At 33.7% G+C, this 72,089-nt stretch overlaps 4 protein-coding genes across 5 annotated transcripts in view; all 4 read left to right on the top strand.

Annotated features, from left to right (window-relative positions):
- The window catches only part of LOC107190411 (tyrosine-protein phosphatase 10D), a 52,750-nt gene extending 27,516 nt beyond the window's left edge, over window positions 1-25,234 (top strand). The window contains exons 2-19 of the mRNA XM_015579208.1: window positions 8,533-8,779; window positions 10,092-10,367; window positions 11,322-11,528; window positions 12,076-12,429; window positions 13,091-13,263; window positions 13,626-13,989; window positions 14,467-14,736; window positions 15,555-15,857; window positions 17,360-17,638; window positions 18,640-19,049; window positions 19,156-19,533; window positions 20,388-20,580; window positions 21,136-21,150; window positions 21,283-21,451; window positions 21,518-21,770; window positions 22,108-22,365; window positions 22,899-23,283; window positions 25,173-25,234. Coding sequence (XP_015434694.1) covers window positions 8,533-8,779; window positions 10,092-10,367; window positions 11,322-11,528; window positions 12,076-12,429; window positions 13,091-13,263; window positions 13,626-13,989; window positions 14,467-14,736; window positions 15,555-15,857; window positions 17,360-17,638; window positions 18,640-19,049; window positions 19,156-19,533; window positions 20,388-20,580; window positions 21,136-21,150; window positions 21,283-21,451; window positions 21,518-21,770; window positions 22,108-22,365; window positions 22,899-23,283; window positions 25,173-25,234 — 4,596 coding nt within the window. The remainder of the gene's footprint in view (window positions 1-8,532; window positions 8,780-10,091; window positions 10,368-11,321; window positions 11,529-12,075; window positions 12,430-13,090; window positions 13,264-13,625; window positions 13,990-14,466; window positions 14,737-15,554; window positions 15,858-17,359; window positions 17,639-18,639; window positions 19,050-19,155; window positions 19,534-20,387; window positions 20,581-21,135; window positions 21,151-21,282; window positions 21,452-21,517; window positions 21,771-22,107; window positions 22,366-22,898; window positions 23,284-25,172) is intronic.
- Window positions 25,235-40,448: 15,214 nt separating this feature from the next.
- Window positions 40,449-46,056, top strand: LOC107190447 (flightin). The gene is made up of 3 exons (XM_015579248.1): window positions 40,449-40,481; window positions 43,923-44,173; window positions 45,513-46,056. The coding sequence occupies exons 2-3, from the start codon at window positions 43,953-43,955 to the stop codon at window positions 45,754-45,756; spliced, it is 465 nt and encodes a 154-aa protein (XP_015434734.1). The 5' UTR covers window positions 40,449-40,481; window positions 43,923-43,952; the 3' UTR covers window positions 45,757-46,056.
- A 4,378-nt stretch (window positions 46,057-50,434) lies between these two features.
- On the top strand, window positions 50,435-65,000 carry LOC107190436. 2 transcript variants are annotated; one of them, XM_015579235.1, is made up of 3 exons: window positions 50,435-50,489; window positions 59,678-59,884; window positions 63,629-65,000. In XM_015579235.1, exons 2-3 carry the CDS (start codon window positions 59,704-59,706, stop codon window positions 64,345-64,347), a joined length of 900 nt encoding a protein of 299 aa, XP_015434721.1. In that variant the 5' UTR covers window positions 50,435-50,489; window positions 59,678-59,703; the 3' UTR covers window positions 64,348-65,000. The 2 variants fall into 2 exon arrangements, with proteins under 2 accessions (XP_015434721.1, XP_015434720.1); XM_015579234.1 differs by having other exon boundaries at window positions 50,441-50,479.
- Window positions 65,001-66,542: 1,542 nt separating this feature from the next.
- LOC107190410 lies at window positions 66,543-68,957 on the top strand. Its single transcript, XM_015579207.1, has 3 exons — window positions 66,543-66,573; window positions 67,218-67,405; window positions 68,601-68,957. Exons 1-3 carry the CDS (start codon window positions 66,543-66,545, stop codon window positions 68,955-68,957), a joined length of 576 nt encoding a protein of 191 aa, XP_015434693.1.
- The last annotated feature ends 3,132 nt before the right edge of the window (window positions 68,958-72,089 follow it).

Raw genomic sequence — 72,089 nt, 5'->3', positions numbered from 1 at the left:
CACGACGATCGTCGCTAAAATACTTTAAGATATTTATCTAATTTTGTGAGACGAAGACTATTCTATAGTTCCCCTGACGTTTGACAATGAAAAATTAAAAAAGTCGTCACTATATTTCGATTGTTTTACTTATATGGGTCCGCTTTACTATGATTACATTGCTAGTATACATAAGTCAAACTAACTGCTGTAAAATAAATAATAAGAAGCTAAGAAAATAAAGAATACTACAAATAACAAACACAGGTAACCCTCGTATAACGCGGTACTTATACAACGTGGTCTACAAATTGTAGTAACTATTTATGTTTTGATATATTTTTCACCACGCGACTTAATAATTCAATTTTATCTTCGTTAAATTTTCATGTAGTCGATCGGATTGTGAAACTTGTATCTTCACATTATACGAAGGTCACCTGTACTTAGAGTAACGAATATTATAAATAACGTGAGTAATGCGAATAACAAATAATGCAATAATAAACAAAATGTTATTTCAGTAATCATCCAAATACAAATTCATTTAAATAATGCCCAACTCTGATAGGTGAGACTGATTCATTTATGAGTATATATTTGGACTAGTCTGCTTTAAATAGTTAAATGTTAACTAGAAAACGAGTATTACTCCTATTTCATGATTTACATAATTTCATATGAATCTTTACTTAGTCTATACTCGCTGTATACATAACACAAACGTCGAGTGACATACAGTGACTGCAAAAAGTTTCCGGCCAAACTGTAATTTCACCATATTCTTGTCATAAATTTTGTCAGGCCCGTATTTGATAGAAAGAGGAGAACAGATTATTTGTATGCAAGAAAATTTGTAATATCACCAAATCTGAAGACGCAGTGTGTCCTCAATATGGGTATATCAAGAATTTATTCGTATTATATATTTGTAAAAAGATATGTTGAAATTCTGGTTTTGGTCGGAAACTTTTGGCAGCCACTGTACGAACGAGAGTATGCATATGCATACTCAATTTTCCGGTTAAGTTAGGTATAGGGTAACGGCCCCGAATATCAGACCCCATTTATGTTTGATTAAATATTGGCAAATAGAATGGCAAAAAATTAAATGTGTCTATGCTGCTACATTTGTCATTCATTTATACATATTTAGGAACGATATTAGTTTCAACGTTTACTATTATTTATTATGGAAATATTGAAAATATAAAGGATTATAAAATCAATGGTTTTAAAAAACAACTTCCAATATGAGACCCTGATTAAAATTAAAATTAAAAGTCAAAATTATCATTTAAGATTAAAGTCATTTATTTTTTTCCCTTTTCACAACAATTTCGACATACAAAGGTAGCATCAGTAGTCCCACAATATTCATGAGTCCATCTGTAGCACTTGGTGCATTGAACCCAGTGTTCACCAGTATGGTCCTTAGAATAAAGGCACGAAAAAAATAAACGTTCTGCGTCTTCATCCAATTCCGATTAGGAACTATCTTTCTTGCCAGTTTGCTCCTCTTCTGAATCTTCACACGGATCTAACAAGTATCTCACATGAAAAACAGCCTAGGTTTGAAGAAAGAAGTTAAATTAATCTAAGAACAATTTGTTACTGTTACATGTAATCGATAATAGAATTTGTTGATAATATTAAGATTCGGAGCTAATGAAGAAACTGACTAAATAATTTACATTTAATGTTATACAAAACTTCTTTGTACATGGGTATAGAAACTCGCTCTGAGAAAAAAAATTTATTGGTCTCGTACTGAAAAAATCGTTTCTGCGCGAACAGCAATCTTATGCGGATGACGTAGTCATTTGTTTTAATAGTTTTAAACATTGTTGCAGTATTACAGGACTTCCTTGTGGAAATATTCTAGGGTATCGTATTAGGCACATGATTCATATTCGGTGCCATCAGTCTACGTTTATTGCCATCATTAATCACTTCGAGAAAATAATTTCTGGTCCGAGACAAATTCCTACTTCAATTCAAATCAAGATCTCGCTTAGTTTCCAGTTGGTAGTTTCCCGTCTCTCGGCCGACCATCGGGTCACAGCCGCTCAACTCTTATTTTTCTTAAGCCGAATACTCACTGTCCATTAAAACGACTGGTTACTAACCACCGTAAAGCCGCCGTGAAAATATTTTTCAGCGGGTTTCGCTTGGTGACATTTACACCATGCGTGTAGCGGTTCCTTTGAAGAATGTTTCGACGGAAACCAGCAACCGTCTGCGTTGACGTATAGTGCGAATCCAGCTTAATTAGGAGTTCCTGTCGTTCGCGACGCGCAGCGACAACGGTGTTGGGGTGAACGTTAGATGGAAACAGCCGTTACAGGCTGATTCAGAAATGCAGGTCAATTGGACACTGGGCGACAGGGAACAGTGAAAGAAATTTTGTATGTCTACTGAATAGGTAGGGTAAACTAGCCTAATATGAGGCCCTTCCTCAAATGAGATCCCAGCTTATCTCCGTTAGGGAGAAGTCTTGAACATCGCAAACAATTTCAAAAAATGCACTACAAGGAAACGCGTAAAAAGTGATAGTTCAATTGATGAGTGTGAAGAAGACATTGTTCTGAACGATGAAAGTGATAACGAAGAAAATTATGATGCAGAATGCTTGTTTCGTACAGGATATTCTCCAGATGTATATGGTGAACAATGGGTTCAGTGTATTCAGACGCAATTAATTTTATATGCCCAATGTGTGAGAAAAGACAGGAATAATAAGTTTTGACAAGATGAAACTTGGGTCTCATATTAGTGGACCAGTATTTGAATTCATGTTTTTGCATATTTTTCATTTTTATTTTATTATGATGGAACTCTATCTGTTTTGTTATTGTATAATTTCTAATATGTTGTAAAAGTGTACACATCTTACATTAAAGACGTGTATCGTATTTCAATAAAAGTATATTTAATCGAGAATTATGCGTGCTTAAAAAAATGGGTCTCATATTCGGCTACTTTACTGAAAATGAATTTACTTTGAAAATGAATCTGAAACGCGTGTAATCGGCATGGTAGTAAGTAGAAACGGAATGCAATGAACAGACGCGCTAGACAAGTCCTGTTCAATTGCATCCATATCCAGCAGATTTTCAAATTCGATTATCTCGACAAGGAAGCCTTGAATGAACAAATGTTATTCTTTTCTTTCGACTCATTTTTTCTTACAGAATCATCTCCTGGCTGGTTTTACTACCTGACCTGAAACACCCTGTATAAGTGAAGAAGTTTGTTAATTTATCGACTTATTTTTAAGCAAACTGCCTTTGTTCCAGGCGATAGAAATACAAACACGTTCATTTTCGGTATTTCTAGTGACAAACATAAGAATATCAATCTGTATTATTTAAGAGTTTCGTTGGAATAAAAAGCATGAATGTTCGACATGCTTTCTTGAATGTTCGACATGTTATGTCATAAAGTCACTCTAGAATTTAGAATATAAATTTTATTCATTTTTATTTAAACATATCGGCCAATACACATGAAACAGCCGTTAATGAAATAGTTGGAGCAAACATATTTTTACCATTGACTTTCCTAATTATTCAAAAACAATTAGTGCCATTTACTGCCAATTGAAGAACTCAAAAAGCTTCCAGAATCTCCACTAGGGTGCGATAGTAAAATAAAAATTCAGACTTATCTTCTGAGACGAGTCGTCTGTCGTTAAGGGTTAATATTATAGCAGATAAGAGATACCTAAAACTGAAACATGAAATAACAATCTTTAATCATCTATTCTCAAACTCGGTACCATTAACTTTCTTTTAATCCTCCATTTTAACGTTCCTAATATTGAAGTCTTCGATTCATAAGAGATGCCAGAAATATCAGAGTAATTTAGATACAATGATATAGGCATGGAAAATTCGCTTGAACTTCATTTTCACTTTCATTTCTATGGAATAATTATAAGATTTCATCAATAAACCTGGTGACTTTATAGAAATGTCGACCAGTGTATTAACTCCCGACCACTTCTTCTGCATCACTCTGTATACGAGGGAAAATGGAGCTGCTCGCGAGTTCCGACTCCGTGAAAGGGAGACGACGAAGGGAAGAGGGATCGATATGCACCTCAGCGTCGCGACCGGATGTAGGAAGAGCAGAGCACGGGGAGAGGAACGCAGGAAATCTTTCGAAATGGAAAGACTTGGGGAAGTTGTCGCGTTAAGTCGCGATGGAGGGCTGAAACGGCGAATGTTCGTGAAATCAGAAGGGATTCAACGAGCCACGAAATTGGAATTAGAGAAGCTTCGGAGTACCCTGATACACTGGCAGAGGAGTAACCGATAAGCCACCGTGAAAATTAGTTAAGTGCTTGACATCAAGCACGCGATGAACTGCATAATTTGATCACATCCGTGATTTCCGGCACTATTCAACCAATTCGAATGATTTTTTGTTAATAGCTTGATTCACATGGACAGGCGAACTGTTTGCAGTGCATTTTTGTGAATCATTTTCTATTCGATATTTTGAAGATTACTTTTAGTAATTTATGTAGAACGCTACAATTTTTTATCTATCTTTGAACATTCGGTGGAACGAATTCAACATAATTAAAATAGAATAGGGTAGATGTCCCAATTACTGCCATCTTAAAATTGTACCGTAACGTCATTTAAACATTTTACGTGTCGTTTAACTTAAATATTGTCTCAGTTTGAAATATAATATTATTCAAAGACTCCTTCATTTAAAAAAATAGTTTCATACATTAAATATGACAAATTAATTAATAATTAATTAAAATCTGCGAGTAATATCAGTGTTCATATAACTGTCACCTCAAAAATTAATGTAATTCTTATATACTTTATCAATTCATGTATACAATAGACATAGATTGAATAGTAAAATTACAGCTCTTTCTTTACTATGATTTCGTCATCACTTTCTACTCACGTAGTCGTGTTTTTGACGCTCAAATTACACTTTCATTTTGCAACATTGATTTTTAAATACCAAGTACACACACGTACTTCTTTGTTTTTATGTAAATGAGAGTCCTAATTTAATAATAAAATTTGTTGTACACAATTCTTTATACGTTACGTTTTTATGAAGTAAAATAAATAAAATGATGAAATTAGGGACACTAGCAGTCATTGGGACATTTAACCTATGTAGTGAACCAAATTTTTAGAGAAGTTGTAGTTACACATACAATGTCAGGAATTACATTGTGTAAGAAAATTGTACAGAAGTTTCCATAAGAAAATCAAGTAGTTCAGTGGACAAAAGAAAAAAAATGATTTTACTTAATTACAATGATTGTCCATGTTTATTAAAACGAGTCTCTTATAATGAAGTCTAATTACAGTTTTATTTTTTTTCAAGTGAAAGTTTGTAAGAATAACTGCTAAACTGTGTTAGTTAAAAAATGTATAGTACGTGAAATAATTATGCAAGGTCGTTTTAAATTGTGTTACTCTATATACTGTGAAATGCTTCTTTAATTCATATTTACGACGCTGAGTTTGTCCATCAGTGACATTTCTATATATAATATTTAATCAACACAATTTTCAATTGAAACACATGTTTTAATCAACTAAATGTACAAATGGCTTAAAATAGAGACGTTAGTTTCTCTTCAAAAGTAAAAGAATATAACATTATTACATTATTTGCATTATCGATAAAGACAGGCTTGAATGCATTTTAACATCTGCTACAGGATGCCGTAAAAAAATGTATGCTTTCCAGCAAAACACTCCCAGTCACCTTTAAAAATATAAAAAATTATTATAATAAAAACTTCTTCTGTACATTGTTACCTCTTCAAAGCGATTCAAATTATGTCATAAATTTTGTCCAGTATCATTAAAAACAAAAGAGATATTTAGGTGTTCGGGTTTTACTGGGACACCCTATATATTGTAGTAACTGTGCTATGTCAGCTTAAAATAGATCGTTCTTTTAACATGTGTGCTTCACTTGTAGTTTGTACATGCTTATACTTTATTTATAATTAAAATTAAAGTCAATAATCGAGTAAAGCAAATCTGTTTTACAAAGATTTAATAGAGCCAATTTTCAATATGTCTTATTATATACTTCGTCCACCGTTACTGTGTCGCTTCATGTTGTATACAATTTTAATGTCGTAACAAACCTGCTGTAGATAAAAGGAAAATGAAAAAACACCGACTTTTTCACCCCTTGAACCCCTCAAAGGCTTTTCCAGATGAACAACTGCACCAGGGGTCGGATATAATTGATCCTCTCGATGGAAGGTTCTTAAACAGTTCGAAAAGACAGGAAGTTTGACTGGTACAGACAAGAAAATGAATTAAATTCGTTATTTAGTTAAACAATTTACATAATACAAGTTACATACTCATACTTTTCTTAGAAATACATAATACTTTGTAACTGTGCACAATAGTAAGAGTCCAAAATAATACTCTTCTTTTCGAATAAAATTCTAAAAATGGTGTATATTTTTGTTTTGCTGCCCGTTAAAGTGGTCGGAGAGATATAAGTGACAAACGGAGAAATTTAAATCTTTTTTAATATTATTCACAGCGGGCTGTTGTGTTACGACTGAATAACGGCATTATAGATTTGCGGCGCGCATCTTTCCCACGTCTGTCTCACCGCTTCCGGCATACCGCGCGCATACCAGCAATGCAACTCTATCAGTATTTATTGCTATAAACATCATCGGCCGTGATATTGCCGTGAGACGGTATTCAAATACGATAGAGAAATTACATTCCCTCCTTTGACCTTTATTGGTAGGTGCAACCAATGCGAAGTGTATAAAGTATTGTTGAAGAACATTTATCACCGTAACAGAACTGTAATGCCCTGCACACAAATGAGCTGTATATTATACATATAACTGAGATGTCAAGTGGAAAGTGTTGTAGAGATCAGAACTTTTTTAACCCTAGTTCACTGTTCGGGTCAATTTGAACCAAACTCAGTCTTTAGTTTTCAATTATATTCTTTATGAGGGAAACTTATAAACTAATTTGACAACCAGTAGTTTACATACAACGATCAAACGATCTGTAAGTATTAAATATATTTCACCAATTCAGTGTTAGCTAAAGTTTAAGCCTTAAACCAAGTTTAATTCGAAGAATAGAAATGAAACTAGCAACATAGCGTAAAGGTTAAAAGTAAATTCATAATTAGATGCAGAGTTGGGCAAAATTTTATTCGAATGATACCTACGGAGTGGAAGTTCCACGTTTAATCGACTGAAGATGAAGAAGTGCTTTTTCTGATCTTTTATTCGTTATTCGCAACTGTACTTAGATACCCAATTTTCCTATTTCTGCTTAGATGACATTTAACAATTATTAACCACTTTCATACAGAATTATCTAGGAAAAGTATGAATAATGTCTGTAAAAGCTTGCAGTAAAATTTACAAATCTGTTGTTTGATCGATGACGATCAGTACCACATTTGTATGCACAAGGTGTCACACAGTGAATGTGACAAACGCCTACAAATTCAGATCGTGTTTCCTTTCCAAGCCTTCTTTTCCGTCAATCTAGTCTTACTAATATCTACTGCTTTTACAAGACTGGTTTGTCAGATTCGGCCGCACGAACTTTACACTTTCGTTCATACAAGTGATAGGACACTTGTCGAATATGCAGTAAATGTTATAAAACATTGCAAAATTGCTGAAAGTCTAAAATAAATATTGATCAGGGGATACATATCAAAGTTCGATGGACAACTTTTATGCTACTATGAAGTAATCAACGTGGCCTAAAACAGGTGTCCTAATACATGTGAACGGTAGTGTATATAAAAATGTAGTGTGCAGGCGTTTTTGGTCCGTGAATGTTGAGAGTAATTATAAGGACACTACAAACACATCTACTGATTTTATAATAATAATAATTACAAAAATGTTTAACGTTACGTAAGATGAAACTCAATCAATGAAAGAAGGCAATATTAACATAATATCCATTAGGTACTACATGAATTATTTTTTTTTTTTAAAGTAGGGAAAATCAGCGTTTCATATTTTCGATAAATAGTATTCCTATCAATACGAACAAATTAAAGGGCAACATTCATAGTAAGATGTTATTATGAAAAAATTTAAAAAAAAGGAAAAATTTGTAAGTTATATCTCTAAAGCTGTCGTTCTAATATACGAGGATTCTGTTTTCTGCAAACTTTTGCCTCTCAGACGGCAATTCCTAAAACACTTACCTCCACCGATAACTGTCATGACGCGGGTCTGAGCCTGCGCCAATGAAGGGGGGGACTATTGTATTTTCTTTTGAGCAACTAACAGATCCTATATCACAAATTAAACTCGATTTAAGAACACTTTCAGCTTGCTGTTTCGTCTATACCCTGTTTATCTATCATATTTACCAACGAATGGTTTATTAATATTTTATAGTTGAAATATGAATTTCAACGAACTTTACATCTAAAATGACCACTTAATGAATAATAGGAAATTATTAATATGAATTAATAAGAGATTGTCAAAAGTAAATAAAAGTTTAAGTCGCGTTAATTCTTTATTTTCAGGTTACGTATTCGGCTGATCTCGCAATTGAGATACCAGGAAACTTGAGCCAAGGAGGCTCTTGGTATCGTTTAGATTACAGCCCTGCTGTTGGTTATCCACCACCAAACACCACCATAGCCGCCACCGACATAGGGGACGTTATCAAGTTCAAGGATGGTCTTCCTGGGACAAGATACGAATTCTGGTTGTATTACAGCAATAGTACTCTTCACGATTGGCGAACATGGACGGCCTCCATAACCACAGGTATGTATTCAAAATTGATCCATCTCCGTCGCACTGTAGTTTGAAATCACAAAAACGTGGCAAAAACTCCAAACAATTAAAATTCAAAAATTCATGTTGTTTTCTTATAGGTCAATAGCTGCATATATTCCTCGATTAGTTTATCCGTAATTATTTTATTTTTTGACTCTTGGCCACGTGTAATCTGACATTGAAATTTTTGTGCGTGTTTTTTGAAGTTAATTTTGAAGTGATATATTTGTGTTACTCGATAAAATTTGGAAATGATATTAAGCCATGTTTTTGTAGCTTAAAATCACAAATATATTTATTTGAAAATCGATTTTTAAGTAATTGAATACAGGCTTATTGCTTGTATAAATATATTCTTTTATGAACTTATTTTTAGGTACAAATATTGTTATTATTGTTTAGTTAGCAGGAAATAAGTAATTGTTTAGTCTTTACTCAGCTCACTATTGGTAATACTTTTTACATTTTTTCAATTATAGAGGTTAGATTTTTTCAGAGTTAATATGAATTGTAATGAATCGCCATTTTAACGATGCTGTGTAAAATATGGCGTTTTAATTATATCACGGATATTTATGAAAATTTATACTTTCGCATAGTGAATTCACAAAACCGCTGTTGAATAGAAATATGCATTCTGTAATATGAAATTTTTAAGTTCGAAATAATATACTGTTCCTCGTAGAAGCATCCGCCCACTCGATATGTATGACAAATTGTACAAATAATTAACATTAGTGTCAGAATTGACAATTATAATACATTACTCTAAACCTTGATAAATATACTTTAAATTCATTGAACTGAAAAATGATATAGGGTTTATTTAATTTAAAAAAGTCTTGTTGTTTCAAGTGGCAGAGAAACGTACGTACAGAATTTGATAAAAAAAAAGTAAATCATAATGAATATATTATGTGTACAGGGTGGACGGATACTTTTGTAACTGTAAAATTTTTATTGAAACCCTATCAAAGTATCTTCATTAGAACATTAACAAGTGCGGATGCTATAAATGCAGTAATTAATTAATAGTATATCAATATTATAATGCAGTATGTTAATTAATTTCCTACTGCCAAAGTTAATTATTTTAGAAATGCAATTCTTTTGGTTAAGAATAAGAAACAAAGTAATTCATATGGCTAATAACACGTTATTCTATTTCACAATTATTATTTCCATTAACTCAGAAATGACTGACTCTAAAATCAAGTACCACAATTGTAATGCAAAAGTCATGTCTAATAATTGTGAAAGTAAAGTAAACTTTTCAATAATTATTGATTTGGTTCTTCAGCACCGGATCCCCCATCGAACTTGACTGTTTCGGTGCGAAATGGCAAGACCGCGGTGGTTTATTGGGCACCGCCAGCCCAGGGGAATTATTCCGGCTTCCGGTTGAGGGTGCAAAGTTTCAGCGACACCGGAAATCCAAAAACAAGCGTGATCCCTGCGGACGCAGTTCCTTATGTGCTCCGCGATCTCATCCCTGGGGCGACGTATTCCCTTCAACTTTTCACCGTATTAGACACCAAAGAAAGCGTGGCGTACACCAGTAGAAATTTCACTACGAGTGAGTATTAAAATCTGCACGACCTGCATAAACAATTTTTTCAGCTGTAAATATTTATATTAAAAATCGTAATTTTATCTTTCAAAGTGATATAAATGTTGTATTTTAATTAATCGAGAGAAGTGAGTAGACACAGAATTCATCATGTTTATTCAAATTTGTGTTCGATGTATCTCTGCATTAAACTTGAAATATTAAGATTAATTTTTGATTGCATTCCTCGAATTTATTTAACCAGCAATAGACGATATTTTTATTCTTATATTTGTTCCTCGAAACTTCTTATTTTGATGATACATTTTTGTCCGTGTTAAACAGTTTACTGTACATAAATATTTAATAAGCAAATCATACTTGTGTAAATAAGAAAGAACTACTAGATTTATTATTTAATATGGTATTGTATACAAATATTCCTTATTTATCATCTGCAATACTACTAAACGTAGCAAATCTCATTTAAAGATATCACTACAAATGCTTTATTGTATTTTACTGTTTTAAGAAGTAAATTAGTATCTATTAATGATTAATATGTACGAAAGGAAAAATTAAATTAAATTAATTTAAAAAAGTGTTGTGGACATATATGTATACATTTTAATTCATTTGAGTTCCCTGTCTCACTAAAGGAAGTACATTGCAATATTCGTTTTTTTTTTATAAAATATTCATTAATAATTATTATGTGTTATAATGGAGTCGGATTTAACAGTAGAATTTTATTGCCTCTCAACTATTTTATATTATATTGTCTTCATAAATTTTCAAAGCTCCATACATACATATGTTCGTTCTATTCATGCAGTGGACTCATTATTATGCAATAAATTCATTATTATTACTATTATTGAACTAGAATACAAAATGATAAGGGATTGCGAATACTGGTTGAATAAGTGTTTCTACCGTGCATACGGAAACATTATACATTTGTTACTTTGATTTTTTCAGAACCCAACACGCCTGGGAAGTTTATCGTATGGTTTAGGAACGAGACGACCTTATTGGTCCTCTGGCAGCCGCCATACCCTGCTGGGATTTATACCCATTATAAAGTTAGTATAGATCCTGCTGATGCCATAGAATCTGTTCTTTACGTAGAAAAGGAAGGGGAACCACCTGGGCCAGCGCAGGCCGCCTTTAAAGGACTCGTTCCTGGTAAGAAATGTGTAAAGCATAAACACCTAATCGAATAATTATTATCTTAGATTTTAAACGATTTAAAAATTAACATTGAATTCGAAACAAATTTGGCAATAAAAAGTCATTGTGTGTCTAAAGGAAAAATTATTTTGATGTATAACATTTGCAGTATATTTCATGTTAAAGAGAAAGAAAGAGGATTTTGATTTCATCAATTTTTAGCAATTCTTCTGTCCACATAGAATTAATAACTTATTTCATATTTTATGTTGTATTTCTTTTTAAGACTTTCAATTTTTTGTTCTGAATATATCAGTACAAATTAGAAAGCTATTTATATCTTATTTCTGTATTACTTAGTCTGGGTTAGGTAAAACAACAATAAAATTTATTATTGTTACTATTGCTCTTATATAAATTTCAATATTAAACTGATAAAACTTATAATTTACCGATAATTTATCGCTTATTAAATATTTTCTTCCTTATATTAATAATTTCAATTTTCGAGTAAGTTGACAATGCATCATTCTAATTTCATCCTCGCTTTTCGATGTCACAGGCAGAGCTTACAATATTTCCGTGCAAACGGTGTCGGAGGACGAGACTTCAGCTCCCACGACTGCCCAATATCGAACGGTGCCATTGCGTCCATTAAACGTCACCTTTGACAAGTCTTCGATAACATCCAGTTCCTTCCGCGTATTTTGGAATCCCCCCGAAGGAATGTCCGAATTCGACAAGTATCAGATATCGTTAGGGGGTAATCGGAGGCTCGCGCCAGTCACCAGAAATCGTGATGACGAGAGTAAATGGGAATTCAAGGACCTGGAACCGGGGAAAACTTACCAAGTTGTTGTGAAGACGGTCTCGGGCAAGGTTACCAGCTGGCCGGCTAGTGGAGATGTTACTTTAAGTGAGTCGTACGAATTATCATGATTCTTCGATTTTTATGATTTGCAGTACAATCTATGATTCTAATATTCGACTGTTCGTGGTAATGACCGTTATGTAGATAAATTCGAATAATGAGCGTTAAGGTGTGTCCCCACTATGCCGATTGGTAAAGCCTGTTGGCATGTGCCGATGATGCCTCAGGCCTTGCCGATCAACATAGTGGAGACACACATTTATATTAGGCAAACAACTTGTATATTTCGTTTATTTTGTTGATGATGATTAATATTATTTCAGATCATAATAATATAGCATAAAATTGAAAGTTTATAGAAAATACGCATTCGAATATAATACAATACAGTAATATATTATATTCGTTGTTATATTACGTCATTATACTTTCACAGGTCGCACAATATTTCAGTTATATCGTTACGCAGTAACATTTACTTGCTTAATATGCGCCGTATAACAATATAGAATATTCATATATTTTATTATAATATTGTGGGAAATAATATTAGTAAATTAACACAACGCAAACGCAAATAAAATGATACCAGATGTTTGTTTCTGTACTGACTATCGAATCATAATCAAGGCAAACGTTTTCCGTTTGAATTGGATAATAAAGCAATATACAAATTTAAAATGATTCTTTTTGTTAACGTTGGTAGAACCATTACCAGTTCGTGATCTACGTGCCGTCATCGATGAGAAAACCGGAATGGTCGAAGTTTCTTGGCTCCCCGAAAATTCCAGTACTCAGGATACCTACAAGCTACAGTATCACGAGGTGGAAACAGCGATTGGTGGTGATAGCAACACATTAACAACCGATCAAACAAAAGTAATTACTCCATCATCTCCATGAAAGCTATAATTTACGAAAGACATTATTCATGAGGAAAACGACTACGAAAAATTATATAAAAGATGTAGTTTTAAAATCCAGGAATGGTTATTCAAAAATAGGATTTTCTCTAATAATGGTAGAGATATATTTTGATAGCAAACGTCTGTAGATTTTATTGAAGTATGTGTTACTCACTTGTTCAAATATACAACACCATAATAGTTTAAATGTGATGTATTTTCATAATAATTACAATGCCAATTTGAAAACAATAACGAATAATACGAACACAGTATAGGTTTTGAGAATAGTGAAATATTGAATTAAGATTTTTAAGACTGATAATACTTCTACAGGTCACTCTTGAAGCTTTATTACCCGGCCGAAATTACTCGATAATTGTCCAAGCAATTAGTAATAAAGTCGAGTCGAACGAAACCGTTTTGTATCAAGTCACACGGCCTTCGAGTCCGATCATCGAGGACCTAAAACCGATCGAGATGGGGCTGAACATTTCGTGGAAAAGCGACGTGAATTCGAGACAAGAGAAATTCGAGGTGACACACAACAGGAACGATACTGGAGAAAGCGCTACAACGTTAACCACAGAATCGCACATTGTTCTGGAAGATCTTTATCCTGGCGCGGCGTATGAAGTTAAAGTTTTCGCCATTAGCCATTCTCTGAGAAGTGAACCGCATGACTACTTCCAAGCAGTTTGTACGTAATCAGTTAGTCATTAATTTTATTTTACAAAATTTTTTTAGGTATGAATTTCCTGCAGACTTATGTAACGACGTGGAAATACACGCCGTTGTATTATTTTCTTAAATTTTATCTCCTAATGTCGTTATGACAGTTTTACAAATAAGTTGGCGAGGCATTATTACGATTTCTAATAATTTGCAGTGTGCGATTGGTTTACAATAATTCGAATCAAAGTTGTTAATTTTTACTATCTGTTAACATGGTCCATAAACTTGAATCTACCGACTCAGAAAGTATAGATTTGCTCAAAACGTTATCTTTTGTAAGCTATTACGTATTATAAGGATGATTTACTTATTTCCAATATTAAGTAATTCACCCTTATTGAAGTACCAGGTTTATATTTAACATTTCGAATTATTTTTTACATAACACTCTTGGAATACAGTACAGTCGTGATTATTGAACGGGCTAATTGCGTAATTTCAGTGCCTCATCCGCCAAAAAATTTAAGCTTTGAAAGGGTGACTAGCAACACCGTCGTTGTTCAATGGGAAGCGCCGACGGACTCCTTGTACACTGAATTCTCGATTAGATATCGAACAGAAGAAGATCCGAGGTGGGTCAAGTTGCCCAGTGTGCGAGAAACGGAAGCAGAAGTGGCAGACATGACACCAGGAGAGAAATACACGATTCAAGTCAACACCGTCAGTTATGGAGTCGAAAGTCTCTATCCCCTCCAAGTGAACCATACAGTTCGTAAGTGTCAATTGTTCCAAAACTATTTAGAGTAGAATATCAGGGGTTGAAAATACGCGCAAACACTGGAATGTATCAATCCCTTCACTGTGGTATATTTCTATCGCTGTAATTCCTTTAAAACGAAAATTATACTTCCCATTGCCCTTTTTGTTATTTTATTCATTCTCATCGTTAAGTAATTAGGACGTAAGGAAGTAACAAGTATCAACATTGCATTTATGAATTTGCAACTTCCACGACTTAATGGCTACCTGGTATTTAACACTAGAACTACCAAAGCAGTCAAAGTGACTGGTTAGTATGCTCTTATAACGATGACTAAAATATTCCAAACAATGTGTTTTCGTAGATCTTTTGCAACTTTTATTGGAATATGTTAGTGAAGAAATAGGTTGATTTATAAACATGTAGATTTTGAACAGTTTGTCATGTTTCTCGATCTGATAGAAATCCACACACGTTTATCGTCGGTAGTTCTAGTGTTAAAACCACCTAAGCTACGGTGTACGACGAGGATCGTAATGCTTTTGAACTCTGCTAAATACTTTCAAGTCGTTCATTATAAGAGTAGTTGTAAACAATTTCAAATTACCTAAAAAATGTTCCCTTTAGTGTTTCTATTCGAGGTGTTTTACTGATTTATGCTTAAAATGGATTAGGTTTAGTACCCAAAATATCTGTCTTATTTGTTTATGTAATGATGAACTGCAGTCAAATCTTTACACCCTACAGCACCTGTAAATCACTCCACAGATCTCCCATTTACAGGCAAGATACCTTAAAGTTTTTGAATTGAAGTTTCTAATTTATTTTAGGTCCTAATCCTGTACTCAACATTACTCCGATCATCGACTCGACGAACGTGACTCTGGAATGGCCGAGACCGGAAGGCAGAATCGAGACCTACGCGATAAGATGGTGGCCGTACGGAACTCCTGAGGAGGTGCGTTCGAAAAACGTAACGGAGAGCAACGATGTCACCAGCATCCTCTTCGAAGAGAATGCTGTGCAAAAGGTTCTCGTGAGTGATCTGATGCCAGGAGTTCAGTACTCCTTTACAATCTACACAGTGTCCTACGGCCTAGTCAGTGACGTCACCAACTTGACCACCAGGACAAGTACGTTCAATCATAAATTCTCCTGGAAAGTTCGTATATCACGTATAACCGCTACATTTCTCTTTTTTCGTTCGTGCAATGGCTCCTACCTGGCCATGAGTGCTAACACACACTAAAACTTGAAATGATGTTTGTTTTTCATTGCTAATAACGTTTTCAATGTATCATCCGTAAATTTTGTAAACGGACTAATTTAACTTCATGAAATCGGAGCTCGTTGGCTGTTAATAGGGAATGTATTTCGAACGCAAGCTTGACTTGACGATACATTTTCTTCTCTATTGTATGGTATGTTTCTTTTAATTACGTTCGAGGCGAAGTCAATACGAGTGGTGTCCTGGGAGGAACCGAAAAACCTTTTTAATATAACATGGCAGGTCAATCTGAGTTATAAGATGATCGTATAGATAGACTACTGGCGTATGCCAACTTGTTAAAGGAGTATACTATCGTATAAATAAAATACAGCAGGCTTATTTCTATACGGAACAGTTTTCTTCATGTTTCTTGTTCATTCCAAACTTGCAAATATGAACATAACTTTACAGTAAATCATTCTGAGCGAAGAAGGTCATATATGCTGTAGATATATTACCATTAGGGTCACTTGCCTTCGTGTGCATTTAATGCTCACTATATTCCTGTTTTACTACGAGCTTTTTTTACGCTAATTTATGCACATATATCGTCTCCTGTAAGATCAATGCCTACAGTTCGTTGCTTTTATTATAAATTTTAATTTCTAATAAATTGAAAAAGATCTGCACGAATTGCTCAGACAGTACGCTACGTCATCGACGATTCTTCGTTCCCCTTACGATTGAATGTCTTCCGACCTGATTTTGACGTTTCAAAGGCGTCTAGTGCAGGACATTAAAACGACGTTATAAGTTACGTGCTTAAAGGCGCCTTATGGATAATTACTTTTAAGCATTGTAAGCATTGTAAGATCACAAAATCCATTCCATCCATCTGTTTTACTTTAACGAGCAAACAGGTTTTTCAACTACAAGCTACAGGAGACTTTCATTGCAGAAAAACAAATTTCTTTAATTAAAAATAACATAATCAGAGTACTAATTGTCACAGACTCATAAATAATTCCATAAATCAGGCGACTCAAGTCAGAGTACGACCACAAAACAACCAAAATAAGATATTTTGACGACGTCTTAATAAGGTCTTCTGAAGGTCTGTTCAAACCTACATAAATCATAATAACGACGTTCAATTTTGTAACGTCGAATGTTTTGAACGTTCATTCGACACTCCATACAACTAAGATGTCTTGAACATTTTGGACAAACGTTTTTAAGATATTCATAAGACGTCTCCGTGCTGTCTGAGCTACTTGCCTCAGAATAAACTGCCTTATCTGTTGGAGATGTTTATCGGTGCCTTCGCGGGACACCCTGTTCAGTCAGGTTGGCTAGGGAGAAATGTGATAGTGGTTACTTAAGGGAAAAGGTCAGAATCGAATAAACAAGATCTCTAAAATTCAGTGCCGCTAATCCAATCGGAAGTCGTTGTGGTGGTCGATCGAGATCAGCCGGACTCCCTGACATTGAGGTATACACCGACACCTATCCAGTCCTCGAGTTTCGATCTGTATCGGTTCCGGATTAGCGACGAGAACAACACGACGAAAGAGCGACGGGTCGACGACACCGACACTAAGGTGACCTTCGCCGGCCTAACACCTGGTAAACTCTACAACGTGACGGTTTGGACTGTCAGCGATAACGTGGAGAGCAGACCGTTGCTTAGGCAGGACCGACTTTGTGAGTATTTCGCGGTGATGACGAATGATTCACGGTGATTGACTTCTATTCGTCGTACAATGCGGCTCGAAGGTTTCGAGCAGATTTCCTAATTATAAAAAATGTGAGTTTTCTTATGAATACGCAACCTCTTTTGCAAAAAGTTCAACGTTTCAGAACAGATTCGGATGAAGAAAGTATTTTAGATGGTACAAATACAGGAAATAAGAGAATATATTTTCAATTACAATCGATTGGACCGAACATGAAATACTATTTCGTGCTCATTGTGGTCCTAAATAAATAGCATTTGACAATATTTTCTCATTGGTGTTTTAAGAAAACTAGAAGCTTCGTTTTGTCTGGAATATTTCACTGCTAAAAATGAAATATTTGAACATAGTAGTACAGCGATGTCAATGTAATTTTAATCGTAATAATAATTTTGAAAATGATCACACGACTATTAAAAGCATAGTTAAACATTTTGTTTATTTCTTTGTTGGTTTAAATTTTACGTACGAATATGTTCACGGTGAAAGAAGGGTTGTATCAAATTAAGAACTTTTAGTTCATCTCTTGCAATTCTCGACTGTCTCTGACGGAATTTTCAGAGTTCTTTTAAAGAGTACTATGTATATCTAACCAGAACTGAGGACGTGTTTCACTTAACAGTTTACATTATCTAAAAGTCAGTGTGTTGTATTAAAAAAACGTACCTACATGTTTATAAACATTCATCAAGCAATCTTGTACGATTGCGGCTTGTATCGATGCTTGTCAAAACGTACATCGAGACAGTACGCGTACACATGAAATCCCACTTAAGTACGTGGTATTTCTCAAAATCAGGCTTCCATCTTGTAAAATTCAATACTACGTATGACAGTGTGATTAACATTTTACATATAAACATACAAGTTACAGGAAAATAATATTATGAACAATATGAATTTATCGAATTAAAAATTAGGCGTCCTTTCACAAAACAAGTTAATTACAAATTTCAAATTCGATTTTAGATCCTGAACCCATCACAGCCATCCAAGCGATAGATATCAACGACACGCGAATCACATTGACATGGGACATTCCACGTGGACAATACGATGCGTTCGAGGTCCAATATATAAACACCGACGGGAGCTTCATTCAGAACATCACGACGGTGAACCTGATCACCATCTCCGATTTGAAACCTCACAGAAACTACACTTTCACATTGGTAGTCCGTTCGGGGACGGCGTCCTCCTATTTCAGAGTGTCGAATCCCCTAAGCGCCAGTTTCACTACCAGCGAGTCCTATCCTGGCAAGGTGGAGAAGTTTCATCCGACGGACATCCAGCCAAGCGATATCAGTTTCGAGTGGTCCCTTCCTAGTCAAGAACAAAATGGCATCATCAGAAAGTACACCATCACCTACGGACTGGAAGTAGGTTTTACTTAACATTTTCGTAGTCACTTTGAAGGATAGTAGCCTGCAGTGATTCCCAATCAATTCGAAAATTGCGATTTCATTGAAATTCTGTGGTCAACAGGGCTCGGCGCACACACAGATGCAAGACTTCAGGCCAAACGAGTACCGCGGCATCATCCGGTCTCTGATACCAGGAAAAACATACGTCTTTCGGATTCAAGCACAGACGAAGATTGGCTTCGGTCCTGAAGCGGTGTGGAAGCAGAAAATGCCGATCTTGGCGCCACCCAAGCCACCCACCCAGGTTGTGCCAACAGAGGTCTGCAGAAGCAGCACTACCATTCAAATACGATTCAGGAAGAACTACTTCAGCGAGCAGAACGGTGCCGTGACATCTTACACGATCATCGTGGCGGAAGACGATAGCAAGAACGCGTCTGGTTTGGAAATGCCCAGCTGGAGGGACGTCCAGGCCTATAGTATCTGGCCTCCGTATCAGGTGAGACATTTTTATAAGCTAAGTGCAGTTTGTCCGGTTTCGAATGAATTTGGAAAGTTTTTGAAAAAAAAAAAAAGAACTGCGTCGTGCTCTTGAATCACGGATCAAGATGAAGCGATCACGCGGAATGCGTCATCAGCCGGTATCGCAATCGAGATGTAAAATAATTAATACAACGATTACGCCGAATGACTCGTTAACTTGCAAGATCACGGGCGTAGAACGCAAACGGCGAAGACATACGTGCATTCGAGACCACGCATAAACAATTGTTGCGTTACGTGTACTCTGGGACGCAATAGTCGGTCGAAGAACGCGCGTGATGCAAGGCGTTGTTAGAAAATGCGTGTCCACGAAAAGCTTGGAATAGAATTCGTTGGTATATTTGTGGTTTGTTGAAATAATAAAAAAAGAAGTATAAGTGATTACGTTACTAATAATACAAAGGAAAGTGTTCATTTGTTTTCCGAGATGGATGAGGGAAGCATAAAAAGTATGATTTTCGAGTGGTTGTGACACCAGTGAGCGGATGGACTGGAAATTGTTAGCGTAGTGTTAATTTTGTTGTTTTTACTTCTATTTGGGAGTTCGTGTTTTTTTTATTTTTCTGAATATGATGATTAAATTAGACCATGAACGTTATACAGAACTGGATCGGAAAAGCTGGAAAATTGTTCACACAGGTGATTATTTTCATTTTAAAATTGGTGATATTCATGCTATCCGTACTTACTGATTATGACTCAATGTCGAAATATCTGAATTTATTAGATCACCATCGTTTAAGCAATTTAAATTAATAGCAACATAATATTCACCAAGTGCTAATATATTGAGTGGTATTGTTTTCACAGGTGATGGAACCTTACTATCCTTTCAAGAATGGCTCCGTGGAGGATTTCACGATCGGTGGCGAGAATTGTGACAACAAAATTGGATACTGCAATGGACCACTGAAATCTGGTTCCACGTATAGAGTGAAAGTTCGTGCGTTTACCGCACCAGACAAATTCACTGATACCAGTTACAGTTTTCCGATTCAAACAGGTGAGGGCAATCATGTGACATACATCACTCAGTTAATTTGTTTGCGAATTTTGTCACCAAAAGGTTTATCAAGACATTTCTACTTTTGCACACTTAAGTTTGATCACAGACATTTAATGTCTTGTTTGCTGAAATTTAACTTTAAATTTTGTCTTTGCTGTTAGAATAAAAATCTAAATTCCAATCTAAGCGTGAAAATGTGAATTTGAATTTAGTTACTTAAATTAAAATATTATTTTGTGAAATTTATATTCATCGTTGAATTTAATCGTTAAAATATCATTTGTAATTTATTGTTGATTGTTATAGTTTCACTTTTAATTTAAAATTAATCGTTAGAGAATAAATAGGAATCTAACTAAAAATTTGCCTTTAAGCTTGATTTTCTAAAATATTGAATTACCTATGTTATAAAAATTTAGACTTCAGATTCTCCTTTTGCTCGTTGTACGTTTGAAAAATATTGAAACAGACAAATGTTCATACATATTGACTCGTAGCTATATTAATTTGCTAAATTCACGCCTCGTCATTTCGTGTACATGTCTGCCCAAGGATTGCTGCTGGCAGGTAAGACACTGACTCGTGTGAAAAAATATCTTTTTGGCACTGAATCTAAGCGTTACTTTTATTGTTATAATTTAATTACATATAAAGTATCTAACACGTCCAATTTCAATCTTATTTTACATGTTTGCACAGATAAGGATAATACGGCCATCATAGTTGGAGTCATAGTTCCAATAGTGTTTCTATTGACGTTATTGGGCATTGGATTGCTAGTGAGAAGAAGACGGAGTCAAGGCCGTAAAACGACCGAAACAAGAGCAACCGACAACCTGTCTTTGCCGGACAGCGTTATCGAGACTAGGTAAATGTAAATGATATGACTCATCGCGAAAACACGAATGTTTATTACAGTATGCGTTTCTAACAGTCGACCGATCAAGATCGAGGACTTTGCTGAGCATTACCGCACGATGTCCGCGGATTCCGATTTCCGTTTCTCGGAGGAATTCGAAGAATTGAAACACGTTGGAAGGGATCAGCCTTGTACAGCGGCGGATTTGCCGTGCAATAGACCAAAGAATCGTTTCACGAACATTTTACCCTACGACCACAGTAGATTTAAGCTCCAGCCCGTGGACGACGAGGAGGGTTCCGATTACATCAACGCCAATTACGTTCCTGTACGTTCCACTGTTTATTATTTTTCTTCGACAGCTTCGAAACATCATTTCGGAAATCTTAATAACCTTCGATAACCTTCAGAATGATGTGACCCACAGTTCTGGGGAGGGGGGAGGTGTCTTCGGTGATTCTCTTATTACATTTCACCTTTGTGATCACTAATTGTGTTTCTGTATTAAACCGAAAAAAGAAACAGAGTAGGCAAACACTCTTAACGCATTTGCGTCCGATGTCGTAGATCCACGTCATGAGCGGAAACGAAATAGGGGGGAGGGTAGGGTCTACAAAGTTCGGTCGCGAATAAAGTCCTTGTTCTCATTGTGTCTTCTATGGTAGGGACACAATTCTCCAAGGGAATTCATCGTCACCCAAGGACCACTGCATTCGACGCGCGATGATTTCTGGCGAATGGTTTGGGAGAGTAACAGCAGAGCGATCGTAATGTTGACAAGGTGCATCGAAAAGGGTAGAGAGAAATGTGATCATTATTGGCCAATGGACACCCTTCCCGTTTATTACGGAGATATTTGCGTCACGATATTGAACGAGGCGCATTATCCAGACTGGAGTATCACGGAGTTCATGTTGTGCAGGGTAAATCACTTATTTAATAGCAAAATGATTAATTTGGTGAGGATAAAAGTCAAATTGTTTGCAGTGGGTAAAGGAAAGAAAATTCAATTTTCGAAAGAAACTGTACAGAGTCTTGGATAATGCTGTTAAAGTTCCTATTACTTTATTTATCCTTGACTACAGGGTGCTTGCAAATAATATACTTCTTAGTATTATATATTATTCATTCTGCTCAATATTTTTATTATAAATGATCTGTATGTACAAACACTTGTTTCATCCACTGTATAATAATTTTGGTAATATAATAATGAAACTGCATTATGCAACATGACAGTTTCCGAAACTAATTTATTTGAAGACATAAATAAATAGCAGGTTCAGCTTTGTTATAAATGCAGAAAAGTTCTTAATCTACTAGTGATATTGATAACTCAAAAATACATCAATATTTTCAATTTCAATTGCATTGTCATGAATATACAAGTTTCGAATAAAACTTATAGTTGTCTTCTAGTGGTCGATCAACACTGAATTAATACATCTTTAAACAGGGGGACGTCAAGAGGGTGATACAACACTTTCATTTCACAACATGGCCTGACTTTGGTGTCCCAAGCCCACCTCAAACGTTGGCCAGATTCGTGCGAGCGTTTAGAGAAAAGGTTCGGTCCGATCAGAGGCCGATAGTCGTGCACTGCAGCGCGGGTGTTGGTCGCAGCGGCACTTTCATCACCTTAGATAGAATCCTCCAGCAAATCCTGGTGTCCAAATGCGTCGACATATTCGGGATCGTCTGGGCGATGAGGAAGGAACGCGTGTGGATGGTCCAAACGGAGCAGCAGTACATCTGCATACACCAGTGTCTTCTGGCGGTTCTGGAAGGCCAGGACATGACTGGACCACCTCGGGAGATTCATGACAATCAGGGATTCGAAGGTCAGTTTTGTTTCTCGTGGATACTTTCTGAACTGCTCACCCCTGGTATTTGAAAACATCGTTGTTCAATTTAAGCTTCAGAGCTTGGGACAATTCTAGCTTTTTGAATCCCCAATTCTGCCTTTGTAAAACGTTGATATAAAAGGTAGAGGAACACGTGTTTAAGATACGCGAACTATAGACTAGATCTGGGTATAAACTATTTGAAGTATAGATTAGTGAGTATGTACATAATATTTAAAATTATAAACTATAGTAGTTTCCGAGTAATCTCTCAAAATTCTGCTTTGCATTGTGAGGCAATCTTGACGGCGAGATTGATTTCTGGTTAGGTAATGATTGTTTCTCTGAAATATAGATACAGGTAACAAGATTTATGTTACACTACATTATTTGAAATATTAGTCCGTAATATGGATTTTGGATAGGTTATACCCAGCTTTGGTATTTAACTTGGATAAAGAACTCCTTAATTACATTAATAATTTTTAAAAATATTTTTCTTTTCATTTCTTTTTATTATTATACTTCCAAGATTTGAATATGTATCGTGGCTATATCTTCAAATAAATTCGTAAGAAAATTAATCACAAAATTGTATTTATGGCAATGTCATATTTTCAATGTCTCTTTCTATTGGGTGCATTTATTTTTCATTAATTTAATTCTCCAGGAAAGGAGATCGTAATGCTTAAATTACAATACAATGGCACAACACAAATTAGGATCTGTTTAATAAACAAACATCTCAAAAGTGTGTATATAATTTTAATAATTTGGAACATTTTTCGTGTGTAATATTACGAATTATTAAAGTTGTATCAAGACACAACATACAGGTATAAGTCAAATTTTTTGGAATTAAGAAGTATGAAATATCTGGTGATGGTGGTGGCTAATACTTGGACAATGGTTGCTGGGTCTTTTTAGTTCCGTACTTTCCATTGTTATAATAACTGTAGAATTCCCTTCCTATACACGCATCTGTTTTCTTTCTATTTCCCTCAACTGCTCTTGTAAGGAAGATTGCCATAAGAGTTATCAGTACACTAACTTCATGGTATTGTACCATTATAGAGCAGGAGTACTGTACTGTAGAACCTTGACTAAGCACATTGCAGATGAATCTGATATATAAAAGTTCGTGGAGAAACTTTAGACACAGTTATTCAATTAGAAGAACGAGTACAGTAACGATGGCAATACTACTCTTGGCAAGAAGTATCCAATAACACGGTTTAATGCGATCAACTGCAGTCAATATTTGCGTATGTATTCCAAATACAAAATTCTGGGGGTTTTTCTAAATAAAAGAGACGATTATAGGAGGTATTCGATACTTCCTTCAACCAAGATGATTGAACTCTTACGTCAGTTGTTTAAGTCTGACTACGTATTTTAAAACTAAACAGAAATTTTCAAATACAGATAACTATTTCGTCCACAGCTTTCATTAATACAGAAAGTACTTTTTGAAATGCTACACGGTAATAATATGTACTATTTAGAAACGATTAGATTGTTTGACCAAATACTTTTTGCCAGTAGTCAGGGGAAATCAAATTTAACAACAAAGTTTAGATTGTTTGATCAACATTTTTTTGCCAGGAGTAGTCCCAACTTCACTTTAGCGATAAGATGACTGCACTTGATGGTTGCATATATTTTCTTGAACTATTCGAGGTTCTACTGTATGCTTGTAAACGTTTGCTCAAAATTCTTTTCACATCAAAATGGTGAAACAGTGTTTAAGAGAAATTAGTGAACCGAATAAGAGGGTATATTTGGTTGTCTGTCCAATTGTAAAGGTGTTGTTTCTGGTAAATTGTCTCAAATCCGTACGTAGAAATCACTTCCATTTTGCAACCTTGTACTCCCTTTGAATCCAGGAAAGAACCGAAGCTCGGTCGAAAACACAAAGAGTCCTGCTGAGGATGAGAAGGAAAGGTGACCTTCAAACTGCGAATCCTGCGGCGATGGTAATTTCGATCCTCGCTGTTTTCTTTAAAGCCTGTAGCATGTGATATGTCACAATCATTGAAGCATGTAGAATGGAACGTGACAAACAATTATTTGTTTTATTAACCACATATCTTGAATCATTAAAATAATATTTTTTAAAATAATATTTTACATTAATTGAATTTCATTAAATGAAATAAATTTTTTCATTTATGTTCAATGAAATATTTACTTGATAATTGTATATAAATATTAAGTAATAGCTTTTTTATATTTAGAAAATGTGTCTGTTAATATTCAGATGTTCATAAACCCTTGTGCTAAAGTTACAAAACTTAAAATCAATGCTCTTAGAGTACGATTATACTGAATCAACTTCCTGAACATTTAAAGAAAATTTTGTTTCAAAGTTTCTATAACATAGACACAACGTTGGACAAGTGTCCTTGTAGTATTTTATGATTCATGTGCACAAATGCTTGAGTTCGTATAATGCAAATTGCAACGACTGGTCTACTAACATTCAAGGAAACAAAATATTTACTAATCCCAACGTAATTATTAAAATATTAATGTTGAATGTTTGTTATCGCTTTATGTACACCTCCTCGCAAATGTTTAATCTCATATGACTTGGTCATGCAATTTATCTGTTTCCGCTATGTTCAATCCTATATTCAATTAATAAGTATCATTAAACAGAAGAGCATGATTCTAATTTTATATACGCTCTTCGTCGGTTAAGTATGTTACACTTATAGCTCATCCGATGTCATAACCAGGGAAGGTAGACTAAAACAAATAGATCGAACTCAGCCGAGCGTGTTCGTAAAAAGAAGAGCGAACAAATCACCTCGATGTTGATTGTATCACTCGTAACGAATTATCCTCTATAAAACAGTTACAGGGAATAAAATCGTGTATTACAGACCGTTAAGGATACAATCCAATAGGAGAAATTTCATAAAAAGATAAAGAAAAGGTAGAATTCCCTTGACTGATGAGGGTATATTAGACAATAACCGAAAATAATCTAAAAAAATTCAAATTTTTTACGTCCACTCTATTAGCGAATCGTAAAGAAAATAAGTGGGGAACTTCAAATGTATTCCATATGTATTTCCACTAATGTGAAACAAAAATTTTGTTATTCTTCATTCTTTATAAAAATGTTACCAATGGATTTTAATACAGTTTCACTAAATTAATCTTCATGTACAATTGTTTTATAGTCATTCGGTTTTGATGTTACTAAAAATAGTCCAAATTGTTGAGACTTATTTTCATTGGGAGGACCCCAACAATCATATAATTGAACATCATATAATCAATCGATAGCAACATTCGTGTCTATATGTATAATGCCAAATCTAAGTTTCAGTTATTGTTATTGCGTGACCTGTTCCGTGCGTTTATACATATACAGGGTGTTAATAAAAATGTGAGACACCTTTACAGGGTGAATCCTACATGCCAAAGTAAAAACGAAAATCAAGAATCGCGAAATTCTTTCAAGGTTTCAGTTTCAGGTTATTAACCCTGTAACGCCCAGACTTTTAAATCGTTATTTCAAAATTGTGAGACTGATATGTATATGTTGTATCTTATTGTATTTTGAAGTCGAAAATATTAATATTAAACCGACCTATTTTTTGTATTCTTTTATTTATTTTTGGAGGGAATACTTGAATTTCCCAATTGAAAATGCTGAGATCTACATTACTATCGGTGAAATTACGGTTTCTTGTTTACAAACGTTAGATATTAACCGGCGACAGAATTTGACGCTCTTTTAAAATGAGTATTGCACCGGTGTAATACTGGACATTAACCTCTTCAGTACGGCTACACCACAATTGAAGGGATAACAATGCATACGTACAAGTACCAGATGTCCTACAAGGAACTCTTTGCAACATTATACCTAGCCATGAACATAGCCAAATTATCAGTCGGGGGGCGGTTGGGGTGGGGGGTCAAATTTACATTAAGGTAAATTTCATAGAATCCAATTTTTTCCCCGCTAGGGTAGGGCTAAGACCAGTTTATTTCATCCAGAGAGAGGGAGGAGGGGGGAGCAACGGCCCCCTACCCCTCCCTACGCCCATGTATATATCTAACTTGTTCCCAGTGTATTTGTTCGCTCTTCGATTCTATTTACATTTATTGGCGGCCGATTGAGCTAAAAAAAATAATACACGATTGACGGAGTAACATACTGCCCAATCAGAGTAGTACACACAACCGATAAAGAGTGTATTTACAACTTTTCTGCCTGGAGTTCTCATTCTCTCTTCTGTGTGTTTGCAGACGACGAAGGAATAGCGGAGTCGGGCATGTGATGTTCGAGTATCTCGTTGCATTCGGGGATCAACGAGCACGAGGACACTGAACAGGTACTTTGAAAAGGGTGCCGTACTCTGTCAAGAAATAGTATTAAAGTGATATCGAGAGTGATATAGCTAGGAGAACGTAGAATCATCCGTGAAAGTGTTCGATTTTGATACAGAGAGTGTGTGATTCGATCAACGACGAAACTGTGTAGTTAGCTTATTTCCTAGAGGATACCATGCATCCAAGTGATACAGTTTTAGTTACGTGAAGCTATGGACCAGAGTGATGGATAGCCTAAGTAAAAACGAAGACAAGAAGTGAGTCAAGTTGTACTCGTTTAACGTTACGTGTAATCGTCGGGAGCAGTGTTCAAGAGAGGGTACGGTTTTCGACAATAATTATTTATTTCTCTCGAAGCATCGCCATGAAAATATTACTCGAATACCCAGGAAGCTATCACCGTTCATTTGGCGCGTCTCTGGGTTTCCAATGTTTAAAGAAGCCACAACGAGAGAACAGGGAAGAAATTATCCATATCTTTTATACGATAACTAGATTATGTTAAAACTGGTCTAATGTTATTCGAGAAGTGTTTTGAAACGATTCTTCGATCAGCTGGGGGTTAACTGTAGACGAAATCGAACAAACACAAAGGATAATGATCGGATTCTAGCGAAAATCAATGAAACCGAAACGTAATCGATTGATTTTTCCGATCAGAACGAGGAACATTTCACCGCGTCGAGCGCCAACGATGATTTTCTTATTGTTTTTAACGGTTGTTTACATATCGAAGCGACATACACGGTATTTTAGCGCGAGGTTGGCAAGTGTGAACGGAAAAACGAGTCAGTGGAAGTGTGTAGCGAACATTTTTCATAGAACGTAACGTGCGTTTGGACTGGTCCGTCGCCATTTTGTACATATGAATCTCACCGCGTCGACCATTTCGAGTGAATTATAGACAGTTTCAAGCGCGTTGAAGAAGTTTAGGAACACTTTGATTTCAATGTTTCCACGATCGCGGTGGCTCGCGTTTAGGCGTTCATCGTGATCTAGATAACTCCACAAGTTGCATATCTTAACGAGTGTAACATTGGGTTGCCACATTTCGATCGAGAGAACTCGGTTTGCGACCTGTCGACGCAACGATAACTGTTAAATCAACAAACCACCTGAGAAGGTAACTAAGAACACAACAGATTAGAAAGTAATAGTTCCTTATGAATAAAACAATACTCGAATGATCGTCAGTATTCAAAGTCGAAAGTCAACATTTTTTGTATACAGGATGTTTCAAAATTGAACGATTGTAATCTATCGGTATTTTTTCTGAAGCGAAATAAGTGATACATGTTGTATAAACGTGGGGACGATTTATTAAGGAATTACGACAATGATGTTAAATATGAAGCTGCACCACGGTGTACATTTACTTTCCTTTTTAATTGATCGTTTCTTATGGAATCAATTTGCAAATGACAGTATTTCTGTTAGATCATCGTTTACCTTCTTGCTGAGTTTTATACCGGGGTTTAGATAAATATTTCATACATAGCTTCTAGTTTCATAAAAACACGAATCAAGTTCCTGCCATGATGTGTTTATACTCCTACATTTCACAGATTTTTTTCACGTCCAGGGCTATTGAATAGAAACAAAGTGATTTATCAAAATAACAACGCTGTACCTCATGTGAGAGAAGAATGTATTCAAAACGAATTACATGAGTTTGCTTGGGAAATTTTATTACACTCGCCTTATTCTCCGAAAATTATTCAAACGGATTATCATCTATTTCGGACACTGCGACATTTTTTAATTGGTAAAAAATTCGAAAACGTCAACAAACTCGAAAACAGTATTGGAAGATATTTTAATGAAAAACCACAGAAGGCTCTATCAAAAAAATTGGGACGAAGTTGTGCAACACGAAGGCAATTACGTTTTTTCATAAAGTTTGAAGTTGTGTTTGTGATATTAATCTAACATGGAATTCGGTATTGGACTTATGGTACGAAATGATATTAATGTGCATTATCGGACGAAAATATGTACAATGAATTGTTTTACTATGTTTATGTAACGTTGTTTCCTTATTTCTATTTGTATAAAATAATAGTAAATTTTGAATGTTGTCGCTAGAAAACCTTGTATTTAACATGTGTTTTGTTTCTTCGTAGAGTTCTGAGGCGTACTAAATTGGTTTAAGAGTATTTTAACGGTTTAATTCGATTGAAAATAAATCAGCAGTTATCGTTGTGAGTCGCATCGGTGTCGCAAGTGGCAACCATCCGTCCAAAGGCTGTAGTAGATACTTCAGTTAATAAAAAAAGAAAGAGGAAGACGAGAAACGGAAGAATTAAGTCGACACTCCCTTTTCACAATAGGAGAATCATGTCAGTGGGAACAAGAAACTCGCATCTTCGTAGAAGCCATATCACTTTTCATGAGAATCATTCGACGATCCGTATTATACATATTTACTTATCTACATTCTGATCGAAATGACGATTGCCAAGCTATCTGAAGGATTGATTCGTATGGGTCGTACGTTCGTTGCCATCGTCGACTGCATTCAATGGTTAGCCATTTAATTGTCCGTTCATGAACGCTACATTTGAAATTCATAGTTTAATTCGTTTGATTATCTGTTAGAGGGACTATACATACAGATAAAAGATCAAAAACGGTAGAAATTTTTTGCTTCTGTCTGTGATGAAAATAAATTTACTTTGAAAATAATCTTTATTAACAATCAATGGTATTTACTCAATAAGTTCACATATTTTTTTCAGTTTAATTTGTGAATTTTGAAAATTTTAATCATCTGTCGAAGGATTCGTGGATAAGAAAATCTTGTCGTTCTCGTAGTCGGTTGTATAAGTACGAATTTATCACAATATGATGATCATTTGAAATTCAAATTGCTACTCTTTATTACAACAGTGTCCTATTTTTGACTGTGCAAAAAAAATTTCAACGCGTATGAGAAAATTTCATGATAAAACGTAGATAATTCAACTGAAAATAAATGTATAAGATTTTAGTCAAAAAATTTTACAGATATTTTTGGTACTATTTTTACATACTGTTTCGATAAATAAACATTTAACCATATCCGATATTAGCATTGTAATAAATATTATTTGCAAAAATAATAATTTTAAAAATCAATTTTTTTATCACATCACAGTGTATGTACGAAAATGGTTATTAAACAAATAATTAAGTAGAATTCTATACAATTTCGAGAACAAACAAAATCCTAATTTTCAAGAATACGAAAATTACATCTGGGGTAACATTCACTGGTTAAATAACGGAAATAATTGACCACATGAAGAAAATATCTCGGTTTGAATATTATTGAATGTCACAGAATGAAATACAGTATTCCTTCGAAAATCTTGAACATTTCAGCTTTCCAAGTTACTGTCTTTTAAACTCATTTATTTTTAAGGATCATTTAGCTAACAACAATACAAGATACGTTTTCTTTATTATCATTGATCCATGAAACTTCCATCGATAAATCAATGACACTTCTCTAACGAAATGACACCAAACACAATAACATTCAGATTATTTTGACTATTTTTTGAGCCAATCAAGTACGTATTATTAAAAACGTATTTATAATTTTGACCAAATATAGTTCTGTATTGTCTTATTGTCATCAAGATACTCTGACCTAATTCACTGGTGAAAATTCTGTAATAATAGAATGAAACATAAAAAAATGTTTCCAACAAATTAGTACAGTGCTAACAGTAATACTCTATCGTGCTTACCCTCAATACTTTGATTTTCAATCCTTGTTGTATGGTGCATCCCTGTCTGTATGATTCATAAAAGAAGGGTCATTATTTCAATAGAAACAGCTCCAATTCTCGAAATTTTCTACTGACCAAGATGGAAATTGTTTGTAGATTTTCGAAAAAAAATTATATATATTGTGCTTGCGTGACGTGGTTGATGTATGCGAAACTAAGGACAAACGATGGAATCGAACGGGCCAGAGAATCCGATCGTCACTTCCGGTACTTAGAGTCAGATTTTCTCGATACAAGGACGCGTACTTAATTTTGTAATTACGAGGGAAGGAGAAATTTAAAAAGGCCAGTAAAACCGATTCAATCACAGCAGGATCAAACGAATTCTCTCCATCGGGTTTCCTGGAAAACACATCGAGTCCTCGGATACGAGGGGCTCGGAAATTCAACTTCAACACACTGTATTTTTGGAAGAATGTTTGTATATCGCTTAAATACGTGTAACGACTCCGCAGATTTCTCGATGTTCCGTGTGTATCACGACAGCTCGATTGTATTTGTATTAGTGACAAGAACGTCCAGCTGAATTCAATGTTTTTATCGATTCGTTGGTGTCCGCTGCTACCGCAAATGATATTTCGTAAAGGGATGTGTATTATAGAGCTGTAACTGGTCTGCTTCAGATTTTGTGACATTATCAAAAAATGTCAACGTTAAGTGATGATATTCTGTAGGATATTCCGTACCAATCCTCATCTTTTATGAACAATTGAAAATTTATAATATGCGTGTGTATTATAGGAACAAAGAAATATTCTTTCGTTATAGTATTTAAAAGCTGAAAGTTTTAAATTCATATAATATTAATGGGGAAACGACTGTCGATCTAGAATATATTGTTGAAACAACAAATTTGAACAATTGTTTGAAATTATTTGGTTATCTTTCAGTTTCTTAATCCTCTAACATGGAATTTAACATTTTTTTGAATCCCAAACATGTAGACCTCTATATATGATTTCTAAAATTTCTCATGGATCGAATATTGCTTATAAACGGTGTTCTTTAGTAGTCTAGAATTTATAATCTTATAAATTTTGTCATATTTCATACTTACTTTTGAGGAAATCAGAAGTGTATACTGTTTCAGTGATACTTATTCTTGCCTCTTCGATGTTCACGGTCATTTCGAAAAAAGAAAATGCTAGAAGGATGTTTTAAATTTAAACTGTGCTACCAGTTTACAAAAAATAAGTGGTGAATTATTTATTGGTACACCTAATATAATACATTTGCATTGGCGTTCTCTGATTTCACATTATACCTAAATTGTCACGGACAGACCAGATCATAATTATTATAATAAAAGCATAACCTGTTAATTTCAGTTTGGATAATAGAACTTTTGAATAGTGAACCATACGCAGGGTAGAATATATGGTTATCAGAGATACGTGTAATAGGGGTTCTAGTGTAATTTTATATTTCATCCGGTCCCAGGGGGATGTTTTGTTACAAATAATGGCGGGCCGTAATGGTTCAAACAAAACAGTATAAGGATTCGTATATAACTGATATTATTATTATTAAAAAATATTTTTATAACGCTTCGCGGTGATTCATATGAATGACATATTAACTAAGAGAATTGCCAATCGACTGCCAAATGCAATAGAGTATTATAGACGGATAAGCTCTGTGTACTGATAATCAAGGATTTATTCTTCTCGTAACCGTTTCGCTCTTATTACAGATACGATAGAATTTAGTAGATGTAGCGGTACTCTTAGGTAGCAAGGTACACCAGCGACCGATAAAATATTGACTGGACAAATTGCAGTTTCCAATCCATCGAATTCCTTTTGCTGTGTACTATGTCTACGCTATACATGTATATGCATATAATCTTGAATGTATTATCGATGTTTTGCGCGTAACAAGAAATTAGTGTTGATGACGGAAACATTCTTGCACTGACACACACCGATACAGTTACGAACGGTCCAAAAGTTCTTAAGACATACTATCATATTGATACATGGCAATTCTATCAAGTTTGATACCTGTTTGAGTGCAATATAGAGTTTATCAAATCTAAACAGACGAGAGTAATACTCAACAACTGTGTTAATCTACAAAATAACTAGTAATGATCGGACTATGGATCATTACGCATTTATAACGTACGCAAATCTTTACAATGTAATACAACAAAAATATTTATAAAATTTTATATACCTAGTTCTCTTTTATTTTTAATCTTCGAGAACGATTAACAAACGAAGTAAATGTCGATTTAAATACAATTTCTTTAAATTTATGTAAAAAAATGTAGGTTTGCATAAATATTCGTAGTCGAGTAAATAATATTTTACTGTATTTTGAGAACAGTGAAAAAATAATCCATGAACACAAATAATTTAAAAAAAATAGTAAACCGGTCACATACATATTTTCGACAAATTTGATCATTAGTTTCAAAGTAATTATTTATGAAAATGTTTCATCCATTGTTTATTCACTAAGTAAGTTGTTAAGTAAGTGGTTTTCGTTGATTGAAACAGGGAATAAAGTAACAAATATTAAACTACGTCTCAATGTGTAACAGCAAGAACTACGTTTTGTGACTGAAAAGTAACAAAGTAACAACGCGATACTTGGGAACTGGTATATATCAGTATTAATGAGTATGTCATTAGATTGGTATCATTGTGATAGATAATCGCGACACTATCGGATGAATCAGATCTACCTAGAATATGTATACATATTTTCATTTTCACCTTCGTTCGAAGGTGACACGTCAAGCATTCAATTTCTTGAGACTAGAAACTTGTCGCTGTTTAACAAGAAGATTCTCTGCCAGCTTAATTATTGCAATATAAGATTCAATATATTTCGTCTAAGAAATTACGATCCATAAACAGATTTTATCGAATTTAACATCAGTTTCGATTAAATGTTTTGCAATTACATGAGTACCCGTTCCACCGTACAATAGTAATAAACTTTTTGTGATTTGAACCTCCGATATGAAGGACTTAAATATTTACAATTACAATTCAGTAATTATTCGTAATTAATAACTAATTTGTGGAGACGTACAGTGTATTGGGGAAATTGCGAATAAATTACCAAGCGTTTTCATCGCTCCTAATTATCTTTACTGTCAGAATATGATCACACAATGGTCCATCGATGAGTTTTGCCGTCTTCAGATGTTGTACCGTTTCTGGCAAAACGACTACAGGCGGTATGTACATACTATACACGAAAGCCTCCATTAAGAATCAGGACGGCTGTCCACGGGACATGTGATCACAAATGAATCACAAGTGGGTCACATGACCATGGATAGATCACCGTCCTAAAGGCCTTTAAGACATTTCCGCTCAGGTTGTCAGCACATACAAAATGTAACGCACAAATAACTGAAATCGGTTCATCGTCAATGTAAGTTTACTTTTATAAATACTACGTAAGCATAACTGTAAAATAGTATGAGAACTGATCAGGAACGTAAAGCTATAAATAAGAAACTATTAAAACGGAAGGACACTGTAAGTTTTTCAATGCGATTAAACCAAGCATTTTCATTTACATCGTGCTCGATTTTCGTAATAATAAATCAAATGTCTGTCACGATCCTCTTAGAATGTAAAAACTAATCGAATCTATACATATATGTATTAACCCTCAATTACAGGCTACTCGTGTCAGAGAAATTTGAATTTTTATTTCACCACAACCATCTAGTGTGATGGACAATTTTGGAAGTTTCAGGCGTTTAAGTACCTTCAATGGACATAAGTTACACTATTTCCCAAACGGTAACAAAAAATAACATTCAGTTAGTTATTAAACCTTTGACTGCAACGCACTTTACCTAAAAATAATCAGCATGTGTGGCTCAATATTCACTTGACATGTTGTGAAGGCGTATATGTATATGTATATATCTAGATCCCAGAACCAGAGTGTATCAAGTCCACTTTTTAAAAAAATGACATCTTACATGGTACATTAACATTTTCCGATAGTAAAAATGATTTCGTTCTAAGTTGTCTAGTTTGAAATATAATTGTCTAAAAACGATGTTAAGTTCATATTTTGTTCCGAGCCAAGCAATGTAAAGTTCATCACATAGGGGAATTAATGCAAAGTTCAGTATATAGAAAATCTTATATCCATTGAATATCATTTCTGTATATAGAAAATCTTAAATCCATTCAATAGTTCGAAGGTAGGTTTTGTACCTTTGTACCAAATATACGCCTTTCTCAGTCAAAGGGTTAAAAGTGTTACAAAATAGTCGTTACCGGAGTACTCGTCTCTTAGATGAATCGGCTGTTGTTAAGGGTTAAAGATCAAATCGACGTCTCGATAGATTTTAACAGACTATATTTATTTATTGTTAAGGAAACAGAGCACAACTACACAAAACACCAACTTTACGTTTCCGTTAGTGTAATGGTACGTTACTCTGTGATAGATCACTGTCCTCGAATGGCGATACAAAAATTCCCTGGACGCGGAGTTCACGAAGTCTTTGGATATACGCGGATGATTAATTAATTTCCATCGGTAATTGGTTCGTGCCGATTGTTTTTAGTCGATTAATTCAATACAAATAAGGGACGCCAGGATAAGGATATTGTTGTCTCGATATCGCGCGATGTTGTACATAATACGACACGTAGATTAGAAAGATTTGTACGTTTATATTTTTTAAACGGCGCGCTCAAGTCATCCGATATTCATTCTCGCGAAGCGTGCTTAATAGTAACGTCTGCGATCCACATAAATCATTGGAATGTTCGAAAGCATTCGGTGTCAGAATTGAAATTCCAAATCTATACAAACATTCTTCTTCAATTTTTCGGCCGCGACAGCCTAAAGGGATAAATATAAAGGTTATATAATTTCTTAACGTATTTCTTTTGGTAACAATTATTTTACAGTATGATACGTTATCAAGACATGCATTTAGTTTGCACTTATTGTGAGAATCTGTAGGTACCAATTATCCGCGAATATAAAATGTTTCGAGAATAGCAAATACTCAAAAAGAACAAAAATAGAATGAATCTATTTAAAATTTTCTTATTAAGCAACCCGCATAGAACGCGAATCTTTCGCGGCTATAAATTCGGAACAATATAACAAACGTGTCTTACACATTTCTTCACAACAATGAGAAAAATTTCCTCTAATACTGCGAATTTGTAGCGTTCGTATTTTGCTCCTCAAGGTGTTTTCTTCGCTGCTGCTTTAAATACGTGGTAATAGGATAAATTATGTAAATGAATTTCTACATGATGATATTACTAGATTGACAAATTTTTCTCACTTCATTGCGTTATTTAATCCGTAACATTTATTATTTTCATAACATACAAATATCATTCGAAAATATGTAATTATATTATCATATTTTACTCTGTGTATTTAATGTTTATGAGTGAAGGCAAATGTGATAGCAATAAACTATTACAGTTTTTTTATATTAATGAATATTTGTATACTGTCCAAATATATTGGAGGGTATTAACATCAATGCCCCTATGAAAAATGTTAGGTACCCTCTTATGTTCCCACCCTTACTTCACCACCACACTTCTCAATTTGATCATATCGATATCATCACCAGATTATCAAAATTAGTTAACAAATTCTAACAGCCATAAATTTCTTTGGCGATTCTACATTATCTTTTAAATTAAATGTACTGAAAGATCTCAGGGGCGAATTAGGCATTTAGGCAACATATAAACATTAATTCTAGACCCTGCGACATCTCATACATACATGTAACCAAATGAGGGAAAAGAGGGGCCAACCAGTTTGTATATAAATAAATAATTAAACAAATATTTGTCGTATTTGTCAATCTAGTAATATGATCGTGTGAAAATTCATTTCCACGATTTATTAAACTGGATCCCACAGATCACACTTCAGTGTGAACAAACACGCGAATTTCGCCGTGAATATTCGTATTGGTATGTGGGTTCCTTTAATCGTAACAAAGTGTTGACGTTTTCATTCAAGTTTCACGTGTCGGACTTTCAATTTCGTGACGTTTCGTTGAGCACGCTACGTCTGATTTCCGCGTAGATTAATAATGCTGAGAGATTTGCGTGCGCATGGAAATCATGTAGAACAGGTATACTTTACGTTTTCGTTTGTAAATAAAGAATTTTGTACCAGCTGCATGGACGGCCGACCCACTGGGATGGTATTGCGAATTCGGATATCTGTACAGTAATGTTTCGATGAGTGCGACGAACTCGAGTCCGCTTCGGAGGATTCGTGGCCAGGCGGATAAGTTTTCAGCCTCTCATAAATTTGTTTCTTGCACGAAGCCAAGCCTCTGTTTAGCTTCTGTTTACTCGGTTTTGATTGGCTTTAGAGGGGGATCACCCCAGTGGTGGGAATAATGCCGTCGTTCGTGTCGCACTCATCGAGGAATCACTGTATAATCGTTCGCCACGATCCGTGAAACCATCATCCACCCTACACTTGTAACGATATTGTGAAGCATACTGATGTATAGTAGATGCCTTGATATAGCGAGGCGCTAAATTAAAGCAACGAGCAGCGGCACCGATTGATGTTCGATACATTAACTTTACACGGTCCTGACCGAGGTTTCTGGTCCCTATCCTCCTTGTATTCCCGTCAACTTGCTTGCGCCGTCGCTCTACACGGATTTACTTTAAAACTTCTCTAATTTTATGGTTTCGCTATATTGTGGCTTGTACTATATCCGAAGAATTGTACAGCGTGCAAAGCACGGGGAGACACGGGTTGTCTCACAAAAAAAAGAGAAAGAAAATTAAATATACATGCATAATAAAGACGGTTCTTCCAATAAAGGGGTGGTTACTTTGTTCCTGTATGTCCTACGATCTGTTATACTTCCTGTGCTGTGAATATTAAAATGAATGCTTCATCGTCATGAAGATAGTGCGAATTTCTACACAATTGATGGAGTATTAGAAGGTAAATTAATTAATATAGAGGTTGTTTCATAAAGGCTGCAAAGAATGTTGATAATTTTGAGAAGAGAAAGAAAATGCATATGACAAGTGATAGGGAGGACAAAACTAAATTTGTAAAAATTTTTAATTTTTACTTTTTTTAAAGTGAAGATCATTTATCTTGGGTGTTACAAGAAGTCAATAAAATCCGAAACACTAGAGTCGGCTGTGCACTTCGAGGAAAATGGAAAATGGTATCCAAACACTAAACTGGCCTTCATAATAACCAAACGTTAATTCGATTGAAAATCTCTGGAGCATCATCAAGCTTAAGCTTCGTGGAAGGGTTATATTTACTTTAAAGCAGCTATGCCAACAAATTAAATAAATATGGAGGACATTTTCGGAGGGGTACGCGAAAAATTAGAGCAAAACCATAGAGACTATACTTGATTATTATGCATTATATTAATTAATTACGTCGTAGTATTTTAGAAGTAATATAAGCCTGTTCCTGAATTTTTGAAAAATATTGATTATTTTTCCTGATATCGTTCTAACGCTCTTATGAAACAGATTGTACATTAGTAAATTAATATTTATTTACTACCACTAACGTTGGTTACTAGATCGTAACTATTATAACTTCGGACAAATTTAATACCGAATACAAGGTCTCTGGATCTTCTCTGGTGGCTCAATTGATTCTAACTCCCCTATTTCCATTTCACATCTATCGATGGGTGCAACTACCTTCTAAGGCCCGGTGCAGACCAACGATTCACGACAATTTGCTGCAGCATTTCAGCAGATCATAGATTTCTATGAAGCAGTTCACACGGAACGCAAATTCTAGCGGCTCCTAGACGGCACGTTTGCGTTCGTTAAAACAAACGCACGTACTGCTTGACCGCGGCCGTCAGGAAAAAATTGACAGACAGAATTCATGCAGCAAGCTATTAGTAACTAAACCAGGGTAGTATGTCAATGATTCTATTTCGAAATAAAATTGCATCGATCGATACGTACTTCAAGTTTTCTGTAGCATGTAGTCTATAAATAAACAGAAGTTATACCACATGTCATATTTCTTTTAATTATAAAACTGTAAATCGAAGTTTATTGAACTTATTGTATTATTAAAATTATTTCTAATATGAAGTGACGAGCAAATTCGAGACTTTTGTCGTTACATTTAATAAGAATGGAAGTTTCACGAAATTAAAAACTAATACTGTAAACAATAATTGACTTTCACTGAGAAAAAAAATTAATTTGACTGGAATTCGAATTAAACAAAAAAATTAAATTGGAATTCGAATACAACATGTGAAACTTTTTTATGTATATATTGGTTAAATTCAAACTGTATTTAACAGTTGAAAGAAAAACCAAATAGGTGGACATATAACGCATCACGGCTGATACATATCATCATTTAAAAATTCGAGGCCACGAGCCGTTCAAAATGAACGTGTATTCCTTTTGTAACGCACGATGAAGTGCATACAATTAACACTAGAACATTCAAAGCAGTCAAAATTACTGGTTAGTATACATACTTCCATAACGCTGATTAAAATGTTACAACAATGCATTTTCACAGATTTTTTACAACTTTTCTTCCAATATGAGAATGAAGGAATGAGTTAATTTATGAATTTTTATATTTTCAAATATTTGTCACGTTCATCGATCTGATAGAAATAGATATACGTTTATCGTTGGTAGTTCTAGTGTTAAGAATTTAAGAATGGATGACTGTGTTGTCGAACAAGATCGTAAAAATAATTTCCTACGAATGCGAGGAACATGTAATGGAATAGAAGACAAGGTGGCGACCCTAAGCTTTTGGACGGTGGTGTACGTGCCTCGTAACATTGGCTAATGAATTTACATGTGTGCTAAGTAACTTGTTGCCCTCTGTGGTAACGATGATTACAATTGTTGCTTGCCAAAAATCCCCCCCTCCTCCGACAGCGTCTCGCGGAGAGAGGGGACATCCTTTTACTTAAGGGGAAGACCGGAGGGTAGCCAAGGATAATCTTATAAGCTAAAATAAAAGCGAAACAAGGCAAGGTTCGGCTGAGTATTTTTTTTGCAGTCTGAAGTAGTGGCTAGGCGAGTGGCCATCGTACTACAGGTACCATCTTTGTACGTCGAAAAACATTAACAGGCGTTCTATTGAAAAAAGATATTGACGAGTGTAAATTCCGAATAGCGATTAGTGTGTTTTCAGTTTCGGAAAAGCGGTAATAGTGACAGTGTGAACATTTTATTGGTGATCTTTTGGAAGTGAGACGGTTATTTCTTTTTTTCCTGAAATTACAAGTTCCATCGTAGAGAACGAGATGTGAAAATGAATTATTTCTAAATTATTTTAATCACAAAAGAGTATTGTAATTGTTTACATTAGTTTCACAGTTCATAGGTATACTTGCTCTTTAATTAAATGAAATGGAATTGATCAGTGCCATAAAAATAAGAAAAGTTGAAATAAGCTGTGGCGACTTTGGTTGTTATCACGGACAGTTTTATGAAATGATTGTATAGTTATATTATTTTTAAATTAATTATTCTGGTGCACTTTAAGTAACTGTTAAACGAATTTATGTAGTTCCATTGATTAATGTAATGAAAAGTGATCAATATTGATATAAAAGAAGAAAAAGTTGAATATGTTGCGATGGTGTTAGTTACCATTTGCTTCATGAAATGATTGTATATGTATAGAATGAATTCGATCAAGCTACAAATACTAATTGATGTCACAATCAAACAGTTTGTTGTGCCTTAAGGTGACCCGTTTCTCTTTGTTAAATATATCTCATTAGCTAAATATATCGATCGAGAGTAATAGCTCTGAGTTTCGCGTGAAAGAAAAGTTCCTCAACATCAGTATTCCTTGTAATTAGGCACATTCGGCACGTGGATATATGCTATAATTTACAAACATGAAAAACCAGTCCTCTCTATTGCTATGATTTACTTTCTGAACTGTACCGTTTTTATTAGAAAAAAGGAAGATATAACAAGCATTATATTTTTATATGCAATTTTGACAATAAAATTCAAATCTAAAGTTAAAATAAAATATTGATCGATGTTTCAACAGTCAATGTCAAATTTCAGGGGTGTAATCTAAATTTTAATTTAAATTGTTAATTTCCAACTCATGCAGTTTTTGACATTCAAATTGAAACGCAAATTTCGTTAGAATGGTTATCGTAAATTACTTTCGTTAATTTTTCATTATATTTAAATCAACTCCATGATAAGTTAAATTCAACTCCGAGAACTTAACATCAACTTAAGAAGTACATTTTAACAAATAAGTTGGAATATAAATTCTAAGTCAAAACCACAAAAAAACTATTGTTGTAATAATATATTAAAAAATTTCTTAATTGTGTCCTATAAAATGATATTTTTTTCAAATTTTACACGAAATAGTATGTTACTATAATAATAAAAATTATTATAAACTGTACATAATAATTACTTGTAGTCTACTTTTATTTAGACTAATTTATATACCTATTTAATATTTGTTACTTTTAATTTAAGATTTAAAGTTTCAATTGTCAACTATAAATTCAATGTTAAACGATCATATACAAATTTTTGAAATGCTTGAATTTGTCTTCTAAGATAGAAGTTCCTTTATAACACGCTATTTTTTTTATTTTCATAGTTTTATGTAGTTAGTACTAAAACTTATACACGACATTTTTAACAAGATGTTATATGTCATTTAGAATCAGATAAATAATATTGAAGGTGAGATTAATTTAAAACTACTATTTGATAGTATTAGATAATACAGTATTCCCTCTCTACAGTTGTTTCGTCTTGGACGAAGATGACAATAGAAAGGAATATACACGGTTCTCCAACCGTTTCAACTTATCGATTGCGAGAAAGAAGGATAGTCAGATAACACTTCTTTTACTATCAGCCGAACCTTTACAATTCCTTGTCAATCTTCACTAACGTCACATTGTATGATATTTTCCTTAATACATAGTGTAATTCCAAAATTTTTGTCTGTATTGTTCATATGCCTAGTGCTATGTGTTTATTTCAGTGTTGCTCTCGGAAATTGCTCCCGACATACACTACAATTCACTAGTGGATGCAGAGCTGTTGACAACTCTTTGACAACTTATTTTCCATCAGATATCGCTTCTACTCCCTATAGATGTTGCCAAACGTTATTTTTTTCTAAAAGAGTTTTTTCTAAAACAATCAAATTTGTATAACTGGTGCAAGGAACTTAATTGAATGGAAAAATTGTAAAAAAAATAATAAATAAAACCATGATATAAATTGAAAAATATAGACTGCAACTCTACCGTTAAAAACGGTACGAACTTTCCAAACAACCCAACAGAAAATCTTCAAATTTTAATCAGGACCTGCAATGTTAGAGTTTCATATTGCGTACAAATAACAATTGATGTCGATTTGAAACAAAAAACACGTGGCACGGAAACAGAGTTTAAACAATTGATACGATCGTGAATGAAGCTCAAGACTCTTTACACCTCATGCTTTTATCAATTGTTTTATTTCAGTGCCCGAACCATGAAGACTTTAGCTGCTGGTTGCTTTTACGACCATGCTATATGCGTTGCCCCAAGAGTACTCTTCAGTGAACGCACGCGTGGAAGATATTAATGAGAATGGCTAACACGTGCACACGTACCATAAATTTTAAGTTTCGCTTACAGTTGGATGGCCTTATGATGGCAACGCGATTATCAAGAGATCGACAAAACGCGGAAAATACGACGTCTATCAGAAATATAACACGGAACTGGTACTGTAGAAGTTTATATTGTCTACAGATCATTATACCCTTCGAGATAATTCCCTTGGAAAGCCACAAATCGCGGGTGATTTTGTTGCCACTTTGTGAAATAATACTGGATGTCTGCAACTGGAACTGCTTTCGGTTGGTCAGTCACAACTTATTGGCTGTTGTCCACAGTTTCAAGTTGACGACCCTTGAGATGAGTTTTGATTCTTGGAAATTGGAAGAAGTCACATAAACTAAGATCATGGGAGTAAGGATCCATAGGAATACCATTGTTGGCAAAAAAACTCGTTCACAGAGAGCGCCATGTGACAATCAGCATCTCTGTAAGCAAATTTTTCGTTAAAAAGGGTACTCCTGTTGTTCCACAGACTCCTTACTCCCCTGATCTGAGTCCATCTGACTATTTTCTGTTCCCACCTTTGAGGTTGTCATGTTGCAACTCTGAATAACATCCAATAGGTTGTCAGAGACCAACAGGAAACAGTTCCAGCACTGTTTCAAGAAGTGAGAACAACATCTCCAACGGTTTGTGGCGTTCCAAGGGAACTGTCTTGAAGGGGATAATGCTGATTCGTAGATAACTCGACAATATAAATTTTTATTCTATCAGTCCCATTACTCTTCTGACAGAGCTCATAGAAAGGGAATATTGTAATTCAAATTCACTCATGTTTTACTTCTAATTCGATATTATTGATCTGTCACTGAGTAAACGTTTAAGGATAATATGTCAGCTTTGCACGTTACTTGTGTCAATTCCAGGCCCTTTTACTTTTGGATTTGTAAAACAACATGTGGGCAGACGATGAAGCAGCGCCATGGGATATGGACGACACCCCAGCGGAAGAAACCGCTGAAGGTGCTTCAGCTGCGGAAGGTGCTGCGGAAGGTGGAGATGCAGCAGCAGCTGGAGAAAAGCCGAAAATAAAATTAGAAAAGATTGAACCACCACATTACAATCATCATTGGGTTCGTCCTCTCTTCCTTAATTACGATTACATTTACGAATACAGGTACGTTTTTATGGAATACTTTGATAGTAACCTGTTAAGTTTAACTCCTTAGATACTAACCTATTAAATTTGATTACTTAGATACTAACCTGTTAAGGGTACCGGAGAAAGTAACTCATTAATTGTATTTGACCGTACCTTCTTATACGTATATACCTAACAGATGTCTATACTTAATTGTACTATAATATGTATTGGTAAAAATTACAGTGGATTTATGCTCATTGCGAAATAAGTCACATATATTTCCCATTTTGAATAATGACCGGAAGGTCAGTCGATTAACACTAGAACTACCAGCAGTGAATGTATACTAAATTAACTTGCAAAATTTAATAATATACATAATACATAATACGATCTAGCGTAATACAGTCATCGTATGAAATGTATACTAAATCAGAAGTCAACAATAAATTCCACATAAAGCTTATTATAACTTCCGAAATTATAAAATAAAAAACCTGGAATCCGTCACTTTGACGGATTGTTTGGTAGTTCTAGTGTTAACAGGTTAATTGTCAATCTTGATTTTGTATACAGGGTGTCCCAAAATAGCTTCGACTCCCGGAAATGAGGGGTTCCTGGGATGATTTGAAACAGGTTTTTCTATAGCAAAAATGTTTGGCCGCAGTTTTTCTTTCATATCTCATTAACAAACTCATAACAGGAACCCCTCATTTCCGGGAGTCGAAGCTATTTTGGGACACCCTCTGTATAGTTGGTCATGTATAGCTGATTCAATATGCTGAAACGGATTGTAAATGTACAATAGACTTGTTTTATACGGAGCATTCTCTTAAAAACAACTGAACTTGAGAATTCGTTTAGCTCCCATATTGTCAAATACAATCGGCAATGCGTCTGACAATTGCTTCATATTTCTACTTGTAAACGTTAAGTGTATAAAGTACATTGGTTTCTTTTTGTCAGTATGAACTCCAAGAAACGTGAAATTTCTTTCTCGTTATTTATATAAATGTTACTTCAAAGTTACACAGAAAAATTGATTCATCTTTACTAAACACTATAATCTATAGCATTTAATATACTTCGTTAGTTTTTTAGTAAATGAAATTCAAAGGAAAGCTACTAACAAACTAAAATAATCTATACATTCTTTAAAAAATCATACATTATAAACGAAAGGAAATTTATATTTTTTATATTAAATTATGTGTTTGAGAAAAGCCTTTCTATACAGTTGAAATATGTGTTTCCACTTTCCAATGAGCTTCTAATAATTTTTCATTTCCTTCAGTACACATTGTGTATAATAAAGTGTCATTATTGTTATTATCACTGTTATTATCGTTGCGATTTCACTCTCTTTCTTCAGAAAAAATTACTACGACGATGTGATTGACTATCTGAACCAAAGGCAAAAGGGGTTGTTCCGTGAACCACCACGAGCTCAAGAGTGGGCTGAACGAGCAATGAGGACCTACGATCAGAAGAATACCGACAGGAGTTACAAACGATCCGCGGACATGAAATCCATAATTAATATGAGACACGAGCCTAGATATTACAGTTACCACACGAGAGCGTATTATAGCTTGAAATACCAAAAGATTCTGTAAATATATTTTTGATAAGGGAAATGGATAAACCTATGGTCCCAGGAATCTTCACCCGCGGCATAGATCTTAGATTTCGTTGTAGTACACTTTAACTTAAATTCTCAGACCACCATTTCTTAATACTTTCTTTTTTCTACAAATTTGAAACCGAAAATAAAGCAATCAAATGCCCCGCCATATATTAATAACGTTTAATCTTTATTTGAATTTTATGAACTTGCTGTATGAAGGATTTTTTGTTATTAAAATTTATTTCCGTATTGTGTACCGCCGCTGTAAAAATACACTTCCATTTTTGAACGTTGCGATTTTTTCTTTGAATACTGTCCCTCTGTTACGTACCTTTGTTTCTAGGAACACATACAACGATGTGTATCGTATAGGAAATATGTAGTAATTAACAGGAAAAATCAACATCAGTTTTTTGTCGAAACTGTATTTCTTCAATCGATTATCATGATTTTACTGTAATTAATAATGCGATGATATTAATTATATGATCTGGATTTTTTAATATTAAGATATTTCTTTAAACGTCAAGGATAAAAAGTTTAGCGTAAAGTTAATACCTTCTCTTCAAAATGCCACCAATTTATCAATTTTTAATACGTTCCTTTAATTACATACATGAGCGTTTCGTTTTAGACTACTGGAAGAACTAGAATCATGTGAAAAGACAGACACTTCACGTTTATACCAGAGACGCAAGAGATTATGTCTCCGTAATCATTAAGCTTTGTTGTATGAACAAAATGTATGCAACTTGACGAAACATATGCAGTAACAACGAAACGTTTCAACTTAATAACTCGTATGATTTAATATACTGCGGTGAAGGTATATGCCATTCTTAGATGGTAGTGATTAATATTGAATTCGTCGATGTATAACTTTTTGTATATTATTAGATCATCCGAAACTTTCATACGATTTTGGATGCAGTGCCTTTATTACCTTCTCTACCGGAGAAATAGAAAGTTGTTTCATCTAGTGAACAATCTTTGTATAATATCAACCGTATTTGACTGTATGCTTTATGCGAGTTAGGTGTCGAATTTTTGCTTCCTTCTTATAAGTAATACATGTACAGAGCGGGTACAAAGTATACTTCAAATTACAACATGTTAAATATGTAAAAGAAAACTTCGTTACCTAGTTAACATACAATACATAATGTTACATCATTCATCCTGATTACCAGTTGTCCCATCTGATGCAAAACGCACAAACATTTTATATCTAAAACCAACTTCAAAAACTAAGAAACTACGAAAAACCATATTTTTATGTAACTGTTATAATGACATTATTCGTAAATGGAAAGAATTTGTAAAAAGAAGAGAATACTGCAGTTGGTCACGAAATAAAATACAAATTAGAAATTTGTATGAACGGTTGCAATTTTATGGTTCGAAACGCCACTAACTTTCCGAATGACTCAATAGATATGTAATCTTCCAGATTTACTTAATCTTTTGTTAGACTGTTAAAGAAAATTCCGGTGTGTTTGTATCTAAAAACTGGAGGTAGTTCGAAGTTTGACACTTTTAACCCTAGAACTACTAAGTCCCTCAAAATGACGGATTTTATACTTCTTATTTTACAATTATTGAAACTGTACAAGTATTTTTGTTGGCGTTTATGTTGATCTTTAAATAATTATACACTTTACATTACACTATAAGATGTTAGACGAAAAATACATTTGAAAATTTCTTAATTTTATCGCATGAAATGAGATTTTTAATTAAATTTATTAAATAGTCTTTATATGAAATGGGTATAACATTAATATCGTATAAAAATAGGGAAATCTAGATAAATCAATTCAGAAAACAGTTCAGATTACCTAATAATAGTTATTTTTACTTTTTGCAATTCCTGTCATTATTGATTTTAATGCACATTTCTCATATCACTCATATTATTTTACTTGACTTAAAGTTACCTACTTAAATTTAGTAAAGCGTATGGCTAAGTATATGTCAATGTAAATCGAACGTTTTATATCTAATAATAAGCAGTTATTTTCGTCAAGATAGAAAACGTTCGAATTGTTCACGACAACGAAAATAATTTCTCTGGGTAAGTAAAATGATTCATCTACCACAATACCTTTCGAATGCGTCGCAGTATTTGCCGTAACCAATCTTTAGTATGTTCAAAAATAACAATTTCAAAGAAATATGTACAAAATTGATTTGACAATTTTCATAATTACCTAAACCATTATACTTTCTTTAATTAACAAAACGATTACTATTTTTGATTTATAACGTATTTAATATAAAAATATATAAACATATACGGACACTACTACTCAATAATGTTTGATTGCTTGCAATATTTATAGTTTATTAAAATCAGTAAAAAAGAGAATGTTTTTATTTTTTATAATTAATATGTTACTTTATAGAGATTTCGGCTACTGTATAGCCCTACTGATGAGTTTGGCTGGTGTTTCCAGGACGAAACGTCGTTATCTCTCTTTTTCGCCTCTTTCCTTATTACCTCTCCTTATTCCCGGTCTGTTCCGCATATTCTGATGCTATTAGTTCTGAACTTAGGGCAGAGGGCGAGGAACAAGAACTCCACGTTGGGTGTTTTCCGGAGCTAACTTGGCACCCAGAACGTAACAGTCGAAATAGGTCTAGTCCAAAGGTGCTTCCTAAATTTTGAATTATACTTGATCGAGCCCTGAACGAGGAAGGATAGTTCTTGGGGTTTTCGATTTACGCGGTGGAGGAAAAATGGTCTCTTCAGAGCGAAGCTTATGTGAAAGAAAGTAATGAGACACATGGTCAATATTTGACTTGATCGCGCCGAGCTTGCGAGTGTCTACCAATGGTAAGGTCAATGTCCCGATTTCTAATCACGTCTCTATTTCTGTTCAGTACGTATATTTTTTATTTAATGTACAAGGTTAAATAATAAATTAGTGATACAACAAATTATTTAAATTACTTCAGTATTTCCATAGAAAATGCTACAGCCTGTAGTTCAATGGATGGCAGCATTTTAATAGAAACAAATTTAATAAGTGTGCCGTCGTAAAGAAACGTGATTTGAGCGGTTCTGTTGCGATCGTGAGTTACACAGGTACGCTGCGTTTTTACTAAAGAAAATTTACGGAATCATTAATATTGTTCGCCGAAATTTGGTTTTGGCACTTCCATTTTCGCTGAGCAGAAATAGAGATACACTCGTGTGCAGAAATGCAAGCATTTTCATTTTCGCTGAGCAGAAATAGGGAGATTTTATACTTCGTGTTAAATTAACTATAATTAAATTAAAATATTTTGACAAATACTTTCATTTGCATTTAATTATAAAGGGAGGTTTAGATTTTATATCTAATAAGTTTTTTTGTCGATTGTTGCATAAATAAATCAATTCCTGCGATAACAGAACTCTTACATGATTAGAAATAGGAACATTGATCTTATGCGTTATAACTGTTTTTGTTTGATGTTCGAACGGTATCCACAATGTGGCAGATGTGGAGAAGTCGCTACAATTTGAAAAAAGGCGGAACATATGGAACGAAGAGTAATGAATTTTAAGGTATAAGAATGTTAGCCGCATGCTATTAAACAATATAAGGACTAAAAAGGGATGTTAAATCTAACAAAGTATAAGGAATATTTGCCTTGTAAAATGGCACAATGAAAAAAAGATAAGAATATATAAAAAATCGTCATTTCAACATTTTCATCGAAAATCTTTGAATATCGATTTTGCATGGTCTACAACATTTGTAATTATGACTTTTGAATAACAATAACAATCGTGCTTATATTCACATAATTGTATTAATTTCCTACCTGATGATATTACCTCATTCTCCCTCCTAACTTAAACGATGAATTTCTTCCGGTTATTTTATCTTTCTAAGAAACACTTACCATCTTCTTTTACAGTATACAGGGTGTCCCGTCTAAGACCGAACACCTAAATATCTTCTCTGATTTTAATGATACAAGAAATGTTTCAAATACAGTTCGAATGATTTTAAAAGTGGAGTATCGTACATGAACATTTTATTATGGTCATTTTTAAAAAAAGTTTTTTAAATTCCATCGTGTAGAACGTGTTAAGATGTATTCAAATATGTCTACCTTACGAGCTCAAACTGAACTTGGACATGAAAAAAGTAACGAAATTCTGAAATAATGTTAGGATGCAATCCACCACTGCGGAAGTCATGAAGAATCGAATAATTGCAGATTCCGCGGCTATTACGTCAGAAAAGATAGAAACAGCATCACAATTCGTGGTTTCCCGTTTTAGACAGTGTATCACCACCGATGGACATCACTTTGTATATTTCTAACATAGAAAGTGAGTTCACAATACCATCCTAATATTATTTCAGAATTTCGTTATTTTTTCCATGTTCAAGTTACCCAATACATATACTACATATATCTTCTTCTTTTTCATATTTCATTTCTATAAAAAAATCAATAAGTATAAGAGATTAGATGTAAAAAAATGAATTTTAAATGAAGTTCTATAATTAGTCTGTTTTGTCTACACTGCGATTCACCCCATCGGATCCGCTCGTCGTTTATGAACAAATCGGTAGGAATTACACCTTACGTGCGAACAGTCGCATAAGGGAAGGGGTAGCCCACGAAAGGAGTGGGAAATAACCTGCGTTGCAACGTCTGTGGGAGTCGTGCCGCTACTTCCGAGGAAATAGCATCTAAAAGGATACCTTGTAAGTTCAGGTACCTGCATTTTAATTTTTTAATCTTTCATTGACTCGTATTTATTTATGCCACTTAATACATTTGACTGCACATTGAAATTATTCTTTAGGATTACGCAAACATCCTTATTTAATAGTTTCTTTAATAAAATCTTAAACGTTACAGCATAACCATACAGAATAATGATTCATAAATAATCTAAGCTGCTTGAAATTTGTTATTGATAGCAATAATTATATTAACAATTATTCTTTTTACACGATATTTCCGGATGTTTCTCTTTATTTGCAATTCTCCAGAAGTTTTAATTTATTATTCCGACGAACACTATAGTCGTATTATGCACGCTTTGACAACCGCGAAAACTTTTTGCACTTGTGTTCTGTTTCAAGACAGTTTTTACTTTTTTTCTTCTATTATTGAGAATTTTTTGAAATTTGAACATCAGTGGATTATATGCAAACGTTTTTATTGTTTTCAATCTTTAAGAAATAACAGATTTTTATAACCAACTTACGATTACTTGACTAGTATGTAGGATGTAACATTTAATCATAAATGGAGATTATGCTGTATCGTTGTAAAAATAGGAAGTACATTGGCCAAAGTAACTCTATAACCGATATCAACAGTTCGAAGCTATGTCTGCCAGTTAAATTTGGTGTGTCTTACGCAACGAGTTAACGACGTCCTCTGACAGTGTGCTCATATTTATTGTTGCTTTTAAATTGGGCTTGGTATAATCATCCGCTGTTAATAATAAATTCTCCGTCTTTTACGCTAACTATATTTTTTATAGAGTTCGAAAATTCTTCGTGCAATAAATACATGATTTGTTAATGTCACTATATTTATAGTATATTGAACGTATAATCACATTATGTGGCACAGCCAATGCTATAAATTGTTTATACTGCACACATTAATGATTAGTAAGACACAAAAGACACCCTCTGTATAAATGAACAATTCTCCACAATATTTACTTGAAAATTAATTGAATGTGTTAAGTATATTAATAAATGATTCACTATTTCTATGTTGAATTAATATTAATTTTGGAAAAACTATAAAGTACAATATTTTTATTCTTTGATTTTTGATACTACTTTTATTTAGTGAAGAGTTGGGAAAACATTTGAATTTATCGTTCCGTTGAATTTAACTTTATTAAAATGAAAATAGTGGACTATTTGGTACATTTAATATGCATGATGAATCCTTAAATGGTGAGATAGAGTCTCTAAAAGTTTATAAAACCTAAGAATACTTGTTTATCCTGATGTCTTCTTGCACCCACAAGTCAAGGCACCTATATTTTCTGTTTTTAATCTACGTTCTAATATATTCAAGAAAATTATTGGAATGTCTGTCTTTGAAAAAACACACAAATTTACCGTTTGAAAAAAAAGCAAAAGATTGAAGAAAAAGCGATAACGATACCATCATTTAAGGATTCAGCTTCTTCTTTGGATACTTATTAATAGACTGTGGATTTCATATAAAAAAACTTAATAAATTATCTAAAACTTAAACATAATAAACTATTTAAATATAATAACACAAAATTGCAGATGTGTGTAATAATCAGTACAAGTCCATGCATTATTTTAATATTTTAAAATTCTTAAGGGAAGAAAGAGATTTTTATTAACCTGTATTTTTGAAAATTCCTGCACAGAAGTTGATTTTGCGTAATGATCCACAGTCTATTTATTACAATCAACTGATTATCTGCTTGTTAATTACGTAATGGATTAATTTTAATCACTAAACTGTGAATATTAACACAGAAATTTATTTTCTGAGTTATACATTTTATTCGGTTATACACGAAACAAAATACCATCTCAAGTTCTTCTTATTGTGTTTTATTCATTATACATATATCTATATTAGATCGGCGGAAAAATTTAAAAGATTCAATAAAAACATTTATTTTTGCAATTCTCATTCTGTATTAAAATGTGTTATTGTTCGTACTGAAATTTAAAGTAGTTCATTAATTCGGTTCATTATTCCAAATGGTTCAACAGTGCAAATACATATTTAAAATTTTTCAATTTAGTAAATCTTTAGAAATTCTCTACTAAAATTCTTTGATCATAAGAATACAAAGATAACAATCGAATATTTCTCGATGATGGTATACTTTCATTTTTAATATTTTGTAGACAGAGCCAGTATTTACACTCGATTGACATATCTTCCTTCGGGTTAGATTTACTCCTACAATCGTTTTCCACGATAATCTACGTTATAGTTACTTCATCGTCAGTAGATTGTCAGAAAAAGAATAAATAGCTCGCTCGTTTTAGAAGCACGCGTGTTAGTGAAATAAAATATTTATATCAGAAAAAAATAATACTACATTTTATCCAGCACAGATTGAATAATATTCATTGTTATTACATTTGAAATCTTCACTACGAGACTAGTTCGTTATCAAGGTATAATTAAAAAATTGAAAAATTCGAAAATGTACGTTATTCAAATGCTCCCGATAAATTCGGGGAAGGATAATTTTCAGTTTTGAGTAATTAGGATAAAGAAAATTGATAAGACGCGTTTCGTGGAAGATCACAATAGGCTACGACGTACATAGATGTAGCTCGTAATCGGACGCGGTTGTCCGGGACTCGAGTGTGGTGTGTGCCAGTTCAGTTCACGGACACCAAATTAGACATAGTCTATTTTTGAGCAACATGTAGTTGCTCGTTCCAGTTTACTGGTTACTCATAGTAGAGTCTCGATGGCGAGAGCAGATGGAGGTATCTGGGGCTCTGCATTAATTTCATTTACATGAACTCGAATGATTAGGGATAAGGATCTAGAAATTTTGGGCAAATCAGTTACAAAGTACCATTTTGTTACAATCAAAAAGTATTGACAGAAATACTAAAATCATTCTGTGTACTTATGAAAGTCACGCTATACTAAATCTAACACGCAAACTTTGAATGTTTACATTGAAAATATATTTATCCGTACTTTGAGCTGTTTCGATGTTTTGTACATGAATGTGTATACAAAAAGGGGCGTGGTCACAATGCTGACATAGCATATAAAATGATTCCTTGTGAAAAAATAGATTGAAAACGTAGAATGAAGTCTTTTTTATTTCAGACATCGTTTTCGAGGAAAACTATTTTTATTTTGCATTTCAGACATCGTTTCCAAGGAAAACTATTTTCATTTTATGGATAACACATTAACTTTTATATGATACACAGTATACAGAGTGCGACGTTATTCGTAGTACAATCAAAATCGACGTGATTCTATATAAGAAATAGATTAAGAACGTAAACTAAATTGCTTCATCTGAAGCTTCGTTTTTTGAGAAAAATCGAATTTGAAAACTTGTCAAGCAAGTGATGCGACTGTATTATTTCATTAATGAATAATTGCCGCAATGTTTATATGCATTGTCGCTGTTGTATTAGTATAATTAATTTGCTGCAATAATTTGGTAGTGATTTGTATTGTTGGAAACAATAGAATAAATGGAAAGTAGGTATTATTTCGCAAGGCGGTCAGTTTTCATTCCAAGTAGAAACAGCAAGTCATACACAGACACGGTAAACATCGTAATCAAATGCTTCGGTGCACAAAAAATTTTCGAGTCTGATATTTGTCGAAACAAAGCTGTCTTATGACAACATTTTATCACATGCATTTGATGTTTTTTTTTCTTGTCGAAGTATTTCACTTTTAATTGTACCACGAATAACACCCATACACAAGGTATCTCAGGTGATACAACTGGAGGAAGTGATTCTATAAGAAAAAATATGTCGGAAAAGAAGAATACATTTTCTTCATACGAGGCTTCGTTTTCGAGAAAAACTTCGAAATTTAATTGAATATGCGTGTAATTGTGGTTGACAATAAGTAGAAACGGAATGTGATGAAGAGACGCGTTAGCGTAGCCCTAGAAACTTGAACGCGTGTCCAGTAGGTTTTGGAGTTCGATTATATGGAAAACAAAGCATTATACGAACAAATTTTATTCCACATTTTTCGACTTATTTTTACATGTATAATTACCTCCTGTCCGGTTTTACCACCTGCCCTGCCCGACCCTCTATATGTCCGATTTATGTTTGCACGAGGAATCATTCCATGCTCGAGAACAATATGACTACGACCACATTTTGTACATAATAAGATCAAAAAAATGTACAATATTAGGTTTGGAAACGTTTTATTAAAAAATTATTCCGTGCATACCAGCAGTTCTAGATTGAGTTCAACTTTCCACATTTCAATTTCAAACACTAAAGCTGAGAAAAATAAACAAATTAGATCATCGATCTATTTGTGCATCAGAATACAGTGAATAAGCCAGTGGCTTCATGTTTGATAGTTTTATTTGTATAAGGTTGAATACAGTGTTTGTAGATGCATTTGATGTGACAATTTTTTTCTTATTCTTACTCGTAGAAAGTACTGAAACAATATTATTCTTTAGTTGTGAAGCATACCCTGTGTGCAAAATAATTCGTCTACCTTGACGTTCTTAATTCCTCGTGAACTAATTTTTACAGGTAAAAATAAAGCAAACGTTGCATGATTCGAAAGAATGTAATTAGGATAATTAATTGGGTTTTCTTATGTCAAATTTACGAAGTTACGGATTGTTTACGTTAGAACGTATATTACTATAATTCTACATATTTTGTCCACTCTTCATATGCATCGAATTTTTAAAGACTTTGATTTCATTAAATGAGATATCCTATATGTTTGTGTAAATATTAGAAGAACTTCAACCGCTGATTGTGAGACAAAATATTATTATAGCATGAGAGATCCGAAACTGAGAATTATTGCTACAATATAAATTATAATTAAAACAGAATACAATTTGGTAATGCTTACACTTAAATTCGATATGCTTTACAAGGTATAAGGTGGTTCATTTAAAAACCTCAAAATGAACTTAAGAACTCGTTATGCAAAAAACGTAAAGGAAAGCAAGCATTTGGCAATATGTCCGTTTGGAATTACATAGTTTTCACGCCATTTTATTGTATTCCCGGCGAAACAAATATAGTTACTTCGTAAGATGCTATAGAGTGATGCAGGTAGAATTCTCGAGTGTCGAATGTCAATGGCTCAGAACTTGGACCGATCTCTCTTCGATTATAATAATTAGATTTTTGGCATCTGCGACCATTAGCAGGCGATATAGATAGAAGATATTATTGTTTCACCTGACAACAAGTTACTGTCGACAAGTCTGGTGAATCACCCACTTTTATGTGTACACCTCCGTTCGTATATCATCGAACATTTGGCTTTTCCAAGGAAAACATCAATTATAGCATGGATACAATTTCCTTACGCTATCGTTTTCCTTGCTTTTATTTTTACACACGATGATGGTATTCGATGCGCGTGAAAATCATTCAATATTTGTTTTTTTTTTTTTTCAATTGGGAACTAATAGCTAATATCAAAATACGCAATGGTGTTTGTAATCTTGCAATCCAAAAATACAAAACTAACTTCCACATTAAGAAGTAAATTATTGGAAATACTGCGAGGATACTGCAATGGAATTATTGAATCAGTAAGCGTTTAAGTAAATTTATCATTGGGTTACTATGATTTATTTAAACAATCATTTCCGAAAGAGAATGATAAAATATGGTTTATGTTCTTCTGAACATACAAGAAAACATTAATGTTTTCTTTCTTTATAACTTACAATTAGATTGTTTAATAATATCAGTTTGTTGCGATTTTACATTTCCTAACAGTGTCCAGTGATATACAGGATGTTAATAAAAATGTGGACGACTTCATAGGGTGGATTCTAAATGCTAAACTGAGACAAAATTCAAGAATGACGATGATTTCTGAGTTATTAATTCATTCAGTATTTTTATACAGGCGAAATACGCCGAAAATACGTCTTACGCGGCCACTTATTCTACTTGAGAGGCGCGTTCTCCAATTGTTTCACGAGTTGAATTCATTCATTTTATTTCATTCATTAGTTTCACTAGGTCATTGATCGAAACAGTGTATCAGCTTCGAATTGGCTACATAGTTGAGTCATATAACCTGTCGTGCCAGACATACAATTGTGCGTCTATTTTGCCTATATTTTCAATAATTAATGATTTAGAAATGAAGCCTCGAAAGCAATTTCATCATTCTTGAGTTTCGTTTTATTGCAATTTGGCATATAGAATCCACCCTGCGACGTCTCTCACATTTTATTAACACCCTATATGAGCATAGTATGTATTCAAATCGTTCATGGCTACTTTGAAGAAGAAAAGTATTTTCAAGTTCATTCGAACCTAAATAGAATGTCAGTACTGGCAGACATAGGTGATTATAAGTTTAAGAGTGATAATAGCTTTCAGGAGCCTTAATATAGCGCATATGAGTTACTCCAATAGCTGAATTTAAGGTTTTTGCACTCGATATTTTAAATTATAAACTATATCATTTTACTTGACATGTCCTGAAGATAACTGTCCAATGGCAAAGACAACTTATATTTTCTTTCATTTTATTTTGCTATGGTTGCTAATATTCCTTAATAAAGTTTAACCTGAAATTTAGAAAATACAAATATTTAGAGTGTCTCGCAAGAAATAGGGCAGTTTAATTAAAATTACAATTCTTTCTTATCAAGCCTTTTCCAGAAAATTGAATCTGAAAATTCGTCACATTCAATACTCTCAAATGCTAATCAGTAATGTGTTTGCCTATTACCATATTTCTGTTCGTAATGAACGTAGGCATTGATATGTTATTATCTGCATTCTCACCTGGTCCTAGCTTATTCGTTTGCATCGCACCATTATGGATGACAAATAATATTAAGTCTACCAATAAGCAAATTTTATTCTAAATTTTCAACGCATTTCACATATAAAATGATGTGTTCCTCAATTCTAATGAAATTATATTATCCAAATTTTATTATGTTCGTGCAAGTTACTTTTCCGTAAAATGTTTTTTATCATACTCTAATGGACAAGGGAAATACCTCTTCTTTTGTTTAGAAAATTGAAAATTTTGTAACGTATTGGTTACTTAAAAAGTTTTGTTGAATTTCTGTATTTCAGTGAGCATTAGATTATTATTTTGTTAACGTTTTCTTCAAACATAATGCATTTCCATTTGTAGGCAAAATGCATATAAAAGCACTTATCTACTCGTCGAACATAATTTTATAGATTCTTACATTGTGTTATAATTAAACATTTCTATAAATTCCCCTTTCTTCAATTTTAGTAAGATATCAAACGATGTGTTTTCATAATTATAGACTCTTTGTTCTGTTTAATACATGTATTTACTATCGCAATTTTCAGTGCGCACTTTTGTAGATCAATGTACAACAGAAATTTTGTCCACTAATGTGTATTTAAATAATGTTTCTAGTGATCACACTAACGTATTTCATTAAATATTTTCCGTCAGTACTAGTGACAGAAGGAATTACAAAAATTTACAATATACGAACACAGTCATTTCACAAAATTTTAATTCATAGTAACTTTCCCACAGAAAGAACAAAACATGGCTTTAAAATAACTTTATCAATTAACTTATCAAAATCGATAATAATCATTACATAAATATTCCTTATTCATTAAAATGTGCGTTTGATAATTCATATTTTAATAAAAATATGGAATGAACGAAAAAGGTAGCGTCACTTTTGAAAAATTCACGCAAATTAAGTGCAAAAATTCAAAATATTATCTGTAAAAATAAATAATAATATAAACATTCATTGTAGTAATTAATAAGTACCTTTAATGTTAATATACATCCTTCATTTTAGTGTATAACATAAACCATTTTCTTAACTTCAGATAATAACTGAACTAAAACTTTATATTAATACAGATAATAAATTTTATTAAAGTAAGTATGATAGTAAGTACGCATCAACTGAAACAATTATTAGGTTATTGCAAATGAAGTTATAGATTTCATTGACTATTGTACATAGTATAGGTACCTATGTTTGTTTTTTATGAATGGAACTACTTACATTATTAATGGATTACTACTTTCTCCAGCAATTAAATTAATTGAATATTGAATGAAAATAGGAAATAAATGGAAATATAAAAGTCGACCAATTTTTTAGATGTATAAGCTTAGGAATTTTTAATTAACCCCTGATTAAATTTTATGAAAATTCTGCTTCTGCATTCCTAATTGTTTAAAAGTGTGGGAAGAACCTTAGTAGAGTAAACAATTTTTGTTTCATTCCAGTTTTCGTAATGTAGTCCATGAAAATCTATTTATGTATAAACACCCACAGTTTAGACAAATTTACTTCGGAGAAATGATTTCAAATGTAAAAATTCGTTTCTAAAAATACATGTTTATATAATAATAACGGAGCTACGCTAATAATTTCTATATTAATTAGTAGTTGATGAAAATGTATCGTACAATGAAATTCTAATGAAGACCAACAGATGATTCCAAATTTTTTATCACAAAATTTTGACAATTACATTGAATAATTGCTACAGAGGTATGGGTCTATGTTGTCAGTTGACAATCTGTCGGAGCGAAGCAAAAATTACTCCTGGGAACAACAAGTTACCCAGCCCTATGTATACATATATGTATATACATACATCAGTTGCAGCATATTTTCATTGTTTGACTCCAGAAATTATTTCGAAAGATGTTACAGTATTTTCATTCAAATATTATCCCCACAAATAACATTTTTGAGAAACTTTTTGTAGTGGGAAAATTAAATTTTGAGGAAGTTGTAACTTTTGTTAAAATAACGTTTTCACACATAATCTTTTTGAAAAATGACTCAGGAAATTAATTTGAAGAAAGTTACAATTTTTTTATTTAAATATTATCCCCAGAAATAACATTTTTAAGAAATCTTTTGTAGCTGGAAAATTGATTTGAAGAAAGTTGCAACTTTTATTAAAATAGCATTTTTACAAATTACCTTTTTGAAAAATGACACAAGGAATTAATTTCAAGAAAGTTACAGTATTTTTATTCAAATATTATTCCTATATAAATAACATTTTTCAGGAATTTTTTGTACCTGGCAAATTAATTTGAAAGTTGCAACTTCTGTTAAAATAGAGTTTCTACAAATAACTTTTTGAAAAATTGATTTTTTGAGGTCGCTTAGGAGTAGGAAGTCCCTTAATCTTCTCGATGAATTATTGATATTTCAGGTGACAATCGAACCAATTCTGTCAAGATGTCAAGACCAATCCTCAGCAGGCCGCGTACGCGTGTCTACGGTTGCAACTACGATAAAGGGGAATCGTATTATAAACCGATGGTTGATCACCTAGACCGGAAGTACAGCGGACGCCCACTCTTCTCTGAACCCAGAACCTCGGTAGCCGATGAGATCGCGGCCAGCCGAAACGACATCGGTAACATCTTCAGTCGTTTTCCAAAATGGTTTTAAGCGGTGATCGTTTATCCCATCTCTCTTCCCCCATTTAAACTAAAACGTAGTTAGTAACTTTCGAAAATCTGAGGACGCTGAAGTATTTTCGACTTCTTTGACATCTCGTGAGTGACATGTTCGATCCGAATCGTGATGTGAAAGGAATTGAATGTATTGTTTCTTGAATCTACTGTTACACAAGCCAACAGAAAACTTTATTTCCGTAAACAACCGTCATACGGAGAACTTCAAATACGTAACGTGACAAAATAAAACCGTAACATGAAGCAGAACCGTCTAGTAATTTATTGCATCCCGTGACACGAATATAATAACGTCTGATTAGTGTAGAACTGTTATTTGTTACTCGCGTTGTGTAATTGATCATATATACAACCCTTGCCGCCCATATATTCTTGTAACAGCTTGTTAAATAAAATACACATGCGGCCACGTCTTACAATAGCCATTCCGACTTTCGACATTTTATCTTTCAACGTGTTAAGGGCACTTGTACGTGAAAATCTTTCGAAAAATTAACACTAACTATTTAGTACGTTCGAATTGTTAAACATAGCAATGCATAAGTTGTTACAAATGAATTTAGTCGATTAGTCAGTTCCGTTCATTTCAATGAATTTAATAAAATAAATCAGTTTATCACATACATTCGTAATTATACACAAGTACCAGTAACTTTGTATAATATCCAAGTAATTATATTTATAGTAACATGTAAATGTTGTTCGTTTTCCAACGTTCAAAGAGCTACACTTAAGGGTCTCACCGTCACTGAAGGTGTATAAACGACATGTCTCTTGCTATTCTTATATCTCAATCTTTTTTAACGTAGGAGACTGTATTCTTACAGTTTGTTTGGACATTATTGCAAAACTATGTGCATAAAGAAGATCTAGAGTTTAAAGAAAAATTTCAAATATAATGCATGAATGTTGTACAATTTTATTGAGTACGGAACTATATCTTCCGAAGGAAATCTACCACATACACATTGCTATAACCTTTGGACAAATACCCAGCAGACAAATCGATGAAAGGGATAATTGATGAAGTTAAAAATTAATCGAAATGAATTAGTCAACGAAAACGACTCAAGAAGAAGCATTTGAACGAAAGCAATATCAACAAATAAAATAGGAATATTAGTATTGAACAAAAATTCATTAATAACGATGAGGTAGGAACACTGATCTACTTTTAACTCGAATGCCCCTCGTAGGTTTATTAATGTAAACAGCAAACACCATATGAGTAGAGGGAGTATTTTTATAATTTCATATCGCCCTCTTCAAACTTCTCTCAGAACGAAACTACCAACAGATCATCGATGACCGTACATAACAAAACGTACGCTCCAAATCCCATTCACTATTTAAAAAACACACACATTTTTATGTTTTCCTTTAATTTGTAGGAAATTATTTCCAATTGATTGTGCGATTTTCCTGATGAAAATTCCAATTTTCGTCGGAAAGTATTACTAATACGGTAGAACTTCAACTTCCATTATCCGAATACCATAATATTCGAACGTTCTATTATCCGAACTGAGTGTCTCCCAACAATAGATGCCTTTTTCTTATATACTTTCTTCTGTTCTATCGAATTCTACGTATTTAGTTATTTATGTTGAAAAATTTCTATAATTTAGCAACCAAAAAGATATGGAACCCATGAACACTTAAACAAACTGTCTTTTGATCTCTATTTAAATAAATGAAGTTTAATATGAGAAAAACGATTGTTCTATTACCCGGAAATTTCTTTATTTGGACACGTACTTCTCCTTATTATTTCGAATACCTGCGGCTCTACTGTATATTGACAACATTTTATAAAAATATAATGAAAAGTAAGGAAATTTCTACAATACATCCCTCTTCAGTAACCTCTGTTACTTACTTCCGGCAATTTTCATTCAATCGTTTCGACAATCACTTTGAATATACGGTTCAGCTACCTGTAAATAATTATGCGTTCTGACGTTCCCACCATAATCAACAGTTCATCGGCATCGTAAACATCATGGAAAGGTTTACTCTACTTCAATAGCCATTTAGACAGAGAGGTGTGGTTCTATATAGAATTTAACATTGAATCGAAATAAAAGTATACTTCTACATATATTTCTGAGGCCTAAAATTTATGCCTTTTAGTACTCATTCTTTGATGTGTATTTTATAAAAATTTTAACATATAAATTTCAAAGTTTTAGCTCATATGCAATATTCTGGTCGATGTCTTTCTTTCTTCTCGTAGAAGTATTATTAAAATTTATAATAAAAGAAGTTATTACCCTTATTTGTCCCTTGTGTCAATTTGACACACTTTCCATCTAAGAAATGATGTTATTCTGTCATCTGTAGATAAATTTAGCTGAGGCTCTGTGACTTATTTCATAGAAATTTGCAAATTTAATTATTATCTCGTTATTGTATTAATTTTTTACCACTCTGTCAATTTGACGTCGAGAGACAAATAAAGTTTGGAAAATAATAGTTAAACATTCAGTGTACTTTCTAAGGTCAACATTTTCTGGTAGTGCCAAATTCGAAGCGATAGAAAAGTGTCTCTTAACAAACGGTAAAAGAACAAGAGCAACACAAAAAAACTGCTAGCTAGTCACTGGAAATAAGAAAAGAGTAAAATATTGAAAGTATTTGTCAAATTCAAGGTATCAGGCTAATTTAGCAAAACAGGAAGTGTTGTATTCCCTTTTAGGCTGGGTCCAAAGTATATGTATAACAAAACATTATTATATATCAGAGTTATAGAACTTGTTAAAAAAAAGAAAGAAAAATGTTATACAACATTATGCTAAATAACATTTTTCGTATTATATAGTAAGTTATACTTTATCCATAAAGTATCAGTAAAGATCAAACAAAGTTAGAAAAACAAGGTTGTAAAACACTTGCCATCTTCCGTGTGCAGATGGTTCGTCACTTGAGTCCAGCTGAAATTTTTGTCCAGAAAGTATTTCCTGTTACTATTTCATGAAATATTGTTTTTTACAATTATCACAAAATCGAAAGTATCAAAGAACTGACCGCTCGTTTAACTGAACTGTTCCGATAAAAACGTGTATTATGAGACCCTACGGTTATGAACCATAAAGATAGAACTAAGAAACATGCTGCCAGAATTACGTCCCTAACGTTCGACACTGTTATTTAATGAGATGCAAAATGTTTTACAAAGTTGATATAATACAATAGCTATAACCTACTAACTAGTTATAAAAATAAGATGTATAACAAAGTTCCAAAAAATTTGTTATATAACAGTGTTCTATTATACAGTGTGGACCCAGCTTTAGAGATTCTGTTTTATCGTTTTTATAAACACGAACCTTCTATAACTTCGTGTTCATCCCATTCTATTGTATTCTATCGTTCTTATATAACAAAAATGTAACATAAAATATGTCTCAAGAATTAAACTGTTGCGTGGTGAAATTTTATAAAAAAAAAACAAAGAATACTCAAGATTGGTTCTATTTTCTACGTACAAGCGCCCTTAAACTCATATGCAATATCATATAGTGATACACTATATTTCGTCTATCAATCGAATACAAAATTGTTGCCGAAAAAAACTTCCTCCCGCTGTTAATCCCGCAGAAACGAGTTTTGACGTATAATTTAGAGCTCAAAACGTCATCCCATTAGTAATGAAACGATCTTTGAGGTGTCGGTTTTTACAGGCTCGCGTGACCTCTCCGGTCCTCGCCCGAATCCCCTCGGCCGTAACCTCGACCTCGAGTTAGACCCTCTGATCCGTGCTCCCCAATTGCCGCTCTCCTCCAGCGACCCCCTGTTCCCCGAGAGCGAGGAGATCGTCTACGACAGCCGTGGTCAACGAAGCCGGCGTCAGCTCGCTGAAAATTTCGTCAACGACGTAACCGCGACCACGAAACACCTAAGAGCGAAACTGGCCACGATCGGGCTAGAGGAAGAGGTCGACACCGTGTTGGGAAAACCGTCGCGACGACTGCGCCAGGAACAGGATTTCCTGGAGAACGCGTTGCACTCGAGGCGAGACATCCAGCAAGAGATGAAATCGGCGATCGAGGACGCGGAATCGAGCTTCAAACGGCGTTCGAAACTTCTCGATGACGTCGATCTGATGTCCGAGAGCAAACCGGTGCTCATGAAATGGTCCAAGCTGACCAACGAGGACGATTCGCTGGCTAGCGCCGCGGCGACCAGAGCCAAACAGACGAAAGCCCGTTTGAACGATCTCGAGTCCGAAATGGAGGAACTGTCCGAGAGGCAAGCGAAAAGAGAACGCAGAGCGGCTGCGCTCAGAGCGATGATTAACGAGAGTGCGACTGAGTCTGCGAATGTCCAAGAACAGTCATCTTCTATCCTCAGTAAGAAGGTCTCGATTCGCGAACGCTCGGAGAAACACGTTGCCTTTTAAACGTTTCCACGATACCGGACAAATGTTGTTTCTCGTATTATTGATAGTTTCCACAGGCCGAATTCCGCGTACAGTTTATTGGTGAATGTTGTGTTAGTAACGTGAATAGGAAGATACTATTGATAAAATTGTATATGTATTCGTATAATATGATAAACATTGAATTATACGAAAATTTTTTGCTGTAGGGCATCATGCGTGAAAAAAGGACGACCATTGATGCAATTTCGACTGTGATTAAATGTTAGAGTCAATGATGAAATTTAAGCACAATTTAGTTTTTGTCAATTATCAATAATATTGAACAAATCGACGAACCGGTCTCTTTGTCCGGTACTGTATCTAGCTTGAACATTTATGATTGAAGAACTATAAAGACTTAAAGTTTATTTAATGACGTTACTGTTTTCGAGAAGATCGTATTATTCTTTTTTATAATTGATCGATGTACTGTCAGAAGCAAATAGTTTAACCACGTACGTGACACAGATGTTTGTATAAAATTATTTCATGTAGTAAAAATACATCAGCAATACCATAAAGAAATACGACTTAATATGTTTGTCGCTCATTTTGAACCCACGTATAAACGCAGTATTCGAATATAAGAAAGTATTATTAAAAGGAGGGCGAAATAATTATGTAATTACTGGCAGAACAATAAAATTAGGAATTTGTTATTAAAAGTGATATAGTACTTTCAAACGAAATTGAATTTCTTGTTTTAGTACAGACTTTGTTGAATCGATTTATGTTGCTTTACTGGAATTGTATTCTTCCTCCATATTTATAGATAAATGTACGATTACTACTTCAACGTAATAAGAAACACTAGAATAGCAAATCTAAGAAAGAGGAAACTAAAAAAGTTTACAAATAAGAATATAGACATGAAAAAATATTTCATTTCTGCGTTCACTATATCCACTGTCCTTTTTATCGCCTGGATTCAAGGTCAGCAATGGTTTTCCTGACATTGTATGTATTTTTATTTCTCTCTTCTCTAGAAATAAACAAGTTCGCTTTAAATGTGATTTAAAATGTACGCCGTGCTTTCACAATTAATCGCTTGAAATTCCTTCCCTGATACCGAATACCCAAATTCCGTGTTTGCAATACAAATATCTATCATGCATGCGTAACAGGTGTCTTCTATGTTTATATAATATCATTTTGTATTTTCTTTCTTTTCTTTTTACAGTTTAAATAGTGTACAGTATAGAATTATTTCATTTTATTAAGAGTACTATTTAAAAGATTTAAATCATTTACTCAACAGATAATGTTTTCGAATTTTTTAATACAAAAACACTATTCCACTTTTGTACCTTTATACAGTACGTTAACTGTGATAGAATGCACGATTTTGTTGATACTTATGATCATTTAACAAGAAAATTTTGTTAATGAAATTAAATGTGTATAAAATAATTAAAAAGTTATTCCAGAAAGTATAAAAAATCATAATTGTTTCACGAAATGTTTCAAGTTGCCTTATGATTTTTTTTAAACAGAATCAAGCATTTTTAATTATATAATCTTATAGTTGATTTATACACAAAGTACTATGAAATTAAACATCGTGATTACAGACTTTTTTTCTAAAATTATTTGTAGTCGTTTAATAGAAAATTAACATTATAAAATATAAACCTTCGATAGTTTTATAACAGTTTGTTAATCATCTTACACACATATCTTATAAATAACATTTTTCTGCACATTCTCGTGGACATCTTGAAAATTTTGAATATCATTACAATAAATTCTGTACATATTTGTTTCTACATATAGACAAGATTGGGGGAGTAGTGAATTCGTGGCAAATATATGCAATAACGATTTCTATGTAAAATTCAACATTTATCATTTCACAGATAAAGTACGAACACATCGGGGGAACATGTGCAAGGTTTTGAAATTAAAATTCCGAACTTGATATGTTTTCACTAATTTTTTACATAAAAATAGAGAAAAATATGAAATATACGTTTTTCTACAGAATTTTGTTTTTTGGAAAATTACACTTGGCAGAACACATGTCATTCCATTACTGATTATTTTTACTTGAGTTAATGCTTATAAATATTCATACTATTATTATATTATTCTTTCATAGTAATTTGGTATAGAATAGTAAAATCAATGTATAGTAAGTCAGTTTGAATATTTATTACAAGTAGAAATAGTGGAAAATGCATGAAGCAATCATATTGAAAAGCACATGTACTGAACAAAATTTCAAATTGGATTATCCCGACAACTGAGTTTCGTACGAAAAAATTTCATTCTAGACTTTCGATTTCTTTTCACGTGTAGATTACGTCTTCTGAATTTTTACCATGAATTACGACTCTCGCTATATACGTAACTAGTAGAAAATAATAATATTAAAATTTAATCATACTTTCTTTCAGAAAGTGAAAATATAATAAGTGATCTAATACTTTTAAGCGGAACTCCATATTAGACAATATATATTTCTTTTCAGAAGAAACTTATCATCACACTGTAGGTGTTTATGTAGATATCATTTGTAGAAACTGAAATTACACAGAACTTTTAATCGTATTAAGGATTGCAACATATTCCATACAAAACAAGAACCATATGAAACTGTTACATTTTGCATTGCACTGAGTTTTGAACAATCTTGTATGCTAGAAATGTATAAAATCCGAAGTCTATTTATCATTCTCAATAATATAATCGTGTTAATTATCACTTAACACTGTTCATTTTCATGCGCAAGGAAGTTTCTAAACATTTTAAGCAACTTTTACGGCTACAATTAACTCAGCTCTAACACATAGTATTCCAGATAAATAATTTTGTATTCTTTTTTTTTAATTAATTCGTTCATATTTTAGGTTCTCGTGACATATCAGGAAACCGTAATTGTTTGTACGATGGTCTGGATTACATATATGGTCGTGGATATGACAATAACGACTATGAGGATGACTATGTTGTCGCTCAGAGACGTTACAAAGACCGTGCTTCTGCTGCTTTCGCCGAAGACTTGGCAGATCTGCGACGCAAACGGAGAGATATGCAGGTTGTTTATGTCTATTAGTAATGTAGCGTAAGGCACTTGTATGAAAGGACCAGGAGAAAATACATTCAAAATCGCATATTTTCCAACAGTTGTGTCAAAAACTGAAATCATAGAAAGATATTTGCAAAATGCATGTCGTACATTTCTGAATTGTAGGTAGAAGTAACCGATTAGTAAAACTTGAAAAGAAACAAAAAAAGTCTTAACAAAATTATATATATCGGTAAACTAATCGTTTCCAAAATATTTAGATTCTTACATGTATATTTTAAAAACTACGCGTGTAAGTACTCGAAGACCTAAAATCCGTGTGAACGAAAACCTTATTAACTTATAGATAATACAAAAAAACAGTAAGTTGCAAATCGTTAATTGATAACATTAATCCCATTATATAACAATACATGATCAATGATTTCATAAACTCCTCAAAATACTACGCTTACTCAAAGTGAATCCGGTTGTGCATTGAAAATATAAACAAAATTGATACATAATATAATTTCAATGAAATCCCTAAGTACTTGAAGCTCTGATTTCTTAAGACTTCAATTACTTCATGATTTGTATTGATTATTATAGGTATAATCGTAAAGAGAATTATGAATTTACAAACTAACACTTAAATTTCTAAGATAGGATTAATTTAACGTTTCATATAGTAATTTAACTTTGTTGGCAAAATATCTATACTTCTACAACGAAAAATTACACGTGCAACTTAAAGTATGTACATTTATATCAGGAAATTTTGAAGAGTGTATGATTATTATATTTTATGTGGATATGTTGTGAACGTAGATGGTCGGAAATAACGAAAAATGAATATTTTAGAATATTTATTGATGCATGTGGTAAACGTAATCCATTTTAGTAAATTCATCAAAATAGATAATTTTAAATAGGAAAGGACCTATATAAAAAAGATAAATATAAAATTCAATTAATTACATAACTAAGAAAGCTGTACCATGTTTCCCTTTTTTTTTGCTTTCACGTAGGTTTGAATTTTTATTTGTTTTCATTTTTATACTGTGGTAAAATGAGCAATATTGCAACATATCAATTAAATTTACCCAAGTTACTAAATTTACTAAAGATACGTTTGTTCACGTACAAGCGCGGTTAAACATTTGAAACGAGTTTAACTTTGCAACGTTGTATTCGCATCATTACAACATACTTTTGTTTCCAGGATCGTATCTTCGATGTAATCGACTTGAATGCTGAAATTGAGAAGGCTAAGACTACTCTAGAAGCAGCAGATTTTGCGTTTCAACGACACGCGAATAAATTCGATAATACTGACAACTGCGAAGACATGTCAAAGAGACCAGAAATCATGTCCGAGAAAAGATTCCCTAGAGGCACAAAGTGGATCAAAGTACCGAACGTAGATATAGAATCGTATATGCCGCACCCGACAAGATCAAAACAAGATAGATCTACTTCATTAGTAGAAGCGGCTAATATCGAAGATCCGTTAAATTCGGTTGCTATGCTACCGTTAAAGAGGAGGTTTTTAAAAAGGAAAAAAAGCGTCTCGTTCTAAATGTGTTCAGTGAGTAATGTAAGTTATTACAACAATATGACACTTAAGTCGAGCCGCATCGTGTAATGTTACTCTTTCAACAGAATGTTCTCAGAGGAAACTTTTTATATACTTAAGTCACTGCTTCACTATAGTTTAAATATAATTCGTGTATCATACTGGTATCAGTAGTGCACGTAAACGGTTTAGTCGCATCAACAACTTACATTTCGATATTTTGTTATTACATAATGTTCTGCGCTGTATATTTCCTGCTTGAGATACAAATATACTTATAAGAACACCAAACACAAGTGTTTTTTTATTCTTTCTTATTCTTCGATTTTAATGGAATTATATTATGGGTGTACCCATAAACAATCCAGTAGTTCTATTTAATAAACTGATAACACAGGTTAAATTTAAAATATCTTTCTACCCTTTTCTTCATTCAAAATGACGGCGAAAATTTCCTTTAAAATAAGTATTGAATGTAGCAAAGTAGGTCTAGTAGATCACTTATTGCTACATCTAATACTTGAATAGATAATGACCGCACATGAACTTTTCATTACGACTCACGATTGTGGTGAGTATAGTGGAACGAGTATTAATTTTAACTGTCAGTATATGTACTGCGATACTACATAAGTCCAATACGTTCTAATATAAACATATCAGAATAAATGTGACCACAAATATTGGGTTGTCCAGACAGTTCGTAGCGGTAGACCATCCGTAATTGATGCCAATCAAGTAAAGATGTTAATTCAAAACAATCCAAATTAAACCACAAGGGAGATCGGATATAAATATATTAATATTAAGATATTGAAAAGCACAGTATTTGAACATTTAAGGAGTAACGTCACGATGAGTGGTAAAAAATAATAGGATAACTTTGGAGGTGACTTTAAAGAAATTTATCAACATTATTAAGAATGAAACATAAGGTCCTTGTGACATATATGTATAAAAAAAGAACAAACAAAATTTTGTATAGAATTTTTATATAAACAGAGGTCCTAGGTTCTCATCCTGCTGCACCTATTATGTCGTACCTTCTAATATATAAATTATCGCAGGATCATTTAGAAACGTTCTTCTCCCACACAAGAAGAATGAAAGTATTCAATAACAATCCGTGTCAACAATGTAGGTCGAGTTATAAAAAAATTAGTTACTCATGTCAATTCTATCATTACTGACGATGCAAATTGTACATTACAGGATAAGACAAAAATATGAAAATCTCTTCAATGATCGTGAACAGAATACAGCCATGAAATTGTCACATATATTGCCGGTTTCATATTAAGATCAATTAAGAAGAAAATAAAATGTGAAATGTGCATTGAGCAGAAGTTGTAGTGATTTAACGTGTCATACCTGACAGACCGGCTTTAAACCCACACGGCCTCCATGGGCGCGGAATTGAGATACGCTCAGTCAGCACGCAGGGGCTTCGCAGCTATCTACTATTACTCGACACCTGGGTGCGAACCCGGGACGCATCCACACTAATGGGTGCAAGCCCTTTCTAATGCTCTACCGTGTCTGGTAGGACGGTGCCCGGTTGCATATACCGCAACTCCACGGCGGGTGGAAACAGTACACCCTGCCCGGCGATATTGGGGTTTACCACTGCCACCACGAAGATCCAACCTCAATTGGCTGAGCGGAAATTTTGAGAATAAACCTCAGCATATCCCAGGGCTTGGGGACACCGGCACTCAGGCTACCTGCGTGTCCTTCACACAGCCTCCCGTGGTACCGTTTAGAAAATGGTTTTCCCTTTGAGCGAACACCGTACTCTCCGTAAGTCTATGTAGTTATCTCGCATTCTTGACAATGGTCAGACCACTCCGGAGGGATGACCCTGGACCGCCAGTTCCATGTCAGGTGTGTCCACATATGTATGTGCGCCACCTCTGGATATAGTCTAGGATACCTCGGGATTGCGAAACCCGTGCGGCAAGAACCGATAAATCTGTACGCAGCCCTATGAGGATGTGAGCTCTGGCACCTAGGGATCGCTAATACGGTACAACAGCCGACCGAAGCCGGCTGAAGTCCCTGAGAAATGTGCATCGAGCAATTGGAAAAGGAGAAAATAATGTGCCAGCTGATAAAATTAAAAAAGCACGCACCTGCGACGGAAGATGGAGCATCTATAAAAAAAACGCTGGAAAGGAGGAAAAAGGCTTGACGATGCCAAGCGATGATGTTGTTTCCATTTGTTAGATGGCAGAAAATACGTTAAAATCAACTCCGAATCTATTTTATACAAAAAGAATTCTACAAAGATTAATGATACATACTAAAAAACCCCTGCTACCTTTAACCCCTTCGCATCGGAGGACGAGATATCTCGCCACGTGATTTCGTTTATGATATGCTTTGGACGAGATATCTTGCAACGCAATGTCTTTCATGCGATGCTATGTACGAAATATCTCGCGACAGAAAGTCGTTCATGCGACGCTGAAGCTGAGCTGACAATCTGAGCTGCTACATTCCTTGGGCTTCATAATTTTAATTTCGTTTGAGTAGCTGCATCAATTTTAGATGTTTGATCATTAGTATTTGACACATTAATATTTTCAGATAAATTTGAATTTACATCAATACCTAAAATTACAGATAAAAACAAAACATTTTCAAAAAAGATCTAACAAATACCATGTTAATTAAATCTGTTTTGACTGAAAATATTCTACTTGTCAAATTGGTTGTTGAATATTGTATAGCCACAACATTAAACACATCTGCTTCTATGTACTGTGTAGAATTTTCTCTTGAAGTTTCTACTACAATATTTTTTAAAATTTAGTGTGTAATAATAATGATACATTAAACAATCAACAAAAAAATGTAAATGTAATAATATACTTCATCACAGAAAATTAATTACTTTTGATTTCACACGGTGTAGTAGCACAGACGTGATATATGAATAGACCTGACATGCAATGTAATTTTCTGTCCCATGCTTCGAGGGCGTCAGAAACCCCCTTAACATTTTAGTGTCAATACCCGACGTTACCGATAAAGTATGAATTTTGAGTATTATTAGCACAAATGAAGTGTTATATATTCCATTCATATTGTGTGTATCTATATGATTTGACGGGAATAAAAATATCCGATGCT

Source organism: Dufourea novaeangliae, unplaced genomic scaffold (genome assembly GCF_001272555.1).
Source record: "Dufourea novaeangliae isolate 0120121106 unplaced genomic scaffold, ASM127255v1 scaffold199, whole genome shotgun sequence".
Taxonomy (NCBI): Eukaryota; Metazoa; Arthropoda; class Insecta; order Hymenoptera; family Halictidae; genus Dufourea; species Dufourea novaeangliae.
The sequence above is the reverse complement of the archived record's forward strand: the minus strand, read 5'-3'. Positions and strand labels throughout refer to the sequence as shown.

What these genes read in the sequence shown, in the direction of transcription:
- LOC107190436 (XM_015579235.1), top strand. Translation starts at nt 59,704, where the DNA reads ATGTCAAGACCAATCCTCAGCAGGCCGCGTACGCGTGTCTACGGTTGC. An exon ending in GGCCAGCCGAAACGACATCG is followed by an intron (nt 59,885 to 63,628) that starts GTAACATCTTCA and finishes CGGTTTTTACAG; the next exon opens with GCTCGCGTGACCTCTCCGGT.
- LOC107190410 (XM_015579207.1), top strand. Translation starts at nt 66,543, where the DNA reads ATGCATGAAGCAATCATATTGAAAAGCACAT. An exon ending in AATCATATTGAAAAGCACAT is followed by an intron (nt 66,574 to 67,217) that starts GTACTGAACAAA and finishes TTCATATTTTAG; the next exon opens with GTTCTCGTGACATATCAGGA. An exon ending in GCAAACGGAGAGATATGCAG is followed by an intron (nt 67,406 to 68,600) that starts GTTGTTTATGTC and finishes TTTTGTTTCCAG; the next exon opens with GATCGTATCTTCGATGTAAT.
- LOC107190447 (XM_015579248.1), top strand. Translation starts at nt 43,953, where the DNA reads ATGTGGGCAGACGATGAAGCAGCGCCATGGGATATGGACGACACCCCA. An exon ending in GATTACATTTACGAATACAG is followed by an intron (nt 44,174 to 45,512) that starts GTACGTTTTTAT and finishes CTCTTTCTTCAG; the next exon opens with AAAAAATTACTACGACGATG.